Here is a 72,089-nt window from a genome sequence, read left to right as displayed (position 1 = left end):
GAGTGATATATAATTGTCCTGATTAACATTGGGCTGATTCTACCATTTATTGTAATTTAATATTTGTACTTAATACAACTATATACACTTATCAGTTATTATATCTATCATCTATATTTATATATTTGTATCTATAGGTGCATTATATGGTAATATACCACTCATTCTTCCATATATTTCACACCATCATATAGATATTATTGTCCATATAGCAAGCTATATCCTTATAGCAAACTATAACCATCTAGTGTGCTCTCAAGGGCGCCCCCTATCATCATTTTTTGTGGCCAAGTATGTTTGTCAGATGCAGTCATGCGCAGTAGAGACTGCACGTGACAAACATACCTGGCCGTTTGGATCCTGACACTCAGCACTCAGCACAGAGCAAGGCTGAAGCGGAGTGTCAGGGAGCGTGGCCGACGGGAGCGTCGAGATGGGGGCGTGTCCAGGCATCGCGAGGGGCGTGGTCAGGTGCAACGAGGGGCGTGTCCAGCGGGTGTCGCCACGATTAGGCGTGGCCGGGCGGATTGCCGCAATGGGGGCGTGGCCAGAGAGGCAAAGGCTTTCAATTAAGACAGAGCCAGAGAGGGAGCAGGAGAGGGGGGAGAGAGAAAAAGAGGGGAGAGAGCCAAACAGGAAAGAGAGCCAAAGAGGAGAGAGAGCCAAAGAAGAGAAAGAGCAAAAGAAGAGAGAGAGCCAAAGGGGGGAGAGAGAGTCAAAGGGGTGGGGGGAGAGAGCCAAAGAGGGGGGGGGGGAGCCAGAGCCAAAGAGGGGGGGGAGAGCCAGAGCCAAAGAGGGGGGGGGAGAGCCAAAGAGGGGGGGGGGGAGAGCCAAAGAGGGGGGGGGGGAGAGAGCCAAAGGGGGGGGGAGAGAGCCAAAGGGGGGGGGGAGAGCCAAAGGGGGGGGAGAGAGAGAGCCAAAGAGGAAAGAGAGCCAAAGAGGAGAGAGAGCAAAAGAGGAGAGAGAGCCAAAGAGGGGGGAGAGAGAGCCAAAGAGGGATGAGAGAGAGCCAAAGAGGGGGGGAGACAGCCAAAGGAGGGGGAGCCAAAGAGGGGGGAGAGAGAGAGCCAAAGAGGAAAGAGAGCCAAAGAGGAGAGAGAACCAACGAGGAGAGAGAGCAAAAGAGGGGAGAGAGCCAAAGAGGGGGGAGAGAGAGTCAAAGAGGGGGGAGAGAGAGCCAAAGAGGGGGGGAGAGAGCCAAAGAGGGGGGGGGGAGAGCCAAAGGGGGGGAGAGAGCCAAAGGGGGGGAGAGCCAAAATGGGGGGAGAGCCAAAGAGGGGGGAGAGAGAGAGCCAAAGAGGAAAGAGAGCCAAAGAGGAGAGAGAACCAAAGAGGAGAGGGAGCAAAAGAGGGGAGAGAGCCAAAGAGGGGGGAGGGAGAGCCAAAGAGGGGGGCGATAGAGCCAAAGAGGGGGGGGGGAGAGCCAAAGAGGGGGGGGAGAGAGCCAAAGAGGGGGGGGGGGAGAGAGCCAAAGAGGGGGGGAGAGAGCCAAAGAGGGGGAAAGAACAAAAGAGGGGGGAGAGAGAGCAAAAGAAAGGGGGTAGAGAGCCAAAGAGGGGAGAGAGAGAGAGAAAAAGAGGGGAGAGAGAGAGCAAACGAGAGGAGAGAGAACGCAAAGGAGAGGGGGGAGAGAAAGCAAAAGAGAGGGGGGATGATAGAGCAAAAGAGAGGGGGGAGAGAGCAAGGGGTGGGACCGCTCTACTGAAAAAAATGGGCCGTGTACACGGGCTTTAGTACTAGTAACAGTATATTTAATTACTTTTGTACTATTTCAATGTCACATTAAAGGGCCAGTAAACATAGAAAATAATGTTATATAATCTGAACACGGTTCAGAATTATATAACATTATATTAGTGCTAGATTTATATAACCTAATATTGCCTGCAAAGTTTTATTAAAAAATACTGTTTTTCAGACCCGCTCTCTGTGCTCTTCTGAGCGGGTCTAGTTTTTACCCAGAGCGCATCTGGCCAGCTGTCTAGTCACAGCCCGGCCCGACCGCGCCATTACACTCAGTGCAGCTCGTTCCTGCTCTGTCTTACAGCGGGAGCGAGCTGCACTGAGTGTAATGGTGCGGTCGGGCCAGGCTGTGACTAGACAGCTGGCCAGATGCGCTCTGTGAAATAACAGACCCGCTCAGAAGAGCACAGAGAGCGGGTATGGAAAACAGTATTTTTTAATAAAACTTTGCAGGCAATATTAGGTTATATAAATCTAGCACTAATATAATGTTATATAATTCTGCACTATGTGCAGAATTATATAACATTATTTTCTATGTTTACTGACCCTTTAAAGGGATGTTAAACAGTAAATACATGCTTGATATAATGATGTATTCAATGAAGACTAGATTTGGATAATATATAGGTGTATTTTTTTTACAATAATATTAATTGTTAACATTTTGAAAAGTGCAAAATCTTTAATTTCAATTCTATAAAGTGATGGGTGTGATGAGAGTGGGAGATGACGTCAACGGATGGGGGCGTGGCTTATACCCTTTATTGTCTATGTCGCAGTTACTAAGTAAGATGTGTTGTACAAGCTGTTGATTCCTGCATCTCATGACATGGTGTCAGAAGTACTTGCCTGAGCTTCTGTTTCCTGAGTAATGACGATGTCGAAGTTTACCCCACCTGAGCCTTTTGATTTCTCTCAGCCTGCAGCTTGGCCCACATGGCATCAGCGGTTTCAACGCTTCAGGATTGCTTCCAATCCTCTTTCTGTTATTTTGTGTTTTCATAGAATTGCTTCCAAGCTGGACAAGGAGAGTGGTGAAGTACAAGTTATTATCTTTTATACTCTATGGGGAAGGATGTGGAGCCAGTGTTCAATGCCTTTACTTTCCAAGAAGGGGGATAATTTGACTTTGAAATAGTTATGAACAAAGTCAGTGCTCACTTTATGCCCAAAAGAAATGTGATTCATGAGAGGGCTTGTTTTCACAAACGTGCTCAGCATGTGGGAGAGTCTGTGGAGTCATTTGTGTGCAGCCTGTTAGAACTAGCTGAATTCTGTAAGTTTGGTGTTGCTAAAGAAGAGCAAATCAGACACAGAATAGTCATAGGAATTGCAGATGCTGAGGTCTCACTGAAGCTACAGTTGGAGGTTGAATTAACATTAGATGGGGCTATAAGGATGGCCCGCCAGAGTGAACTGGTAAAAAAGCAAAGTGCTGATCTGAGGTCTGAGAGTATTGTGGATGAAGTGCTGCAGTTCTGCATGGAGAGCTGCATGTGAAAGACACAGGGTGATCAGTAGACCAAGGGCAACAGATAGGCCCAGAAGCAGATGGGCGCAGCAGGCTCGTTGCATGCAGTGTAACCGTACCCATGATCAGAATGTTGTATGTCCCGCTAAAGATAAAAGATGTAGAAAGTCTAACCGAATGGGCCATTTTGAAGTGGTGTGTAAAACTGAATACATTAAATAGATGCAGGTGGATAGTGACCAGGAGGGTCAAGAAGTGTTCTTTGTAGGGTCTGTTGTTGAACGGTCTGGTTCAGACGAAGATTGGTGGGTTACCCTTACTGAAATGGGAGCCAAGGTTGCCTTCAAGATTTTAACGGGAGCAGACATCACTGTTATGTCCCTTGCAGCATTTATTAAACTGCCTCGATAGCCTCAGCTGGTGAAAGTTACAACGAAAGTTCATTGTCCGTGTGGTTGCATTGATTGTGCGGGTACAAGCAGAGGAAATTCACCATGTGGGTACATGTAATTAGAGGTCAGTGTGTTAATAACCTATTGAGCAGGAAAGCAGCCTGTGGTTTGGGCCTGGTCACAAGAGTGAATGAGATTTTGAAAGATATATTTTTTGGTGAATTGGGCCTACTGAATTGCAACCCAGTCCGAATATCACTTATAATTAATGCAGTCCCATACAGCATTACCACTCCTCGTTCCCGCTCATGCCTCAAGTGGAGAAGGAACTTCTGCGTATGAAGAATATGGGCATTATTGAAGAGGTTGTTGAAGCAACTGACTGGTGTGCCCCTATTGTGCCTGTTGAGAAGAAAACGGGAAGGTACGCAACTTTGTAGACTTGAAAAGGCTGAATGAGGCAGTGAAGAGAGAGAGATATGTGCTGCCGACGCTTGAAGACATAGCTCCAAAACTGGCTGGGGTGAAGTTCTTCTCTACACTGGATGCTTCCAGTGGCTTCTGGCAGATACCTCTAGATCCAAAGTGCCGCAAACTGACTACCTTCATTACACCAGTAGGTCAGTTTTGCTTCTGCAGACTCCCCTTCAGGATATCCTCTGCTCCTAAAATCTTTAAAAGAGAGATGAGTTCCCTCCTAAGGGACCACGAGGGTACGGCAGTCGTCATGAATGACATTTTAGTGTATGGGTCTACATTGGAAGAACATGATCAGTGATTGAGCTGTGTGCTGCAGACCATTAGAGAGTCAGGGCTGAAATTAAATAAAGACAAATGCCACTTTAGAAAATCTGAGTTATGTTATCATCAATGTAGATGGCATCAAGACGGACCCTGATAAAATCCTTGCTATTGAACAGATGAAAAGTCTTTGTGATGTACACGAACTGAGACAAATATTGGGCCTTGTGAATTATGCGGGAAGATTCCTTCCAGATTTATCCACAGTACTACACCCTATCACAGAGTTGTTGAAGAAAGATGTTGTCTGGGTCTGGGGTCCTTCACAGAAAGAAGCTTTCGTATAGGTCAAGTCCCTGCTAGGGTCTGCCCCAGTGTTAGGGTTCTACGACCCTTCTAAAAAGACTGTGGTTAGTGCTGATGCGAGCAGTTATGGGCTAGGGTCCGCCCTCCTGCAACTGAATGAGAATAAACTACAGCCCATCGCCTACTGTTCCCATACACTGATGGCTGCTGAGTTGAAATATGCCCAAATTGAAAAAGAGTGCCTGGCTGCAGTTTGGGCCTGTGAGCGCTTCCAGCGTTACCTAGTGGGTTTAGAGAAATTTAGTCTGGAGACAGACCATAAACTGCTAGTCCCTTTAATCAACTCCTAAGGTATTGACAAAACACCCCTAAGATGCCAGAGACTTCTGATAAGGCTGCTCAGGTTTAATGTTCAGGCAGTGCATGTGCCGGGGAAACAACTGGTAGTGGCAGGTACACTTTCCAGGCTCCCGCTGGCTGCTGCTGAAGAATCTTCAACGGAATCAGATGTGAAAGTGTATGTGGCATCCAAATCCATTTTGTCAGGGAAGCTAGAGCAAAAAAGAAAGGAGACACATTTAGATACAGACCTTCAAGAAGTTATTAAGTACATAAAAGAAGGTTGGTCCGAGAGCCGGGCAGCCTGGGTATCTTTAAGTTCTTACCAGTCAAGAGAGGTCGTAGCTCACGGAGCTGGATGGGTTGGTGCTGTTCCAGAACTGCATTGTAATTCCTGTTAGCATGCGGCAGGAAATGTTAAGCAGGATTCATGCCACTTGGGCATTACAAAGTGCAGAGAAAGGGCAGCTATGGCAGTCTGGTGGCCTGGGATCAGTTCTGACATTGCAAGCCACATGTCAAAATGTGCCTTTTCCCGGGAACGCCAGCCTACTCAGAGAAGGAAGCCCTTGATTTCTACTCTGCTGCCTGCAGACCCATAGCAGAAAATAGCTGCTGATTTGTGCGAACTGCACAGGCAAAAGTACCTAGACGTGATTGACTACCATTCCAGGTATTTGGAGACTGCACTCTTGAATGAGACATTATCACTCGTCTCAAGAGCTTGTTCACCCAGTGAGTGATAATGGAATGCAGTTTGCTTCCATGGAGTTGAGTTCTTTCAGCAGTGAATATGATTTTGTCCATTCTACGTCAAGTCAACATTACCCGCAGGCCAATGGAATGGCTGAAAGGGCAGTTTAAACAACAAAGTACATTTTGAAGCAATCTGAGCCAGACCTAGCTCTCTTGGCCTATAGCGCGACTCCCATCAAAGCCACGGAAATTAGCCCAGCACAGCTGATGCTAGGACATGAGATTTGCAAAACTTTACCCTCTGTGGGTGTCTTCCAGCCAACCAGCTCTATTCCTCGGGACAAGGTCCTTAGGAGGGATGAAAATGCTAAAAGTGGTTATCGATTCTTCTATGGCAGAAAACACTCTTTGAGGCCCTTGCAGGAGCTGAATGTGGGGCAAAGTGTCAGAGATAACCTGGATGATGAGAAGAAATGGAAGACGCCTGCTACAGTAATTGGACGCTCTCCAGAACCAAGGTCTTATGTAGTCCTTACTGTTGGTACAGTCACACGTCGAAATAGAAGACATCCTCAGCCAGTACCTGAGAGTTTAGGACTGGATGCCCTTAGAGCCACCGCCGGTTGGATCCCTTGTTTTAAGAGGGGTGCCTTCCCCTCAGCAAGATCACAGCGGGGATACTTTGCTTCGAGCAGACTCTCAATAACCTTCTTCTGTATCAGAGGACAGTTCATGTAAAATGATGTCAAGTGGAAGAGTGGTGAAACTTCCAGCCTGATATCGGTATTAGCACTAGTTAGAGCAGTGACTGGAAGAATGGGCAGAATAATCCCATGGTCACTATTGACTAGGGTAGTCTACCCTGATGTTCAAGATAGGATTGTATTTCTTTTTGGTCATATATATTCTCTTTAACTTATTTGTTATACACTAAACAAAACTATTTTTGTATGCTTCTTGTATACCTTGTTATTTGATGTACTCTAAAAAAAAAATATGTATGCTTTGTCCTTTGAAAAAGGGGAAGATGTGATTAGAGTGGGAGGTGACGTTACCGGATAGGGGCATGGCTTATAGCTGTTATTGTCTATGTCGCAGTTACTAAGTTAGTTGTGTTGTACAAGCTGTATACTTCTATGCTCTGCAATAAAATAGCGTTGTACCGTCTATGCTGTGTCCTGCATCTCATGACAATGGGTGCCACCATGTTTAATCTCGTTTTCTATTTATCTCATTTTGTACAAACCAGAGGACAACGTAATTAATGAAAGTACACAGCAAAAAAATATATACTCGCAATTCGTCATGTTATATTCCAATCTCATACTGTTTAGTAAACATTTATGGATTCTTTATTACATGCTACATTACAACTATATCAGTGCTTCCCTTTAGCGTTGCCCTTATGAACACACAACCACTGTATTTGCTCATCAATAAACTAAAACTTTTCTCAAAGCTCGCACATAAACACAGGAAAGCTCTGAATTACTTTCAGTAGACCCAGTTACAGTTTATAAACACCAGGGAGGACTAACGTCACAACTTTATCATAGAGATCATAGACAATCTAGACAGCCGACTTACACTCTGTATTTTCCCTTTCCGACTCTTCCTTCTAGCCACTGTATTTGCTCATCAATAAACTAAAACTTTTCTCAAAGCTCGTCCGCCTGCTCAGGTGTCTCGGCAATATTCAGAACTCCGCCCCCACTGCAACTACTCTCATTACTACTCGTACATGAGAAACAGCCCCCCGCCCCGCCACTCGGCTATCGCGATGGCTTCTTCTGCTGATCCAATGCAGCTTTTCACAGACTCCCTTCAATGTCATTGTGTTTCATACATCTCTAATTCATTATTCTCTTTGTTAATCAACCAATGTTGAACAAACAGGTTGTAATATCATCCAATAAAAATTCATCAAAATAATGTTAGTGATTCTTTCATATTTATTTCATTCCCTGAATATCTTTCGTTGAAAAATGTCATTCTCTGGATATCCTTTGTTCAAAAAAACATCATTTCAATACTCCAGTACACGAAGAAACAGGTTTTAATATTCATCCGATAAAGATTAATCAAATAATGTTAATGCTTCTTTCATATTTCTTTCATTCCCTGGATATCCTTTGTTGAAAAATATCATTCCCTGGATATCCTTTTTTGAAAAAAAACTTTATTTCCATACTCCAGTACACAAAGAAACAGGTCGTAATATTCATCCAATAAAGACTAATCAAATAATGTTAATGCTTTTTTCATATTTATTTCATTCTCTGGATATCCTTTGTTGAAAGAACTTTATTTCAATACTACAGTACATGAAGAAACACGTTGCAATATTCATCCAATAAAGATTAATCAAATAATGTTAATGCTTCTTTCATATTTCTTTCATTCTCTGGATATCCTTTGTTGAAACATGTCATTCTCTGGATATCCTTTGTTGAAAAAACTTTATTTAAAATACTCCAGTACACGAAGAAACAGGTTGTAATATTCATCCAATAAAGATTAATCAAATAATGTTAATGCTTCTTTCATATTTCTTTCATTCTCTTGATATCCTTTGTTGAAAAAACTTTATTTAAAATACTCCAGTACACAAAGAAACAGGTTGTAATATTCATCCAATAAATAATCAAATAATGTTACTGCGTCTTTCATTTTTCTTTCATTCTCTGGATATCCTTTGTTGAAAAATGTCATTCTCTGGATATCCTTTGTTGTTGAAAAACTTTATTTCAATACTCCAGTACACGAAGAAACAGGTTGTAATATTCATCCAATAAAGATTAATCAAATAATGTTAATGCTTCTTTCATATTTCTTTCATTCTCTGGATATCCTCTGTTGAAAAATGTCATTCTCTGGATATCCTTTGTTGAAAAAACTTTATTTCAATATTCCAGTACACGAAGAAACAGGTTGTAATATTCATCCAATAAAGATTAATCAAATAATGTTAATGCTTCTTTCATATTTCTTTCATTCTCTGGATATCCTTTGTTGAAACATGTCATTCTCTGGATATCCTTTATTGAAAAAACTTTATTTAAAATACTCCAGTACACAAAGAAACAGGTTGCAATATTAATCCAATAAAGATTAAGCAAATAATGTTAATGCTTCTTTCATTCTCTGGGTATCCTTTTTTGAAAAATGTCATTCTCTGGCTATCCTTTGTTAAAAAAACTTTATTTAAAATACTCCAGTACACGAAGAAACAGGTTGTAATAGTCATCCAATAAAGATTAATCAAATAATGGTAATGCTTCTTTCATATTTCTTGCATTCTCTGGATATCCTTTGTTGAAAAAACTTTTTTAAAATAGTCCAGTACACGAAGAAACAGGTTGTAATATTCATCCAATAAAGATTAATCAAATAATGTTAATGCTTCTTTTATATTTATATATATATATATATTGGTATATTTATATTTTATATTTATATTTTATTTATACTCTCTCTCTCTCTCTCTCTCTCTCTCTCTCTCTCTCTCTCTCTCTCTCTCTCTCTCTCTCTCTCTGCTGTCGGGTGGGTGCGCGTGCGATCAGCTGCAAGAGTTTGTCTGAACTGCGCATGACGGCTTCAGAAAAACTCTTGTCTTTTATAATATAGGATATGTATATATATATATATATATATATATATATATATATATATATATATATATATATATATATATATATTATAATTATATTTTATATTTATATTTCACATTGGAACAGCCAATAGGATGAGAGCTCAATCCTATTGGCTGATTGGAACAGCCAATAGAATTTTAGCAGCTCTAATTCCTATTGGCTGATTGAAATCTTTCAGCCAATAGGAATGCAAAGGATGCCATCTTTGATAGCGTCACTTGCATTGAAGCTTCAGTTTACGGGGGCGACCGTATGAACAGGATGCTCCGCTCCGGGGTGTTCTTGGAAAATGGCGAACTTGTAAAAACAGCAAACCACGTCACTTCCTGTGACGTGGCATCAGCTGTTTCACACATTTTGGCCGTAATGCACAAGCGTGTCAGCGTCATTAAATAACTGGCCGCATACGTCACTGCAATCATTTTCAGAGCTGTGAAATTCCTGGACCCTTTCAAGAGCGCATGCGTGGGATTTTCCAATCCCTCAATACCGCCGCTAATTGTTTTTAGTGTAATTGGGGATAACGGTCCTGACACAGATTTGTCCATCAGTGAAAACAGTCTTAATTCATATCACATACTACTTATTTATAATTACTATCAACATTTTGGGAAATCTAACTAAGGAATAATATTTCATGTTTGGCAAATGCTATGCAAAAGCAGCACTTTAAATTCCACTATGCAAAGTATATAAGCTCATAATTGTCACACACTGTATATAAGCTCACAATTGTCACACACTGTATATAAGCCCATAATTGACACACACGATATATAAGCTCATAATTGTCACACACTGTATATAAACTCATAATTGTCACACACTGTATATAAACTCGCTAGTGTCACACACTGTATATAAGATCATAATTGTCACACACTGTATATAAGCTTGCTAGTGTCATAAACTGTATATAAACTTACTAGTGTCACTCACTAGTGTCACACACTGTAGATAAACTCACTACTGACACACAATGTATATAAACTCACTAGTGTCACACACTGTATATAAACTCACTAGTGTTACACACTGTATATAAACTTACTAGTGTCACTCACTAGTGTTACACACTGTATATAAACTTACTAGTGTCACTCACTAGTGTCACACACTGTAGATAAACTCACTACTGACACACAATGTATATAAACTCACTAGTGTTACACACTGTATATAAACTTACTAGTGTCACTCACTAGTGTCACACACTGTATATAAATTTACTAGTGTCACTCACTAGTGTCACATATTGTAGATAAGCTCACTAGTGTCACACACTGTATATAAACTTGCTAGTGTCACTCACTAGTGTCACACACTGTAGATAAACTCACTACTGACACACAATGTATATAAACTCACTAGTGTCACACACTGTATATAAACTCACTAGTGTTACACACTGTAAGGCCTATTTAAGAAAGGTCTTGCGGACCTGATCCGACAGTGCGGATCAGGTCCGCAAGACCTCGCTGAATGCGGACAGCAATACGCTCTCCGTATTCAGCATTGCACCAGCAGCTCACAAGAGCTGCTGGTGCAACGCCGCCCCCTGCAGATTCGCGGCCAATCGGCCACCAGCAGGTGGGTGTCAATCAACCCGATCAAATTCAATCGGGTTGAATTGCGGGCGATTCCTGTCCGCCTGCTCAGAGCAGGCGGACAGGGTTATGAAGCAGCGGTCTTTAGATCGCTGCTCCATAACTTGTGTTTCTGGTGAGTCTGAAGACTCGCCAGAAACACGGGCCATCAAGCTCCATTTGGAGCTTGATAGATAGGCCCCTAAATATAAACTTACTACTGTTACTGTTACACACTGTATATAAACTCACTAGTGTCACTCACTAGTGTTACACACTGTATATAAACTCACTAGTGTCACTCACTAGTGTCCCACACTGTATATAAACTCACTACCATCACACACTGTGTATAAACTCACTACCATCACACACTGTGTATAAACTCACTACCGTCCCACACTGTATATAAACTCACTACCATCACACACTGTATATAAACTCACTAGTGTCATACACAGCTGCATGAAAACTCAGTAGTGTCACACACATGTTATTATATATAATCTCACTAGTATTATACACAGGTTATCTAAACTATAATCTTGTTTGTAATGCGTCCGTTGGCAGTTGAGTACGCATCCTCAAAGGAATGTTTGATGCATGTGCAGTTACCTCAGCGCAAGACTGCTTCAGGATCTCCAACTCTCAGCTGTAACATAAGCTTCAGGCATCTGCCGCATATGGAGCCGGAGCGCGAACGGTGCTCCTCCTCCATATGAGGCCAGATGCCTGATCGCTACAGACGGTGACACTGTGTGTGTCACCGTCTGTAACGATCTTCTGCTGGTGCCGGGGGGTGGCGGGCTCAGCAGGGAATGGGAGGGAGTGCCTTAATACCAAAAAAAAAAAGGACAGGGGGAGAGAGAGCAAAAGAGAGGGGGGAGAGAGAGCAAAAGAGAGGTAAGAGAGAGAGCAAAAGAGAGGGTGAGAGGGAGAGCAAAAGAGAGGGGGGTGAGAGAGCAAAAGAGAGGGGCAGAGAGAGCAAAAGAGAGGGGAGAGAGACAGCAAAAGAGAGGGGAGAGAGTGCAAAAGAGACGGTAAGAGCAAAAGAGAGGGTGAGAGAGAGAGCAAACGAAAGGGGGAGAGGAAAAGAGAGGGGAGACAGAGAGAGAGCAAAAAAGAGGGGGGAGAGAGAGAAAAAGAGAGGGGGTAGAGCAAAAGAGGAGGGAGAGAGAGCAAAAGAGAGGAGGAGGGAGAGCCAAAGGGGTGTTGAAAGAATACAGATGGATGGATTCTTTCATCACCCTGCCTTTTTCAGAATCCCCCTGGATGCAGCGTAAACTGCATCCAGGTGGATTCTGAAAATGGCAGGGTGGTTCCATCACCACATTACACTGCCCTTCTGAAAATGGCAGGGTGGTTCCGTCACCACAATAGACTGCCCTTCTGAAAATGGCAGGGCGGTTCCGTCACCACATTAGACTGCCCTTCTGAAAATGGCAGGGTGGTTCCGTCACCACATTAGACTGCCCTTCTGAAAATGGCAGGGTGGTTCCGTCACCACAATAGACTGCCCTTCTTAAAATGGCAGGGTGGTTCCGTCACCACAATAGAATGCCCTTCTGAAAATGGCAGGATGGTTCCGTCACCACAATAGACTCCCCTCTGGGCAGGCTTTCCCACTAGTTGTAAATAAAGCTGTTTCAGAAAACTGCCCAATATCTATTTTAAAAACAGCTACTTGACACAGGAAAAGTCCTTTTTGGGTATATTTGGGTTGATTTTTTATTTCTTTACGATAAGACTTCTAAATCATGTGCATGTGCAATACAGATGGTCCAGGACTTTTATGGGTATAGAAATTGAACCACTGACATGTGCAGCCAGAAATGTCATCACGCTGGCACACATGCGCATTAAGGTTAAACTTTGTGAAACAACTGATGCCACATCAAAGGATGTGACGTGGTTTACTAATTTTTTTTCTCGAATCACTGTAATGCGCGTGCATGCCAGCCTCATACCATTCCTGGCCACACACGTCAGTGCTTTAGTATTAAATTCCTTGACCGTGCATAGCATGCATGCGCACAAATTTAAACCGTTTCTTTTATTTATATATATATATATATATATATATATATATATATATATATATATATATATATATATATATATATATATATATATATATATATATATATATACAGTAAACTCTCAGTTAACCGGCACCCATGGGGATTGGTAGATTCCGGATAAGTGTAGTTTCTGGTTGCTTGAGAGTTATTATTAATAATAGGACTAACTAGTTTTATAACCCAAACTATACCAGAAAAGCTATATTTACTTGATATTAATATTTAAATACAGTAAATAAAATCAAATAATGAATTAATATTAATGCCACCTCTGTTCAGTCTCAGGCACCCAGTGGCAGCATGATGTCTAATCCTCAGACTGCCTTGTGCTCACAACTTTCAAAAGCAGTTATGTAGGGTCTGGTGGCATGAAAAGGGCTTGCTTTCACATTTGAGAGCCCACTATAGAGAAAGGAAGCTGCAAAGCAAAGTTAGTGTTAATTTTGATGTACAGTATGTTTGATTTTTTTTTTCTGGTTGCTTGAGAGTTCTGGTTAACTGAGAGTTTACTGTATATGTAAATACACACACACACACACACACACACACACATATATATATATATATATATATATATATATATATATATATATATATATATATATATATATATATACAAATATCAAACAGGATCCCACACTCACTGCTATATTCCAGCTTCCGGGGTGCTCTTTAAACCATTGATATAAAAAGAATTAAGAAAGGCACTCTCCGTATACTTTAGTAAAATGACTTTACTTTGGTGAACGTTTTCAGGGTCACCCCCTTCCTCAGACCTTACAAAACAAATAATACAGTGAACTATTTAAATGTTTACCTGGTGACTATCCTGCCAGAGTCTGTGGCGTCCTCCTAGCGCAACTGCGCATGCGCAAGAGTAAGTACAGAGGCCCTGGAGGTTCAAAAAAAGTCACCACGGCAAAAATCGTGAAATCATGCAAAAAATTAAGCAAAAAATTAAAAATAAAAACAACAGTGTTAATGTGGAAATTAAAAATACACAGAGCACAAGATCGTTGAAATGGTAGCTGATGGGCAAATACTCTGTTAATGTGGTATAAGTATAAAATGTAGGCATATGGGTATTGGTAAATATGTCTGGTAAATGTAAATGTTAAATGTAGTGTATAGCGGTATAAGTAGGGTACAGAGGGTATATCAAGATTACACATGACACTCTTTATAGGGACAATAAACACTCATAATTTGCAGCTAGAGCATTAAACACCATCGCAATAAGTATGTAGCTTATAGCACTGTTCCGGCGACTGTTGCTAAGCAACCATAAACAATGCCAGTAGGATCACACTATTATCATCCATGAGTAAAAACAGACAGATCTACGGCGACAGAACTCGGCGTACATAGCGCTCCTAATACTAAAGCTAGCCAATCAGTGACCATACAAAATATTAGATGGAGACCATACTAGAACAATCATTCTGTCCGCCGCCTACTATCAAGCTATCTTATAACACATATACACTGGGAAACTGAATGGTATATAGCAATCCAATTATTAATAATCTATTTACATACTGATTAGTTTGAACACCACAACACTGGCCATACAGCGTTAGCTGCAGTCCCATCACTGGCCATCAATCATAACCTGCAGTCCCATCAATGCTCCAAAGTTCTCAAATCATCAATCATAATGCAAATACCGTACAATATAATTCATCATATCCCAAACACAAAAATACCAAATGGTTAGTATATAAAAGGAACATAATTTTTAAATACTCCAAATAGGAGTTCCGCTGGCTTAGTGGGGATACCAACATATATGATTGATAGGACATGACTACCGAGTGTGCTGAAGGTGATTTATTAGTAGTTTTGTTTAGTGATAGTAGTATAAGTTGGTGTGATGATCAATACCTGCTTTAGATTGTTGGCAGGATATAGCATATGGTGTAATAATATGCTACTGTGTGGAATACTTTTTGTGGTCCTCCTATTTGGAGTATTTAAAAATTATGTTCCTTTTATATACTAACCATTTGGTATTTTTGTGTTTGGGATATGATGAATTATATTGTACAGTATTTGCATTATGATTGATGATTTGAGAACTTTGGAGCATTGATGGGACTGCAGGTTTTGATTGATGGCCAGTGATGGGACTGCAGCTAACACTGTATGGCCAGTGTTGTGGTGTTCAAACTAATCAGTATGTAAATAGATTATTAATAATTGGATTGCTATATACCATTCAGTTTCCCAGTGTATATGTGTTATAAGATAGCTCGATAGTAGGCGGCGGACAGAATGATTGTTCTAGTATGGTCTCCATCTAATATTTTGTATGGTCACTGATTGGCTAGCTTTAGTATTAGGAGCGATATGTACGCCAAGTTCTGTCGCCGTAGATCTGTCTGTTTTTACTCATGGATGATAATAGTGTGATCCTACTGGCATTGTTTATGGTTGCTTAGCAACAGTCGCCGGAACAGTGCTATAAGCTACATACTTATTGCGATGGTGTTTAATGCTCTAGCTGCAAATTATGAGTGTTTATTGTCCCTATAAAGAGTGTCATGTGTAATCTTGATATACCCTCTGTACCCTACTTATACCGCTATACACTACATTTAACATTTACATTTACCGGACATATTTACCAATACCCATATGCCTACATTTTATACTTATACCACATTAACAGAGTATTTGCCCATCAGCGACCATTTTAACGATCTTCTGTTCTGTGTATTTTTAATTTCCACATTAACACTGTTGTTTTTATTTTTAATTTTTTGCTTAATTTTTTGCATGATTTCACGATTTTTGCCTTGGTGACTTTTTTTGAACCTCCAGGGCCTCTGTACTTACTCTTGCGCATGCACAGTTGCACTAGGAGGACGCCACAGACTCTGGCAGGATCGTCACCAGGTAAACATTTAAATAGTTCACTGTATTATTTGTTTTGTAAGGTCTGAGGAAGGGGGTGACTCCGAAAACGTTCACCAAAGTAAAGTCATTTTACTAAAGTATACGGAGAGTGCTTTTCTTATTTCTTTTTATATACAGGGAGTGCAGAATTATTAGGCAAGTTGTATTTTTGAGGATTAATTTTATTATTGAACAACAACCATGTTCTCAATGAACCCAAAAAACTAATTAATATCAAAGCTGAATAGTTTTGGAAGTAGTTTTTAGTTTGTTTTTAGTTATAGCTATTTTAGGGGGATATCTGTGTGTGCAGGTGACTATTACTGTGCATAATTATTAGGCAACTTAACAAAAAACAAATATATACCCATTTCAATTATTTATTTTTACCAGTGAAACCAATATAACATCTCAACATTCACAAATATACATTTCTGACATTCAAAAACAAAACAAAAACAAATCAGTGACCAATATAGCCACCTTTCTTTGCAAGGACACTCAAAAGCCTGTCATCCATGGATTCTGTCAGTGTTTTGATCTGTTCACCATCAACATTGCATGCAGCAGCAACCACAGCCTCCCATACACTGTTCAGAGAGGTGTACTGTTTTCCCTCCTTGTAAATCTCACATTTGATGATGGACCACAGGTTCTCAATGGGGTTCAGATCAGGTGAACAAGGAGGCCATGTCATTAGATTTTCTTCTTTTATACCCTTTCTTGCCAGCCACGCTGTGGAGTACTTGGACGCGTGTGATGGAGCATTGTCCTGCATGAAAATCATGTTTTTCTTGAAGGATGCAGACTTCTTCCTGTACCACTGCTTGAAGAAGGTGTCTTCCAGAAACTGGCAGTAGGACTGGGAGTTGAGCTTGACTCCATCCTCAACCCGAAAAGGCCCCACAAGCTCATCTTTGATGATACCAGCCCAAACCAGTACTCCACCTCCACCTTGCTGGCGTCTGAGTCGGACTGGAGCTCTCTGCCCTTTACCAATCCAGCCACGGGCCCATCCATCTGGCCCATCAAGACTCACTCTCATTTCATCAGTCCATAAAACCTTAGAAAAAATCAGTCTTGAGATATTTCTTGTTCCAGTCTTGACGTTTCAGCTTGTGTGTCTTGTTCAGTGGTGGTCGTCTTTCAGCCTTTCTTACCTTGGCCATGTCTCTGAGTATTGCACACCTTGTGCTTTTGGGCACTCCAGTGATGTTGCAGCTCTGAAATATGGCCAAACTGGTGGCAAGTGGCATCTTGGCAGCTGCACGCTTGACTTTTCTCAGTTCATGGGCAGTTATTTTGCGCCTTGGTTTTTCCACACGCTTCTTGCGACCCTGTTGACTATTTTGAATGAAACGCTTGATTGTTCGATGATCACGCTTCAGAAGCTTTGCAATTTTAAGAGTGCTGCATCCCTCTGCAAGATATCTCACTATTTTTGACTTTTCTGAGCCTGTCAAGTCCTTCTTTTGACCCATTTTGCCAAAGGAAAGGAAGTTGCCTAATAATTATGCACACCTGATATAGGGTGTTGATGTCATTAGACCACACCCCTTCTCATTACAGAGATGCACATCACCTAATATGCTTAATTGGTAGTAGGCTTTCGTGCCTATACAGCTTGGAGTAAGACAACATGCATAAAGAGGATGATGTGGTCAAAATACTCATTTGCCTAATAATTCTGCACTCCCTGTATATATATATATATATATATATATATATATACACTTGTGCTCATAAGTTTACATACCCTGGCAGAATTTATGATTTCTTGGCCATTTTTCAGAGAATATGAATGATAACACAAAACCTTTTCTTTCACTCATGGTTAGTGTTTGACTGAAGTCATTTATTATCAATCAACTGTGTTTACTCTTTTTAAATCATAATGACAACAGAAACTACCCAAATGACCCTGATCAAAAGTTTACATACCCTAGTGATTTTGGCCTGATAACATGCACACAAGCTGACACAAAGGGGTTTGAATGGCTATTAAAGGTAACCATTCTCACCTGTGATCAATTTTCTTGTAATTAGTGTGTGTGTATAAAAGGTCAATGAGTTTCTGGACTCCTGACAGACCCTTGCATCTTTCATCCAGTGCTGCACTGACGATTCTGGATTCTGAGTCATGGGGAAAGCAAAAGAATTGTCAAAGGATCTGCAGGAAAAGGTAGTTGAAATGTATAAAACAGGAAAGGGATATACAAAGATATACAAGGAATTGAGAATGCAAATCAACAGTGTTCAAACTCTAATTAAGAAGAGGAAAATGAGGGGTTCTGTTGAAACCAAACCATGGTAAGGTAGACCAACTAAAATTTCAGCCACAACTGCCAGGAAAATTGTTTGGGATGCAAAGACAAACCCGCAAATAACTTCAGGTGAAATACAGGATATGTAGTGTGGCTATTTCAAGATGCACAATAAGGAGGCACTTGAAGAATGATGTGCTGCATGGTCGAGTCGCCAGAAGAAAGCCATTACTACACAAATGCCACAAAGTATCCCGCTTACATTACGCCAAACAGCACACATTTTCCACTTCTTGATTAGAGCTTGAACACTGCTGATTTGCATTCTCAATTCCATGGATATCTTTTTATATCCCTTTCCTGGTTTATACAGTTCAACTACTGTTTCCCGCAGATCCTTTGACAATTCTTTTGCTTTCCCAATGACTCAGAATCCAGAATCGTCAGTGCAGCACTGGATGAAAGATGCAAGGGTCTGTCAGGAGTCCAGAAACTCATTGACCTTTTATACACACACACTAATTACAAGAAAACGGATCACAGGTGAGGATGGTTACCTTTAATAGCCATTCAAACCCCTTTGTGTCAACTTGTGTGCATGTTATCAGGCCAAAATCACCAGGGTATGTAAACTTTTGATCAGGGTCATTTGGGTAGTTTCTGTTGTCATTATGATTTAAAAATAGTAAACATAGTTGGTTGATAATAAATGGCTTCAGCCAAACACTAACCATGAGTGAAAGAAAAGGTTTTGTGTTATCATTCATATTCTCTGAGAAATGGCCAATAAATCATAAATTCTGCCAGGGTATGTAAACGTATGAGCACAACTGTATATTTATAAATACACACACACACACACATTTTATATATATATATATATATATATATATATATATATATATATATATATATATGGAGAGCGAGGGGTTTAGAGAAAAGCGCCTCTATAGGAATCTATTCCCACATTCCCTGTATAGGTTATTATACAAACAAAGTTGTTTAGTGTAAAAGGAATTTGTGCTGTATAAAATTCCAACTAATAATACAATGTTATATTATAGTAATAACTAATTGTAATAACTAATTGTAGTATGTCCTTGTTTAGACCCCCTGGACTCATAGTTCCAAATTGATGGATCCAGAAGGTCTCTCTTTTTCTCAAAAAGAGTTCTCTGTTTATTCCCTCTGGTGCCTTCTTAATGTGTTCTAAAACGGTACCTTTCAAGTTGGTAAGAAGGCACCAGAGGGAATAAACAGAGAACTCTTTTTGAGAAAAAGAGAGACCTTCTGGATCCATCAATTTGGAACTATGAGTCCAGGGGGTCTAAACAAGGACATTGATCTTGCAGCATTTCTTGAATAGAAGACATACTATAAACACCCTTCAACAATCACTCAAACTATCAGAATCATATTTAAATTAATTCCTTGAATATGGTTCAATGAAGCACTTACACATATGCATATGAAAAAACATCACCTATTGACCATACTGAAATACACGATAAAAATACAAAATAACACAAGTAATTTACTTTTCTTTCAACTTTACGTCGCAAATTGGCCTTCACAGATAACTTACAATATGTCTTCATATATATGTATATATACTCCACTTAAAATATGCAATCCTAACTTATATAATGTCTAATCCCTAAGGGACATATTTTTAATAGACATTACTTTCTGGGTAATACCAAAAAAAATATATGATCACACATTGATTACATCTGGGATCCTAATAACAAACCAAGGATTCTTGTTTTATACAAAAAGAATATATTGTGTGAACAAAACCATAAACACTTAGTAGTCAGGATATTTTGGTCACAAGAATATAAATAAATAAATAAATAAATATATATGTTCAATTTGCAGCTATACAATATTTCAACAGGACGAAATTCATAACATGATTTCATCTTTGATCGTGAACAGAAATGCTTTATGTATTTTTAATGTGTGTACTTTTAAATTGTCTTAACAAAAAGAAAAGCCACCCAGCTGTTTATACAGATTTAAAACAATATAGTATCGAAAAATTATTGTTTTTGCCAAATTTTAATTAAAACCACCTCCCACATCTGAAATTAATAAATTACAGCACGACCGTATCAATGCAGCACGTTCTAAAAGAAACATAATATACCCCTTAAGTACTGTATTGATACGAGACTGTTTACCTGTCACCATGGTAACCACGTTAACTGAAACTATCTAAATCTACGAGTGACGTCACAGAGTATACGTTAACGTTACTTTACTCTGCCCACATTATTCAGCCAATCATAGAACACGTCGATTACGCAACTAGACACAAACAGGAAAAGCTTAGTAACAGACATTAACGCTAACCAATGATATCACGGAATCTGTCATGAGGGGCGTGCCGCCGCCCGGCTTTTATGAACAGAAAGTATAGACCCAGATTATTCACCCTCTAAGAAAGAAGCACAATAAGAGGCTTTGAAACGCGTAAGGGATTTTTCACTACAAGACTTTGTTTGTTTGTTTTGGGAGTCAATCCTGACTCCATTAGTTCACCGTCTTGACTTTGTGGGGAACTTGGAGAAATTCCATTACCAGCATACGGAACCCATACTCTGAGAGGAGAAGGCAAAGAACACAGAATCCATACTCTGAGAGAAGAAGGCAAAGACACAAAACACAGAATCCATACTCTGAGAGGAGAAGGAAAAGATAAAACATACAGAATCCATACTCTGAGAGGAGAAGGCAAGACACAGATGGCCAAATATCTACCCACACTACTGGAATCCTGAAGTTTTTCACTTACAAGAGGCGGCAACTTACCTCATACGATTGAGGTTTGTTCTAGTAAGTGCAATACCTACTGGATAGAGTGTGTTAAGCTTTATTGCATTTGCAGCATTTACTCTTCCACATTTAATTTGTGGCTGGACTACCTTGTTATTGTTATTGTGATTTATATGAAACATATGCAAAACATACACAATTGAGTGTACCAACTACAATTAGTTATTACTATAATATAACATTGTATTATTAGTTGGAATTTTATACAGCACAAATTCCTTTTACACTAAACAACTTTGTTTGTATAATAACCTATACAGGGAATGTGGGAATAGATTCCTATAGAGGCGCTTTTCTCTAAAGCCCTCGCTCTCCATTTCTACCACTGGAGGGATATCCCAGGACATCCCCCCTTTCTTTGAGATATACGGCTGCCACTACAGAATCCTCTACCTACCCTGCAACCTAAGCCACTCCCTGCGCTAACTAGGTTTTGTAGGGACTTACCCCCTACAATATACCCCCCACTTTGTCCATATATATATATATTTATATATATAAATACACTCACACATATATTTATAAATACACACATATTATATATATATATATATATATACATACACACAAATATATATATATTTATAAATATACACACACATTTTATATATATATATATATATATATATATATATATATATATATATATATATATATATATATATATATATATATATATACACACACACATATATATATATATTTATAAATAGACATATATATATACATGTCTGTAGTTTAGGCAGGAACAGCGCTCATAGAAAGGGAGAGAAGAAAAAGTAAAAGCAAACAATAGTGTAATTTGTACACACAAAGGTGATGTGTTTTGAAATGTAAAAAAACTTGCTCACCAAGTAAGACCTCAAACGTGAGGTATGTGATGTTCACGGAGGGGATATATATCACTATCTGTGTTAAAGATGCGTCTTTATTTTCTGCTTCCAAGTTCCACCTCTTGTAGTAGGATATAGAAGTGGTGATGAGTTTGTGGCTCCCTATCAGAGTATTTCAGATGGTTTACGTCTTGTCATAGGAAAACAAATGCCTCTCCAGTCACAATGCTGATATAAAAAGAAAATTTATGCTTACCTGATAAATGTATTTCTTTTTTGACACGATAAGTCCACGGAATATCTTAATTACTAATGGGATATTCACCGCCTGGTCAGCAGGAGGCGGCAAATTGCACCACAGCAGAGCTGTTAAATAGCTCCTCCCTTCCCTCCCACTCCAGTCATTCGACCAAAGTTAAGGAAAGAAAGGAAAAACCAAGGTGCAGAGGTGTCTGAAAAATAACCAACAACCTGTCTCACAAGAACAGGGCAGGCCGTGGACTCATTGTGTCAAAAAAGAAATAAATTTATCAGGTAAGCATAAAGTTTCTTTTCTTTTTTATGACATGAAGAGTCCACGGATCATCTTAATTACTAATGGGAGTCAATACCCAAGCTAGAGTACACAGATGATACGGGAGGGACAAGACAGGAAACCTAACAGGAAACCTAAACGGAAGGCACCACTGCTTGAAAGAACCTATCTCCCAAAAGCGGCCTCAGCCGAGGCATAAGTGTCAAATTTATAGAATTTTGAAAAAGTATGAAGAGAAGGCCAAGTTGCAGCCTTGCAAATCTGTTCCACAGAAGCTTCATTTTTGAATGCCTATGAGGAAGCAACAGTCCTCGTGGAATGAGCCGCAACTTCCTCAGGAGGCTGCTGTCCAGCAGTCTCATATGCAAAACATATGATACTCTTCAGCCAAAAAGAAAGAGAAATAGTCGGGAAAATAAATCACAACAAGGCAGAAGACTGACGAAAGTCCTTAGTCGCCTGCAGGTAAAACTTTAAAGCACGGACCACGTCCAAATTGTGTAGAAGTTGATCCTTCTGAGACAAAGGATTAGGACACAAAGAAGGAACAACCATCTCCTGATTAATGTTCCAATCAGAAACAACCTTAGGAAGAAATCCTAATTTAGTACGTTAAACTACCTTATCTGAATGGAAAATAAGATAAGGAGACTCATACTGCAATGCCGAGAGCTCAGACACTCTCCGAGCAGAAGAAATAGCAACAAGAAATAAAACTTTCCAAGATAACAGCTTAATATCTAAGGAATAAATGGACTCAAACTGAGCCCCTTGAAGAACATTGAGAACTAAATTCAGACACCATGGAGGAGTAACTGGTTTGAAGACAGGCCTGATCCTGACCAAGGTCTGACAAAATAATTGTACATCTGGGACATCCGCCAGACGTTTGTGAAACAAAATAGATAAGGCCGAGATTTGACCCTTTAAGGAACTTGCCGATAATCCCTTCTCCAAACCTTCTTGGAGAAAAAACAAAATCCTAGGAATCCTAACTCTACTCCATGAGTAGCCCTTGGACTCGCACCAATATAGATATTTACGTCAAATCTAAGGAAAATCCTTCTAGTTACAGGATTACGAGCCTGAATCATGGTCTCTATGACCGAGTCAGAAAAACCCTGCTTGGATAAAATTAAGCATTCCATCTCCAAGCAGTCAGCTTCAGCGAAATTAGATTTGGGTGAAGAAAGGACCCCTGACTAGAGGGTCCTTCCCCAATGGAAGTCTCCAAGGTGGCAGAGATGCCATCACCACCAGATCTGCATATCAAATCCTGCGAGGGGAAGCCGGTGCAATGAGGATCACCGATGCCCTCTCCTGTCTGATTCGAGCAATGACCCGAGAAAGAAGAGCAAACGGAGGAAATAGGTATGCTAGACTGAAAGTTAAAGGAACCGTCAGAACATCTATCATCTCCGTCTGGTGGTCCCTGGACCTCGACCGTATCTCGGAAGCTTGGCATTTTGTCGGGATGCCATAAGATCCAATTCTGACCCCACTTGAGAATCAGGCTTGAAAACACTTCTGGATGGAGATCCCACTCCCCCAGATGAAAAGTCTGTCTGCTCAGGAAATCCGCCTCCGAGTTGTCCATCCCTGGTATGTGGATCGCCGGCAGACAGCAAGAGTGGACTTCTGCCCACTGGATTATTTTGGCTACCTCGGTCATCGCTAAGGAACTCCTCGTTCATCCCTGATGATTGATGTAGGCCACTGAAGTTATATTGTCTGACTGGAACCTGATAAACCGGACCGAGGCTAACTGGGGCCAGACCAGAAGGACATTGAAGACCGCTCTCAGTTCTAGAATGTTTATAGGAAGAACAGACTCTGACTGAGTCCAAACTCCCTGAGCTTTTAGGGAGCCCCAGACTGCTCCCCACCTAGAAGGCTGGCGTCTATGTCACAATTACTCAAGGTGGTCTGTGAAAGCAGGTTCCCTGGAAAAGGTGATCCAGAGACAACCACCATTGAAGAGAATCCCTTGTCTCCTAGTAGTATTCGAGGAGACAAGTCTGCATAATCTCCGTTCCATTGCATGAGCATGCTTAACTGCAGAGGTCTGAGGTGAAACCTAGCAAATGGGATGATGTCCATTGCTGCCACCATCAGCCCGATTACCTCCATGCAATGAACCACTAATGGCCGAGGAGTGAACTGAAGGACTAGGCAAGTATCGATAATCTTTGATTTCCTGACTTCTGTCAGAAAAATCTTCATGGACAGGGAATCTATTATGGTTCCTAAGAAAGTAACCCTTGTATTTGGAACTAAGGAACTCTTTTCGAAATTTACCTTCCCCCGTGAGATCGTAGAAAAAATAACACCATGTCGGTGTGGGATCTTGCTTGTTGAAGGGATGATGCCTGGACCAGGATGTCATCCAGATAGGGTGCCACTGCAATGCCCCGTGACCGAAGCACCGCCAACAGTGACCCCAGAACCTTTGTGAAAAATCTGGGAGCTGTGGCCCTTAGGAACTTGTGATGATTGCTGTGAATAGGAACATGCAGGTACGCGTCTTTTAAATCCACTGTTGTCATAAATTGACCCTCCTGGATCAAGGGAAGAATGGAACAAATAGTTTACATCTTGAAGGATGGTACCCTGAAAAATTTGTAATGAAGGTTCCCTCTTTTTTGGAAACCACAAACAGATTGGAATAAAATCTCAGACCCTGTTCCTGTATGGGAACAGGGACTATTACTCCCATGTCGGAGAGGTCTCTTACACATTCAGGAAAACCTCTCCTACTTATCAGGTCTACAGCTAATCTTGAGAACTGAAACTACCCTCCTGCTCGTAGAAATAACAGAAAAGAAGGAATCGCCAAAGGCTAGTCTTAGATGACGCATTCTCAAATCAAGGTCTTAACCATTTGATTTTTGAGCCGATATGGTAAGCCTGAAATCTTAGCTTCCCACATAATACGTGACGGGAAGTCACTGATAGAAATAAAATCCTATATTTGATTTCCTCAAGGGGAGTGTCCGTCCGAATAGAACCAGACAGCGCATGCACTATTATGCTGCCGCATAAGGCAGCCAAATCTAACCTAGGTTGCCATCCTGAACAACCCCATTATATTTATGTACTCCTTAAGGGAACAACTATTCTCTACAGGAAAAGAAGGTCTCCTGGCCAGCATGGAATTATTCCACCTTGCGCACCATCTGTCGAGACTCCCTGAGGAATCCGCTATGGGAAACCTCTCCTTTCAAAATAGGAAAAGGAGGAAAAAGGGCTACCCATTCTCTCTCCTTCTTTAGTAATGATCACAGAATCTTGATCTGGTGCAACATAAAATAACGACTAAACCTCGTTAAGTAATAGACGGAGGTGGTCTAGCTTAAACCTGAAAGATACTACTTCAGTATCAGCAGGAGGAATTATACTGTCAGAATCTGAGAATTTGTTCTCAGATGCTATCGAAATATCCTCAGGCTTTTGGGAATGGACCTCAGAGATAGCAACAACTGACAGAAACCCCGCTCACTGAATGTTTAATTTTCCTCTTGCGCTCTCCCTGCAGCATGGAAAAAGCCCGCAACGCATCCTAGACCGCCTAGTACGAGAGGGAAGTGATGTCTTGCAAGATAACTCCAGGAGGAATTGTGGAGGAAGCGCAGGACACTGGTTGAAAGGACGCTACATTTCTTGGGACATTTGAGGAGAAGCTGCAGAATATATTGAACATTGTCAGTATGCATCTGACCTGCATCCTAGACAGTGTTGGCTCTGTTTTTTTTTTTCTGCCTTTTGTTTTTTTATATAAAAACAGCATTCCACCTTGTTGCCAGGTTGTCAACACTGGCAATTTACAGGCGCTGTAAAAACCTCTCAATACATGATGAACAGAACGTTTTGTTTGTCAAAGTATAAGAAACATCTTTATTCACATTCTTGATCCAATAAAATTGATATCCTGACAAGAGTTACTGTGTCTTTAAAAATTAAAGTTACGCTATTTACATGTAAAGGGACCTCATGGACCAACTATATTTACAATCTTGTAAGCTAAAAATGGATGATACTGTGTCTTTAAATGACAAAGTAAATTACTTTATTTTAACATCCAATATGCTTTTACTCATAAACGAAATCCCCAGATCTCAGCTAAGCCCTGCTGAGGTGAGACACTGTCAACTGATAGAAGAGAACAAATAATAAACATCCGGACTCTTTAAAGAAAACCTGTAAACATGGAATGTGAGGTCTCTCTGCTGCGTGACAAAACGCAGCAGAGGAGGCCCACCATCTCCGTTACCTCGTGCTTAGGGCTATGAACAAAAATTATGCGCAATCAATGTCACGTAGCATAGCTCTGCCCATTGTGGGCGTAACAAGGAAAATCTCCCGGGCGGCTAAAACTCTGTTTCAGAAATTCTGTTTCAGAGATAGAGCCGTCTGGAGAATTAACAGCATGGCGTATTCCAAAGTCAAACCTCCCCGGTGGCTAGATAGTACAAAATGAGCCAATAGGAGCATAAGATTATGATTAAACATAACAAAGCTAGCTGTGCAGTAAAGATAAAGCTCCCGGTCGGCTAGTAATACAGAAAAAGCCATAGGGAGCAGGGAATTGTCAATCATCCATAACAAGGCGGATAACAGGTATTATTATCACCCGCAGCAAAACCAAACCTCCCGGTCGGGTGTTGAATTAAAATAAGCCGTTGCGTTGGGAGTTGCTAATGTCACACCAAACAAACATAACAGCCATATCTCCACGTCCCCGGTGCCTGCAGAAACTGCCCTATGATTTTTCCTCTCCTAGGGATAATTTCATTTTGTGTCCACCTTTTTGTATATATTAAAGTGCCAAATTGAGACTGATATGGACTATGGCTACACCCCAGGACAAAGCAGCACAATCTTGTACCACTTTAAAAATAATAAACTCTTGATTGAAGAATCTAATCTAAAACCTCACTTTACCACTTCCTATCACTAACGTAGGCAAAGAGAATGACTGGAGTGGGAGGAAAGGGAGGAGCTATTTAACAGCTCTACTGCGGTGCTTTTTGCTGCCTCCTGCTGACCAGGAGGTGAATATCCCATTAGTAATTAAGATGATCCGTGGACTCATCGTGTCATAAAATAGAAAGAGGATTTATTGTTAAATAAATCTATGCAGTAAGGTGTATAGATCCAGGCTTTCACCTATGCATAGTTCAAGATAAAACTAATGCCTCAGAGTAAAATATCTTACAATGCAGATTTTAAACGTTTGCTGATTTAGTTACAGTTTTCATAAAGCTCAGTTCGATTTGCCAGTGAAAGTTCAATAAACCTGGCTTAGGTGAGGCGTTTCCATGAAAAACAGTAAGGTCCTGTTGGAGATACACACCAACAGTCCTGCTGAGTCTTTCAAATTCTGTTTGCGTGTGGTCTCACTGGACTGGAAGTAGTTTCATGAACACTCGGTTCACTTCATGAGAGGGTAACAGAGTTTGAAAGACTCAGCAGGAATGTTCGTGTGTGTCTCCATTGTAATATATTTAACTCTGAGACATTTGTTTTATCTTGAACTATGCATAGGTGAAAGCCTGGATCTTTACACCTTACTGCATAAATTTATTCAACAATAAATCCTCTTTTATATCAGCATTGTGACTGGAGAGTCATTTTTTTCCCTATGACAAGACGTAAACCATCTGTATAACTCTGATTGGGAGCCACAATCTCATCACCAGTTCTATACCCTACTACAAGAGGTGGAAGCAGAAAATAGACGCATCTTTAAAGGGACACTCAGGTTATATTAAATTTTCATGATTCAGATACAGCATGTAATTTTAAACACCTTTCCAATTTACTTCCATTAAACAAAATGTGCACAGTCTTTTATATTTACAATTTTTGAGTCACCAGATCCTACTGAGCATGTGCAAGAATTCACAGACTATACCTATATGCATTTGTGATTGGCTGATTGCTATCACATGGTACAAGGGGAGTGGAAATATACATAACTTTGAAATTTGTTATAAAAAAAACTACTACTCATTTGAAGTTCAGACTAAGTGCTATTGCATTGTCTTGTTATTTTGCATTTGTTGATTATGCAAATCTAATGTGTTGACTGGTCCTTTAACACAGATAGGGATACATATCCCCTCCGTGAAAATCACATACCTCACATGTTTGAGGTCTTACAAGGTGAGCAAGTTTTTTGCATTTCAAAACACATCACCTTTGTGTATACAAATTACACTATTGTTTGCTTTTACTTTTTCTTCTCTCCCTTTCTATGAGCGCTGTTCCTGCCTAAACTACTGCCATAGATACCCAGCACAATTTGATACCCTGTTTTATTTGTAAATACATACATACATACATACATACATTTTAAATACAAATTATTCAACCAACATTGCAATAAAGGTTTATTGTCAAAATTTACAGACTTTCAGTTGTTTGCAGTGAACAAATCAAACAAAAGCTATTGAAATAGCTCAACATAACGCTTCAAGGGGTTTCCCCAAATTTAACTGAAAATGCAACTTTGCCTAGACCACTTGATGATATGATGTCCCCTTGAGGTGTATAACAGAAGAAGATTTTCAAATGTTACTTTAGCTCCCATATTCGACCCTGTACAGAAGTATCAATAATTGGCCTCTTCACCTGCCTCGAATCCCTGAGGAGAACATGCTCGCCTAAGTGGTCACACAAAAAAGGAGAAAACATGGTTAGAGTGGGTGCCATAAATATCGCCACAGTCATTAACAATTACAATAATAGTCTAACAATACAAGTAACAAAAATATATTTTAAAATTAAAGGAGGCCAATTTAAATAGCGACCTGATCTGTGCACAAATTGGAGAAGATGGATAGAGTATAATAAGGGATGGTATTCACTTTGTCTGTCCTCCTGGAATCTGAATCCATGAAGTCAGAAAGAGATTTGTGGCCTAAATATTATTACACGGTTGATTTACAAAACATCATTTAGTGATGTGATTTTCCGTGCTCTCCATGAATACCTTACGCTATTTAACCAGCATGAAAACAAGCAGTAGAAATTGGGATGATGTACAGAAATTCAGCTGCACTAAATCCGTAAAAACCACACTTTATAAATATCTCCAAAGTGATAGATAGATAGATAGATAGATAGATAGATATTGAGAGCAAGAGGTAGGGGGACTATGCACACGTTAACCTCTTAATGCAATGTAAATACTGTACTGGTGTAATAAAGAAGCAATCCACACTATAGTCTCACAATCATGTACAGTTTCCTTACCTTATTGTATTTTTTGGTTCTGTTTATGTGACCATATCAACTTCCTCTGCACCTAGAAAAAGAAGTACAAAATAATGTTACATTACAGTACAACATTTTCAAAAATTCACAGAAAGTTGTTTTTCACATTTAGCAGTTTTTTTATTTATTTAATTTTAAACACATTTTAACAGCATCTTTACTGAATTGGTGTGGATTTTGAGTATAAATTCAATGTAAGTGACACTGCTTTCATGCAGTGTGCCATATAACGTACCTTTATACTGTAGCAGAGCACAAGCTATCTGCAGTCGTGCATTCATCACTGCTTCTGCAGAGGTCCCCACCGTGCAAATGCAGGAACTCCTTGGCATACTGTAAAATATTTAAGATTAGTAACAGCAAATAACCTCTTAATGACCAGTGCCGTACAAGGTATGTTGTTAATCCCATAAGGACCAGCACCATACCCAGTGCGACGCTGTTGTCCTGGGCCTCTATCTGCCATGATCTCGCTAACAGTAGCGAGATTGCACTATTTCTGCATTCCCCAATGAGTGGGGCAGTCCAGAAATAGAGTTGTAGGATGGTGCCAATTGTTAATGGTGTGGGAGGGTTAGGAGGGAGGTGTCTGGGTGGCCTATTACTGGAGGGAGGAGGGAGGCGCAGGAATGAGTTGGACAGCTACACTGCAGTTAAAATGAATGCAGAGAGTGGCAGGGAGGGGCAACAGAAGTTTTAGTCTGAATTGCCTGTTCATTAAGGGGTTAACATTTATTATAAATGGAGGAAACAATGTTTCAAAAATGTTTTACCATCAAGATTAAAACGCCACAGCTGCTGGAGTCCTGTTGGTTGGCGTGTTCCATAATCCAGGTCTTCCATTTGCCTTCCTGGTCTTTCACATTGTTCATCACCAAGAAGACAAAAAAAAAAAACATGCATGTAAATTGACACTGGTTCACATGTGTTAATTATGTTAAAAATGATAAATAGAAACACTAACATAAGTTGTGTTGCATTATCGAATGATAGTAATTTTCATTCCTCATCGGGTCCATAATCACTATGACCTTCTCTGGAATGATGACAATCTAAAAAAATATTTTGCAAAGTTAACCAAAAAGGTTGTTGTTAACATTCTTTTTTTGTTATTTTTTAGAAAACTGTGCTTTATAGGGTTAAAGTTAAATGACTGCACACATAACATAAATCATATACAATAGTGCAGAATAACATGATTAAAGAGGTGAAATTACTTTGTATAATGAAAAATACCACTAAATTCCAGTGTGCGCCTAAGTTGACAGGGCAAATCCAGAGATCTTCAATTGGTATCTTCATCTGAGGTAGCGTTTTTAAATCAAAGTTAGTAATAATCTTTATATACATTTTTTTAATTATAGCTGTAATTGTGACAAGTAACCAACCTTTCCAAGACTCTGCATTTGTCCCAAAAACAATGCCGTTGAAACCACTGCAGACATATGGCGAACAGGTTCCTGTTAAAAAAAGATAAAAGGTTAAAATGAAAAAAAAAAAAATGCAACAAACATGTAACACACTTACATTATGGTTTTCAATGAGGTGATGGATGTATGCATCTATCACCTGCAATATGGAAAATATAAATTAATTTAGAACAGAATCTAAGATTTTTGCTTGATACATTTTCAACATTCTAGTCTATTACCTCATCAACTAACCACTCTGTCCCACGCAGTGTGTGGAACGAAGACACATACAACCTGTATGGCCCCACAACTGCTTTCACTGAGCCATCATCTGCAGCAGTCCATAGCATATTAACTGAAATGGAAAAAAGAAGAAAATAAAACAAGAACATTTAGACTTCCGGTTATGTTTTGTACGCAGATTAAAAAAAGGCCAGACCAACAGGGCACGGCCACACACTTGACCAACAGGGTCAAACTTAAAAAAAAAAGGATAGACCAACAATGCATGGCCAAAACCATGACCAACGGGGTCACACTAGCAAAAGAAAAAGTCAGTAATTGCTACCTCTGTCTTCAATCGTTGGCAGAACATTCATTGATCTATCTGCAGAAAAATGCAAAATCTAGGTTAATCAATTATTATGAGTCTTGCAGGTACAGCTGTACCGCTCACTTTTTTGGACAGACTTGGAAATACCGCAAATTCACTTACGTAAATTGCGTATCCTCTTTTTTCAATGGTACTTGCATAGCGCCGGTATTACGAGTCTGGCAAAAAGTGAGCGGTAGACCCTCTCCTGTCAAGACTGGTATCGCAGTCAGCAGTCAGTAGTTAAGAGTTTTACACTACAACGCCGTGGCATAAAACTCTTAACTAAAGTGCTAAAAAGTACACTAACCCCCATAAACTACCTATTAACCCCTAAACCGAGGCCCTCCCACATCTCAAAAACTAAAGTAAAATTTTTAACCCCTAATCTGCCAAACCGGACATCGCCGCCACTATAATAAATATATTAGCCCCTAAACCGCCGCACTCCCGCCTCGCAAACATTAGTTAAATATTATTAACTACCTACATTTATTAACTCCTAATCTACTGCCCCCAACATCGCCACCAGTATACTAAAGTTATTAACCCCTAAATCTAAGTCTAACCCTAACCCTAACCCCCCTCACTTAAATATAATTTAAATAAATCTAAATAAAATTACTATAATTAACTAAATTATTCCTATTTAAAACTAAATACTTACCTATAAAATAAACCCTAAGCTAGCTACAATATAACTAATAGTTACATTGTATCTAGCTAAGGGTTTATTTTTATTTTACAGGCAAGTTTGTATTTATTTTAACTAGGTAGAATAGTTATTAAATAGTTATTAACTATTTAATAAACTACCTAGCTAAAATAAAGACAAATTTACCTGTAGAATAAATCCTAACCTAAGTTACACTAACACCTAACACTACACTATAATTAAATGAATTCCCTAAATTATATACAATTAAATACAATTAAATAAAATTAGCTAAAGTACAAAAAAAAACAAACACTAAATCTTCGGAATCAAGGTAGGAAAAATCCAATTGGCTGATTCAATTAGACAATCGGATTGACCTTGCATTCTATTGGCTGATCGGAACAGCCAATTGAATGCGAGGTCAATCCGATTGGCTGATTGGATAAGCCAATCGGATTGAGCTTCAATCCGATTGGCTGATTGAATCAGCCAATCAGATTTTTCCTACCTTAATTCCGATTGACTGATAGAATCCTATCAGCCAATCGGAATTCGAGGGACGCCATCTTGGATGACGTCCCTTAAAGGAAACTTCATTCGTCGTTAGTCCGTCGGGTCAGCAGGATGTTCCGCGTCGGAGGTCTGGAAGATGGAGCCGCGGTTGGATGAAGATAGAAGACACCGCTTGGATGAAGACTTCTACCGGATGGAGGACCTCTTCTGCCCCGCTTGGATGAAGACTTCTACCGGATGGAGGACCTCTTCTTGCCCCGCTTGGATGAAGAATTCGGCTCGGCTGAGTGAAGACGACTCAAGGTAGGGAGATCTTCAGGGGGTTAGTGTTAGTTTTTTTAAGAGGGGTTTGGGTGGATTAGAGTAGGGGTATGTGGGTGGTGGGTTTTAATGTTGGAGGGGTTGTATTTTGTTTTACAGGTAAAAGAGCTGATTACTTTGGGCTGGTAAAATAGCTGATTACTTTGTAATTTAGAATAGGGTAGGGCATTTTTTTTATTTTGGGGGGCTTTATTATTTTATTAGGGGTCTTAGATTAGGTGTAATTAGTTTAAACTTCTTGTAATTCTTTTTTTATTTTCTGTAATTTAGTGATTGTTTTTTTGTACTATAGTTTAGTTTATTTAATTGAATTTAATTTTAGGTAATTGTAGTTAATTTATTTAATTAATTTAATGATAGTGTAGTGTTCGGTTTAATTGTAACTTAGGTTAGGATTTATTTTACAGGTAATTTTGTAAGTATTTTAGCTAGGTAGTTATTAAATAGTTAATAACTATGTAATAACTATTGCACCTGGTTAAAATAAATACAAAGTTGCCTGTAAAATAAAAGGACCCGAAAAGCTAACGCTGGCTTTTTTCTGGCCGCACCATAAAAATAACTCTGGTATTGAGAGTCCACATAAAGGCTTGCGTTAGGCTCCAAAAAAGGAGCATAGAGCATATTTAACGCAACTTCAACTCTCGATACCAGAGTTGCTTACCCAAGCGGCCAGCCTCAAAAACGTGCTCGTGCACGATTCCCCCATAGGAAATAATGGGGCTGTTTGAGCTGAAAAAAAACCTAACACCTGCAAAAAAGCTGCGTTCAGCTCCTAACGCAGCCCCATTGTTTGCTATGCGGAAACACTTCCTACGTCTGCACCTAACACTCTAACATGTACCCCGAGTCTAAACACCCCTAACCTTACACTTATTAACCCCTAATCTGCCGCCCCCGCTATCGCTGACCCCTGCATATTATTATTAACCCCTAATCTGCCGCTCCGTAAACCGCCGCTACTTACATTATCCCTATGTACCCCTAATCTGCTGCCCTAACATCGCCGACCCCTATATTATATTTATTAGCCCCTAATCTGCCCCCCACAACGTCGCCTCCACCTGCCTACACTTATTAACCCCTAATCTGCCGAGCGGACCGCACCGCTATTATTATAAAGTTATTAACCCCTAATCCGCCTCACTAACCCTATAATAAATAGTATTAACCCCTAATCTGCCCTCCCTAACATCGCCGACACCTAACTTCAATTATTAACCCCTAATCTGCCGACTGGAGCTCACCGCTATTCTAATAAATGTATTAACCCCTAAAGCTAAGTCTAACCCTAACACTAACACCCCCCTAAGTTAAATATAATTTACATCTAACGAAATTAATTATCTCTTATTAAATAAATTATTCCTATCTAAAGCTAAATACTTACCTGTAAAATAAATCCTAATATAGCTACACTATAAATTATAATTATATTATAGCTATTTTAGGATTAATATTTATTTTACAGGTAACTTTGTAATTATTTTAACCAGGTACAATAGCTATTAAATAGTTAAGAACTATTTAATAGTTACCTAGTTAAAATAATAACAAAATTACCTGTAAAATAAATCCTAACCTAAGTTACAATTAAACCTAACACTACACTATCATTAAATTAATTAAATAAAATATCTACAATTACCTACAATTAAACCTAACACTACACTATCAATACATTAATTAAATACAATATCTACAAATAACTACAATGAAATAAACTAACTAAAGTACAAAAAATAAAAAAGAACTAAGTTACAAAAAATAAAAAAATATTTACAAACATAAGGAAAATCTTACAACAATTTTAAACCTACTCTAAGCCCCCTAATAAAATAACAAGATGGCGTCCCTCGAATTCCGATTAGCTGATAGGATTCTATCAGCCAATCGGAATTAAGGTAGGAATATTCTGATTGGCTGATGAAATCAGCCAATCAGAATCAAGTTCAATCCGATTGACTGATCCAATCAGCCAATCAGATTGAGCTCGCATTCAATTGGCTGTTCCGATCAGCCAATAGAATGCGAGCTCAATCTGATTGGCTGATTCCATCAGCCAATCAGAATATTCCTACCTTGATTCCGATTGGCTGATAGAATCCTATCAGGCAATCGGAATTCGAGGGACGCCATCTTGGATGACGTCCCTTAAAGGAACCGTCATTCTTCAGTTGGACGTCGCCGGATGAAGATGGGTCCGCGGGTGGAGGTCTTCAGGATGGAGCCGGTCCTCATCGGATGAAGATAGAAGATGCCGCTTGGAAGATGATGGTTGCCGGTCCGGATCTACTCTTCTTCCCGGATAGGATGAAGACTTTGGAGCCTCTTCTGGACCTCTTCAGCCGCCGGAAGATGGATCGCCAGCCCCCGCTTGGGTTGGATGAAGATTTTGGAGCCAGGACGGATCGGTGAACCTGGTATGGTGAAGACAAGGTAGGATGATCTTCAGGGGCTTAGTGTTAGGTTTATTTAAGGGGGGTTTGGGTTAGATTAGGGGTATGTGGGTGGTGGGTTGTAATGTTGGGGGGGGTTATTGTATGTTTTTTTTTACAGGCAAAAGAGCTGAACTTCTTGGGGCATGCCCCGCAAAGGGCCCTGTTCAGGGCTGGTAAGGTAAAAGAGCTTTGAACTTTAGTAATTTAGAATAGGGTAGGGCATTTTTTTATTTTGGGGGGCTTTGTTATTTTATTAGGGGGCTTAGAGTAGGTGTCATTAGTTTAAAATTGTTGTAATATTTTTCTTATGTTTGTAAATATTTTTTTATTTTTTGTAACTTAGTTCTTTTTTATTTTTTGTACTTTAGTTAGTTTATTTCATTGTAGTTATTTGTAGGTATTGTATTTAATTAATGTATTGATAGTGTAGTGTTAGGTTTAATTGTAGGTAATTGTAGGTATTTTATTTAATTAATTTATTGATAGTGTAGTGTTAGGTTTAATTGTAACTTAAGTTAGGATTTATTTTACAGGTAAATTTGTAATTATTTTAACTATTTTAGCTATTAAATAGTTCTTAACTATTTAATAGCTATTGTACCTGGTTAAAATAAATACAAAGTTACCTGTAAAATAATATTAATCCTAAAATAGCTATAATATAATTATAATTTATGTTGTAGCTATATTAGGATTTATTTTACAGGTAAGTATTTAGCTTTAAATAGGAATAATTTATTTAATAAGAGTTAATTAATTTCGTTAGATTAAAATTATATTTAAATTAGGGGGGTGTTAGTGTTAGGGTTAGACTTAGCTTTAGGGGTTAATACATTTATTAGAATAGCGGCGAGATTCCGTCGGCAGATTAGGGGTTAATAATTGAAGTTAGGTGTCGGCGATGTTAGGGAGGGCAGGTTAGGGGTTAATAAATATAATATAGGGGTCGGCGGTGTTAGGGGCAGCGGATTAGGGGTACATAGCTATAATGTAGCTGGCGGCTCTTTGCGGTCGGCAGATTAGGGGTTAATTATTGTAGGTAGGTGGCGGCGACGTTGTGGGGGGGCAGGTTAGGGGTTAATAAATATAATATAGGGGTCGGCGATGTTAGGGCAGCAGATTAGGGGTACATAGGGATAATGTAGCTTGCGGCGGCGTGCGGACGGCAGATTAGGGGTTAATAAGTGTAGGTAGCTGGCGGCGACGTTGTGGGGGGCAGATTAGGGGTTAATAAATATAATATAGGGGTCGGCGGTGTTAGGGGCAGCAGATTAGGGGTACATAAGGATAACGTAGGTGGCGGTCGGCAGATTAGGGGTTAAAAAAAATTAATCGAGTTGCGGCGATGTGGGGGGACCTCGGTTTAGGGGTACATAGGTAGTTTATGGGTGTTAGTGTACTTTAGAGTACAGTAGTTAAGAGCTTTATGAACCGGCGTTAGCCCAGAAAGCTCTTAACTACTGACTTTTTTCTGCGGCTGGAGTTTTGTCGTTAGATTTCTAATGCTCACTTCAGACACGACTCTAAATACCGGAGTTAGAAAAATCCCATTGAAAAGATAGGATACGCAATTTACGTAAGGGGATCTGCGGTATGGAAAAGTCGCGGATGAAAAGTGAGCGTTAGACCCTTTTTTGAGTGACTCCAAATACCGGAGGTAGCCTAAAACCAGCGTTAGGAGCCTCTAACGCTGGTTTTCACGGCTACCGCCAAACTCCAAATCTAGGCCTTAGGGTTTATTTTACAGGTAAGTATTTATTTTTAAAGAGGAATAATTTAGTTAATAATAGTAAGTTTTATTTAGATTTATTAAAATAATATTAAAGTTAGGGGGGTGTTAGTGTTAGACTTAGGTTTAGGGGTTAATAAGTTTAATATAGGTGGCAGCGGTATAGGGGGGCAGGATAAGGGTTAAACAATTTATTTAGTTGTGGCGGGGTCCGGAATCCGCAGGATAAGGGTTAATAACTTTAATATAGGTGGCGGCGGTATAGGGGGCGGCAGATTAGGGGTTAATAGGTATAATGTAGGTGGTGGTGGGGTCCGGGAGCGGCGGTCTAGGGGTTAATACATTTATTAGAGTTGAGGCGGGGTCCGGGAGCGGTGGTTTAGGGGTTAAACAATTTATTTAGTCGCGGCGGGGGGGGGGCGGCAGATTAGGGGTTAATAGGTATAATGTAGGTTGCGGCGGGGTCCGGGAGTGGCGGTTTAGGGGTTAATACATTAATTAGAGTTGCGGTGGGGTCCAGGAGCGGCGGTTTAGGGGGTAAAAAAGTGTAGTTTAGTGTGGGTGCTTAGTGACAGGTTAGCAAGAAAGCTGCAAAGAAGCCGATGAGCAGCTAGATCGATGACGGTCAGTGAACAACAGTCCGCTGCTCATCGCTCCGTACTTGGTGCGCGGCTTCTTGACAGCTTTCTTGATAACTTTGGCGAACTTATTCAGGTCCGCGGCAGCGATGGTAGGCGAGCTTAGGCGAGCGTATTGGGCCGGCGAATGCAGGAAAGTAGACGGCTTCATAACTAGAGGCCTATGTATGAGTGTGTGAAAATGTGAGAGTGAGCGTGTATATATATATATATATATATATATATATATATATATAAATATATATATATATATATATATGTGTGAGAGAGCAAATGCCTGTGTATTGTATGAGAGTTTGTTTGTGTGTTGTATGAGAGTGTGTGTGGGTTGTGTGTTGTATGAGAGTGTTTGTGTATGGTGTGTGTATTGTATAAGAGTGTGTGTGTGCTGTATGAGTGAGTGTGCAGTGTGTGCGTGTGTTGTATGAGAGTCTGTGCAGTTAGTGTGTGTTGTATGAAAGTGTGTGTGTTGTGTGTGTGCTGTATGAGAGTGTGTGTTTGTTGTATGAGAGTGTGTGCGGTGAGTGTGTGTTGTATGAGAGTGTGTGTGGTGTGTGTTATTACCTTTTACAATACTTTTAAATTTGACGACAATCAGGAATAAAGTACACACACATTTTAGCCAAAAAATGTAGCTATCTTGTATATTACTTCAGAAATTTTCAGACCAAGCATAAAAATAGGGTCACGAGGGGCGGAGCCTGGCTGTGCTGGAGAATGGCCGCGTTTCACTAGAGCTCCAGAACCGACAGCCTGGCCTACAGCTTCAAAGCCCACATATGAGATAACATTTGCCACAGATTTGAACCCTAAAATCGAGGGGAACATTTTCGCTATATTGCGGTGCCACTGACAACTAGAAAGGACCAGACCCGGCGGCTATGCTCAAAAGGCAGGCCGCGACCTAGCTAAAAGTAATCTCAGCGTGTACAAGTCAGGCACAAGATCATTTGTGTAGCGCAGCTGAACGGGAGCCCTGTAAGAAGGAGAGTAAGTCGGAGCGGTCATCGGCTTTGATTGCGTTCTGAACGGGAAGCATACTCCCCCCAGTCACAGAGAGAGAGACGCCATAGAGATCGGGTAAGCACACGTGGCTACCTCAACTAAAAGCAATCCATAATTAAGCAACTAAAAGAACTACATAATAAAGCACAAGGGACAGGGAAGGTGGTGGCGGCAGTAGACGCAGCAGGGGACTCAGAGCTCACTGCATAATAGACAGGCGACAGAGAAGGTTACTGAGAGCCATAATAAAACATAGTGCCTGGTATAGCAATCAGTGGCGCTCTTGTTCAGATCTTGCAGGCTAAATTGATAAAGGAGAGAGGGCCTCTAAATACATAATAGACAGCCCTTATAAGTCAGGCCCTGCAGCTTATTTAACAGAGGGAGAATATCACTTAAAACTCATTTATACTGCCAGTAATATTGGGCAGTTTTGCTGGGGAAGAAACAGGAACCTTGGCAGGACACCCAATATCATATACACAGCGAGTCAGCTGTCACATCATTACAGAATATGGCCCAAAAGAAAAACAGTGCCTCAGATAAGGGGCTAAGACCAGGAACATGAATTATTATATCAAAGGGGCAGAACCCCAGACAGCAGAAGATGCACAGACACAACATCGCCATAGAGATGAAGAACAGCCCCCACCTCTTTTACTCCCTCAGGTTCCCTTGCAGTATGTCACCAAAGATGACTTAAAAGCCCTCTCTTCAAAGGAAGATATCAAAGAGGTGGTAGTGGAGATTAAGAACTTATTCAGTGAATTACGTAGAGATGTAACTGAGTTGGCACAAAGAGTTGCAGCAGTTGAGCACACGCAGGACACACTCACAGGACAATTGAAGGAGACTACTTCACAGACTCAGCAGACTACCAACATGGTGCAGAGTTTGATGGACCGCATAGAAGACTTAGACAACCGCAGTCGGCGGAATAACTTGCGTGTCAGAGGAATACCTGAAACAATCAGTCCCAACGCATTGCAGGGATACTTACAGGATCTTTTCAGGGTGATAAAGGGAACACCAATGGCACCAGAGGTTATTATAGAAAGGGCCCACAGGGCGCTAAGACCCAGACCTTCTCCTAAAGCGCCCCCTAGAGATGTGATTCTTCGTATGCTAAATTACAAAGAAAAGGAGGAGATCCTCAGATGCAGCAGGAACAAGCACCCTATTCAGCACGCGGGAGTGCCAATCCAAATTTTCTCGGACATAAGCCCGACAACTCTGCAAAAGCGCAGGGAACTGCTCTTTCTTACTTCTACCCTGCAGGAGAAACAAATACAGTATTGGTGGGGCTTCCCCACCTGTTTGATAGCATCAAAGGGAGATAAAACTGCAATGTTTAGAACACTTGCTGATTTGGAGCCCTTCTGCAGTACGCTTGGTATACCACCACCGAACATGGACAATATGGCCGCATTACCTCAACCTGACGAAGAAAATCAACATCAACCTTGACTGGTAAAGTAGTTAGCTACACCTTCTTTATTACACCTATATTAGCCTTATATTGGTGAGTTGAAGTCTGGTTATGAGTATTATATGGACTAAGGTCGAACAGCTCAAGGTGACATGGCTGTTTCCTATTGACTCTTCAGTCCATCAAATTTATATTGTTTTCATCTTGTTCTTATATAATCTATGTTTGTATTGTGAAGAGGTTTCCTTGTTTATGCAACCCCCCCTGGGAGTTATTCACAACTTTCTCAATTAATGGGTATTATGTAGTATTATGTATTATTAAGTTTTACGCTGAATATAGAATGTTTAAGGATATTGTTAAGCTCATATTCATCAGCTTTATCTTTGCATTAATATATTATGTTACAATTGTTTGTCTTATCTTTATGTACCAATTTAGGCCAGGTACAGGCATATACCCCTTAGAGAAGAGTAAAAAACAACAGAAACAGAGTGATCTTTAACTCTGAGATCTATATTTGAGTTATTATTAACAAATACTATTGTATATTTTTGAGTTTGCACACAACTGTTATCCTTATTATACACGAGCTTACTCTAGCTTAAAGCCTGTAGCACCAACTGGTTACTTACAAAGTCCTATACAGAGCGTACATTTCCTTCCCTTCTGTCCCACTAAATTTCCTCTTTATATCTCCCTACCTACTTTCCTCTCTCCCCTTACCCCTACCCCCTTTTTTTTTTTTTTCTTTTCTTGCCTCTATGAATCCTCAACGGCAACAACTGAGGGTTCACCCTCTTAAATTTATCACAATTAACGTGAAGGTTTTAAACAACCCGGGGAAGCGATCAATCGTTTCTCGGGAGCTACATAAATTGCAGGGGAGATGTAGTCTTTATACAAGAATCACATTTTGCAAAAAATAAAGAACCTAAATGGCAATAATCACAAATACCCGACTGCTTTTTTCTCATCCGGGGCTCACAAACAAAACGGGGTGGGTATACTCTTACATCACAGAACGCCTTTCCAACTAGACAGGATAGAGAAAGACAGAGATGGTAGACTCCTCATTCTAGTGGGTAGACTATATGGCAGACAGACAACATTGGTCAATGTCTATGCGCCCAATGTAGCGCAGCATACATTCTTCAAGACACTCTCGAGTAAGCTACTGGAATTTGCTAAGGGAATAGTGATATTAGGAGGGGATTTTAATGCCCCATTGTCCCCCAGCAAGGATACCTCCAATGGTGTGTCCAGTGTCTCACACCACATATTGAAGCACATAAACACTACAATTAAAAACCATTTACTTCATGACATATGGCACACTTTGCACCCTAAAGAGGCTGAATACACCTACTACTCTAGTCCCCACAAGAAATACTCCCGAATTGACTATTTCATGACTGACTCACAAGGCATAGCATATGTGAAAGGTAGTGACATCTCACCCATTACATGGTCGGATAATGCGCATGTATCCTTTGAGATGATGTGGCCAGATACGCCCTCTATCCCATACATTTGGAGACTGGACGATGCCCTTTTAGATAATTCTTTGATTGTAGAAGACATGACCGCCAATATAACTGAATATTTCAAACTAAATGCGACGGATGAATTGCCTTTACCTACTGTGTGGGAGGCGCATAAGAGCGTAATTAGAGGGAACTTTCTCAAACATAAAGCCAGGCTAAAGCGGCAGAGTAGGGAAAAATATAACCATATCCTTAACCACATTATATCGCTGCAGGAAACAACATAAAAAGAACCCCTTAGATGCAGGCATAGACACGAGACTTACACAGACTAGGATGGAATTTAAGCAGTTACTACAGGATGAGAATCAACAAAAAGCATTATGGCTCAAGCAAAAGTACTATGAGGGAGGGGATAAGGCGGGTAAACTGTTGGCTAGAGCCCTTAAGAGAACACAGTTTAAGTCCCCAATATATACTCAATTCAAGGACAGCAAAGATAAAACACATAAAGACAGCCCCAATATAGCCGAGTCCTTTCGTTCATACTACAATGGTCTCTATAACCTTAAATCTCACAATAGACACTTCCCCAATTGAGATTCCGCACCAGACACCAGCTCAGGAGTACCTAAACAAGACTCAACTGCAGACATTAGATCAGGAGGCGATAGATTTCTTGGAAGCACCCTTAACACAGGAGGAGATACAGACAGCCTTAGGGGAACTGCCAAACGGGAAAAGCCCTGGCCCGGATGGGCTGGGTGTTAAATATTATAAAACTTTTTTGCCCATACTACTACCACACTTACAAGCATTATTTAATGCATTGCCAGACCTGGTTGGCTTACCCCCGACCATGTTAACAGCCTATATTACTGTATTACCGAAACCGGGAAAACCATTGGACAGAACGCAAAGTTACAGGCCAATATCATTACTGAATGCAGATGTTAAAATTTTAGCGAAGACATTAGCAAATAGGGTCAACAGGTTTCTGCCTGACTTGATATCCACAGACCAGGTGGGATTTGTCCCGGGTAGAGAGGCAAGGGACAATACTCTCAAAATAATGCAGATAATTGACTATTCAAAATATAAAAAGATCCCGTTTGCACTACTGTCGACAGATGCTGAAAAAGCATTTGACAGAGTGAATTGGCAGTTCCTTAGGAGCACTTTAAAGAAAATGAAATTTGGGGATCGATTTGTTAATACAGTCTTTAGCTTATACTCCACACCAGACGCACGTATTAAAGTAAATGATGTCTCTCTCGGATGCTTCTAACATCTCCAATGGAACAAGACAGGGGTGCCCTTTGTCCCCTCTGTTATTTGCTATCTCAATAGAAGCCCTAGCATGTAATATCAGAGCTAATCACCTTATTAAAGGAATTCAACTGGGGGATAGAGAGAATAAAATTGCGATGTATGCGGATGACTTGCTGTTCACCTTGACAGACTTGAAATGTTCCATTCCAGCACTTATACAAGAGTTTACTGACTATGGGAGGTGTCGCACTTCCACTTAAATGGACACTAAGTCAGAGTTACTGAGTGTCGACTCTTGACCCACCCACGATTCAGTGGTTGAAAGACATAGCCCATTTATATTAAATCTACACTCGCTGAGGTATCTAGGCATTAATTTAACAACGTCTGTGTCAGATATCTATGAACTGAACTATGCAGCCCTTAAACGACAGATTACTGCTGACCTATCGTCCTGGAAACATAAGACAATATCTTGGTTGGGAAGAATTAATGTAATCAAAATGAATGTCCCTACCGAGATTATTGTATTTGTTCCAGACTATCCCGATCCCCTCTTCCTCGTCATGTTTGTCCCTTCTCTGCAAAAATCTTATAGAGGAGAGTATGTATGAGGAGGAATAAAACCTAGAATAAACAGAGAGACTATGTATCTTCCAAGAGAGTTGGGAGGCCTTGGCCTTCCTAACCTAGCATGTACAGAAAAAGCCATTATTCTTCAGAGAGTGGTGGAATGGTGTCAGGTAGCGCCCCAGAAAGACTGGATTAGGATTGACAGGGTTATATTGCAGACACATGATATAACTTCGCTACTATGGACCCATAATAAACAGAGGCCTACAATACTTGGACATTTCCCCCTACTGAGGGAACTCTTTGGTGAGTGGGACACGCTACTCCGGACTGGCACACATATTTCGACTATCTATTCCCCATTGACCCCGATATATGGGAATCCGGAGATTCCGATACAAATCGGATCGGGGACTTCCCAGACTACACTTGCTGACAACCACATAGGTAGATTCACGACCTGTGGAAGGATTAAATTGAGAGAAGAGATTCTGGATGAATATCCAGAGTCCAAACTCCCCTGGTTTGTTTATCTACAAATCAGGCATTATATTGCTACGCACAGATATAAAGGCCAGCTTTTAGGGGCCTTACTCCCTTTGAATCAATCTGCTTAAAACGCCCTTCCACGGGTCACTTGATATCTAATATGTACAAGCTACTTCTATCGCCTGCAGGTGGGAACCTTCCATCTTACACCAAAATGTGGCACAGAGAGCTTGGAGCTGACCTGCAAAGAGAGGACTGGCTTAGGATTTTCCGGTATGCCAAGTCCTTATCTGTGTCGGCACGTATACAGGAATTGCATTATAAACTGTTGAGCCGTTGGTACCTGTCTCCAGAGAGGCTAAAAAAAATCTATCCAAGCAGCTTGGACAGATACTGGAGGGGATGCGGAGAGAAGGGGACTGTCCTGCATATTTGGTGGGACTGTCCTTTGCTGAAGGGATTCTGGGAGGAGGTTTGGGTGGAAATGCAGGAAGTTTTGGAACTAGACATTCCAAAGACCCCAGAAACGCTGCTCTTACACTTCCCGTACAAAATTCAGAACCCAGCTAAACAGAGTCTTCTCCTGTTAATGCTGACAGCAGCTAAGAATCTGATTCCACAACGTTGGAAATTCCATCAATCAACAATTGATGGAATGGAAGCTGAATGTACAGAACATTCTGTCACTGGAGAGATATCATTATATCCGATCGTCCAAGATAGATGTCTATGAGACGATACTTCATATGTGGAAAAGAGGCAATTAATTACCATATCCAGGTGACTGAGGATGGTGATGTGGGAGGCGTGCTGTGTTTTTTTTTTTTTTTTTTCTCCCCCCCTCTCTCATCCCCCCCTATCTCCCCTAATTTCCCCCTCTCCCCTTTCTTTTCTTTCTCTTAACCCCATAGGATAGCCCAGTTTGAGTTAAATGCCATGATAAGCTTGGACAGGCTGAGCTGGATCACACAACTTTACTATATGGTTGGTGCAAAAATTGATTTGAAATTTTATGTGATTATCACCGTTGTTCAATAACAGTTTACATGATATTCAAATTTAAAAGGACTACAACAGAAAAATTTGGAAAATTGGAACGTGAAGAGCTAGTCATGGATAATTAATTAACATAGCTCATTCATCCTGTAACTGGAGGTGCGTAACCTCATTGAGGCTTGGAGCAGGGATGGCAGGCCACCTGCTAGGCCGGGACTTGGTGTTGTATAACTCTTAGAACAAATGTTTACATTATATCGCACCCACTGTAGAGATGAACAGATTGAACCTGTAATATTGTTTGAAATGAGTGTAATGTTAAAATCTTTTCAATAAAGCTCTTTAAAAAATAAAAATAAAATGAAAAATGCACATAACAAGCTTAAAGGCTTATTTACAGTCATTTTAAAGGGACATTCAAGTCAAAACATGAGTGTATTTCCGTTTTTGAATAAAAGCATTTTAGCACAAAAAAAAAAATAAAAAAAAAATAGGGTCACGAAAGTCTTGGGAAAAAAAGTTTGAAGAACCCTGCCCTACCGTACTCCACAATTGTTTTCACAGTTCACAAACAACTCCTTCAAAAAGCCGTTATCGGCAATACACAGAAGCCGCAACGCCACTCCGCTCCGGATCAGAAGAGAAGAGAGTCACATGACCTGCTTCAGAAGGAACTCATCATCTAACTTAAAAGTGCGCGTTCTAACTGCCTTAAAGTAAAAGTCTGCCTGAGCTTTATAATAAAAGTCATAAGCTGCTTTTTTCTTTTATCTCTTCTTTTAAAAAGATAAATGTGCCCCATTTCTGTTCACTAAAGTGTCCAAATAAATACACTACCAAAGTGTATAAAACAAAGAGTCTCTTTACATCACATACATATTAATCTGCCCCAGAAATCCTGTACATAAAGGATTTAATAATGTCCAATTTTTCTTTCTGCAGTATTAACTATTTCCTTACGTTCAAGTCTCCAACACCTAGAAGACAAAAAGCACTTACCTGCAGTCTAGCTGTCCGGCAGGAAGTCCGCTTACAAGGCGTGAAAGGACACATACTCCTTACAGAGATTTGTAGAAAAAAGAAAGAACAGAGTGACCAACTCTGGCTTTCTATAACTAGAGCAGCAAGATGTTAGGAAACAAAGCAAGGACTCCCTCACAACTTCCTAATTGCTTACAAGTCACCACTACTCTACTGAAGAGATTAACATGAACTCAACCCAAATCCCTTGCTTGCAGGGAAAAGTACTCCCAAAAATAATTAATTTCTTCAGACACCAACTTCACCTCCTCCATTGACAGAGGCAAAGAGAATGACTGGGGATTATGGGTAGGGGAGTGACACTTAACAGCTTTGTTGTGGTGCTCTTTGCCTCCTCCTGCTGGCCAGGAGTGATATTCCCCACTAGTAATTGGAATGACGTTGTGGACTCTCCATATCTTAGGAAGGAAAGTCAAATTTCTAATTTGTCCGCTGAAATTTCTAAGTCGCCCGGGACTAGTGGACCACTGAAAATTACAATCCCTGTATTATATATAAATATATATATATATATATATATATATATATATATATATATATATATATATATATTAGATTATCCTTAACACTTTAGAGCTGAGGTATTATGGGTATGGACATTTGTGCAGAATGTTTATGTATATGCATTATAGTGTGGAATTGCTTATAGATTTTTTTTTTTCACTTTATTTATTGTAAAAAAGAAAAGAAATGTTTTCCTTTAGAAAAAAGATCATCAGTGTGGAAGCGAGTGGCCACAAGACACAAATGATCCCATTTACAATAGTGGGCTTTAAAAAGCAGTTTGCAGTAGACATCTATAGTAAGAATGAAAAGTTTGTTTTCTCAAAATGGCGAGAATTAAAATTGCCAACATTAAAAAACTATTGAGCCACTTCAATGTTACCAAACTGTATCTCTGTGTACAGAATAGGATATCGCAAGTAAAATTATTCTGTATAGTGAGTAAGTTACAGTTTGGCCACATGGAGCAACTCACTAGTTTTTCAGTAAGTTTAACAGCCAGATCCCATTCTGTACAGAGTGTGAGATGTGATAATGCACAGTTTGGTAACAGTGAAGTGGTTTAATAGTTATTTCTAAGCCCTTGAAGCCCACCTCTAATCTGAATGCATTTGACAGGTTTTTCACAGCTAGAGAGCATTAGTTCATGTGTGCCATATAGATAACATTATGCTCGCACCCATGGAGTTGCTTTATTATTATTATTATCAGTTATTTGTAGAGCTCCAAGAGATTCTGCAGTGCTATAAACATAGGCGGAATACAAGGAAACATTTATAGGGATCAAACGGGTAGAGAGGGCCCTGCCAAGAGCCGCACTGTTGTAGTCAGCTCTCAAGAAGGTGATCTACAAACAGCTGGACTCTTAGGCTTACATGCTAAGGGGGGTTCAAGGGGGATAGGAGGAGGAGAGGAACTGGTATAAAGAAAAGGTTAGTGTAGGTTGTATGCATCACTGAACAGTAGAGTCCTTTAAGGAGCCATGAAGCTTTCAAAACTAGGGAGAGTCTTGTGGAGCGAGGCAGAGAGTTCCACAATATGGGACCCAGTCTGGAGAAGTCCTGTAAATGGGAGTGTGAGGAAGTAACAAGAGAGGAGGAGAGTAAGAGGTCATCATGACCAGAACGAAGGGGATGGGAGGGAGAGTATCTGGAGACAAGGTCTGAGATATAGTGGGGAGCAGTGCAGTTGAGGGCTTTGTATGTCAGAGTGAGGATTTTAGGTTTAATCCTGGAGGCAAGAGGAAGCCAGTGAAGAGATTGGCAGAGAGGTGCAGCAGATGAAGAGCAACGTGTACGGAAGATGAGCCTGGCAGAGGCATTCATTATGAATTGTAAAGGAGCTAAGCGGCAGCTGGGGAGACCAGAGAGGACAGAGTTGCAGTAATCGAGGCGGGAAAGGATGAGAGAGTGGATTAAAATCTTAGTTGTGTCTTGTGTAAGGAAATGTCTAATTTTAGAGATGTTTTTAAGGTGGAAGCGGCAGGATTTAGACAAGGACTGAATGTGAGGAGTGAAAGAAAGATCGGAGTCAAAGGTGATACCAAGACATCGGGCATGCGGGGTAAGGGTAATGATGGAGTTGTCAACAGTTATAGAGATATTTAGCTTGAGGTAGTGAGAGGACATCCAGGAAGAGATGTGAGAAAGACAGTTAGTGACACGGGTTACCAAGGAAGGAGATGGGTCTGGTGCAGAGAAGTAGATTTGGGTGTTGTCGGCATACAAATGATATTGGAACCCATAGGACATTATTAGGGAACCTAATGATGGCGTGTAGATTGAGAAGAGAAGGGGACCGAGGACAGAGCCTTGCAGTACCCCAACAGAAAGTGTGCTAAAAGAACGCACACCCTGAGTTGCAATAGAATTGAACAGGCATGGAAATTATTCTAGCTTTTGTTCTATCTCAGGAGTGCTGTTCTCTCTCTTCCAACCGAAAGTGGTGACGGGGCAGAGGAGGCCCCAGAGAAGGATACACTAAAGGTACGGTTAGACAGGATTGGAGGGTTTGGAGCAAAAGAGGGTGGTCAACAGTATTAAAGGCTGTGGACAGATCAAGGAGGATAAGCAAAGAGAAGTGGCCTTTTGATTTTGCTGTAAGCAGGTCGTTGGTAACCTTATTAGAGGGCACTGATTGGCTAATATGCAAGTCTGTTAAAAGAACTGAAATAAGGGGGCACTCTGCAGAGGCATAGATACAAGGTAATCACAGAGTTAAAAAGTATATTAATATAGCTGTGTTAGTTATGCAAAAGTGGGGAATGGGTAATAAAGAGATTACCTATCTTTTTAAATTAGAAGGTGTGAACTGCAAACAAGTTGCTTTTTTAAAGCTCGCTATTGTAAATGGGATCAGTTGCAACTTACAGCCACTTTCTTCTGTGATTTCTTAATATTGTTCACTGTTGATCCTTATACAACAGAAAAACCTAAGAATAAAAAACACTTTTTTTGTTTGCAATAAATGAAGTAAAAAATTAAATAAATAAATTTCACAATATAATGCATATAGGCAACCATCCTATACAGAATGCCCATTGCCCAGCACCAGTATTATATACCCAAAATGCCCCACTTCAAATGGGCATTTTTTTTCTATTATTATTTACACACTTTAGCTATTGTTTTTGAAATGCAAAGTTTTGGGGGTTTTCTTTTCTGAGTCTAACACTGTAACTGCTGCTATGTTATTGTTTGCCATCATCATCATTACACACATGGATGAACCCAGCAAACATTTGTATGTGTTTTAATAATGATGATTCTGATTTAATTCTGATGTGGGAGGGTAAAGGGAGAATCCTGCACTGCAGAAAATTTAAACAAAAAATGCTCTAAAACGTCACAATGGCAGACTGAGTGTCTGTCAGTACCTAAGATGGTGGTGAGGGAGGGAAGAGAGCTGTTTAGGAGGGATCAGGTAGGGCTCAGGGGGTGGGAGGGATCAGGTGGGAGGGTAATATCTACACTATAGCTAAACTTAACCTTACAAGCTACCTGATTAACCCCTTCACTGCTGGGAATTTCAGAAGTGTGATGCACAGCTGCAATTAGCGGCTTTCTAATTACCAAAAGGTAATGGAAAAGCCATGCATGTCTTTTTTTCTAAACAGGTTATCCCAGAGAAGTTTTTACAACCATTTGTGTTTTGACTGCATATGTGATATGTAAATAATGTCAGTTAGAACCCCAAAGTTTGTGAAAAAGTTAACAATTGTTTTAATTTGCAGCGAAACGGTGGCATGAAATATATCAAAATGGGCCTAGATATCTATCTATCATCTATCTATCTATCTATCTATCTATCTATATATACTGTATATATATATATATATATATATATATATATATAATATATATATATATATATATATATATAATTTTGATAGGTAAATAAAAAAAAGGCTCTTTTTGTGTTTACATACAAAAAAATTAAATTATGGGGAGGCGAAAAGTGAGTTTAAAATTCTCCACTAAATACAAAATGTAGAGAAAATAACTCATTGTGTAAACCATTTACAAATCTAGACATGTCAGAAGACTTGCTTTTCCCACAGAAACTCTCAGATTACACTGTTTCCAATGCAGCAAGGGATTCTGGGTAAGACATGCAAATGAGGTTTACAATGACTCACCTTTTTACTTTTAGCCTACTTTTTAAGGCAGAAAGGGAAGTCTGCCTTAAAAAGCAGGCTAAAAGTTAAAAGGTGGAGTCATTGTGAACCTCATTTGCAAGTCTTTCTGACATGTCTAGATTTGTAAATGGTTTACACAATGAGTTATTTTCTCTACATTTTGTATTTAGTGGAGGATTTTAAACTCACTTTTCGCCTCCCCAAAATGAGTTATTTTCTCTACATTGTGTTTAAATAGAATGATAGCAAAAATGCCTAAAAAAGTTCTGGTCTTTTGGGTAAGTTTTTGTCTGAAATTCCCTGTCCTTAATAGGTTAATATGTGTCATGTTTCAGCAGAGTACCATGTCTCTTTAAGCCCTTATTTTTTTGTTTTACACACATATCACCACTAGATGGAGCCACATAACTGTAAATATGTTATTTTATACTTGTTAATATATTGTAGGTGTCTATATATTAATGCCTATAAACGCCATATCATTCATTAATTCTAAAACCTTTTAGGTCAAAACCTTAGGGAAATAAGAAATGAGACATTAAAAAGTAAAAGAAGATTCTGTCATGATGTTTTTGATGTTATTTTCTGCACTCGGTTTGCATGAAAGATGAATGACATTAAATGAAGAATATGTAAAAATTGTGTCAATGCTATCTATCATCTATCTATCTATCTATCTATCTATCTATCAATCATCTATCTATCTATCTATCTATCTATCTATCTATCTATCTATCTATCTATCTATCTATCTATCTATCTATCTATCTATATATACAGTATCCCACAAAAGTGAGTACACCCCTCACATTTTTGTAAATATTTTATTACATCTTTTCATGTGACAACACTGAAGAAATGACACTTTGCTACAAAATTAACTCAACACACAGCCATCCTACATAATAAAAGGCCAAGTGTGTTTGTCCGAAGCTGTCATGCGCAGTAGAGACTGCGCGCGAGGACAAACACACCTGGCCTTCCAACTGACCTCCTCGGCTCCTTCTTCTGGCTTCTTATGTGAAGTGGAGTGGGCGTGGCCGGGTGCGTTGTGGGCGTGGCTGGGTGCGTTGTGGGCGTGGCGGGGCCAGATGTCGACTGCAGCAGTCAGAGACTGAGAGCTCTAAAAAGGGGAATAGAGAGAGCAGCAGAAGAGGGGGGATAAAGAGAGGGAGAGAGCGCACAAAAGAGAGGGGGGAGAGAGCACAAAAGAGAGGGGGGAGAGAGCACAAAAGAGAGGGGGAGAGAGAGCACAAAAGAGAGGGGGAGAGAGCACAAAAGAGAGGGGGGGGCAGCACAAAAGAGAGGGGGAGAGAGCACAAAAGAGAGAGGGGAGAGAGCACAAAAGAGAGGGGGGAAAAGAGAGGGGGAGAGAGCACAAAAGAGAGGGGGGAGAGAGCACAAAAGAGAGGGGAGAGAGCACAAAAGAGAGGGGGGAGAGCACAAAAGAGAGGGGGAGAGAGCACAAAAGAGAGGGGAGAGAAAGCACAAAAGAGCACAAAAGAGAGGGGAGAGAGCACAAAAGAGAGGGGGGAGAGAGCACAAAAGAGAGGCAGAGAGAGCACAAAAGAGAGGGGGAGAGAGCACAAAAGAGAGGGGGGACAGCACAAAAGAAAGGGGGGAGAGAGCACAAAAGAGAGAGGGGAGAGAGCACAAAAGAGAGGGGGGAAAAGAGAGGGGGGGAGAGAGCACAAAAGAGAGGGGGAGAGAGAACAAAAGAGAGGGGGGAGAGAGCACAAAAGAGAGGGGGGAGAGCACAAAAGAGAGGGGGGAGAGCACAAAAGAGAGGGGGGAGAGCACAAAGAGAGGGGGGGAGAGCACAAAAGAGCACAAAAGAGAGGGGAGAGAGCACAAAAGAGAGGGGGGGAGAGCACAAAAGAGAGGGGGGAGAGAGCACAAAAGAGAGGGGGGAGAGAGCACAAAAGAGAGGGGAGAGAGCACAAAAAAGAGGGGTGAGAGAACACAAAAAAGAGGGGGGAGAGAGCACAAAAGAGAGAGGGGAGAGAGCACAAAAGAGAGGGGGGAGAGAGCACAAAGAGAGGGGGGAGAGAACACAAAAGAGAGGGGGGGAGAGAGAGCACAAAAGAGAGGAGGAGAGAGCACAAAAGAGAGGGGGAGAGAGCACAAAAGAGAGGGGAGAGAGCACAAAAGAGAGGGGGGGGAGAGAGCACAAAGAGAGGGGGGAGAGAGCACAAAAGAGAGGGGAGAGAGAGCACAAACGAGAGGGGGGACAGCACAAAAGAGAGGGGGAGAGAGCACAAAAGAGAGAGGGGAGAGAGCACAAAAGAGAGGGGGAAAAGAGAGGGGGAGAGAGCACAAAAGAGAGGGGGAGAGAGCACAAAATAGAGGGGGAGAGAACACAAAAGAGAGGGGGGAGAGCACAAAAGAGAGGGGGAGAGCACAAAAGAGAGGGGGAGAGAGCACAAAAGAGCACAAAAGAGAGGGGAGAGAGCACAAAAGAGAGGGGGAGAGAGCACAAAAGAGAGGGGGGAGAGAGCACAAAAGAGAGGGGGGAGAGAGCACAAAAAAGAGGGGTGAGAGAGCACAAAAAAAGAGGGGGGAGAGAGCACAAAAGAGAGAGGGGAGAGAGCACAAAAGACAAGGGGGAGAGAGCACAAAAGAGAGGGGGAGAGAGCACAAAAGAGAGGGGGGGAGAGAGCACAAAAGAGAGGGGGGAGAGAGCACAAAAGAGAGGGGGAGAGAGCACAAAAGAGAGGGGGGAGAGAGCACAAAAGAGAGGGGGAGAGAGCACAAAAGAGAGGGGGAGAGAGCACAAAAGAGAGAGGGGGGTTAATAAAAAAAGGCTCTTTTTGTGTTTACATACAACAACAATTAAAATTATGGGGAGGCGAAAAGTGAGTTTAAAATTCTCCACTAAATACAAAATGTAGAGAAAATAACTCATTGTGTAAACCATTTACAAATCTAGACATGTCAGAAGACTTGCTTTTCCCACAGAAACTCTCAGATTACACTGTTTCCAATGCAGCAAGGGATTCTGGGTAAGACATGCAAATGAGGTTTACAATGACTCACCTTTTTACTTTTAGCCTACTTTTTAAGGCAGAAAGGGAAGTCTGCCTTAAAAAGCAGGTTAAAAGTTAAAAGGTGAGTCATTGTGAACCTAATTTGCAAGTCTTCTGACATGTCTAGATTTGTAAATGGTTTACACAATGAGTTATTTTCTCTACATTTTGTATTTAGTGGAGGATTTTAAACTCACTTTTCGCCTCCCCAAAATGAGTTATTTTCTCTACATTGTGTTTAAATAGAATGATAGCAAAAATGCTAAAAAGATTCTGGTCTTTTGGGTAAGTTTTTGTCTGAAATTCCCTGTCCTTAATAGGTTAATATGTGTCATGTTTCAGCAGAGTACCATGTCTCTTTAAGCACCTTATTTTTTGTTTTACACACATATCACCACTAGATGGAGCCACATAACTGTAAATATGTTATTTTATACTTGTTAATATATTGTAGGTGTCTATATATTAATGCCTATAAACGCCATATCATTCATTAATTCTAAAACCTTTTAGGTCAAAACCTTAGGGAAATAAGAAATGAGACATTAAAAAGTAAAAGAAGATTCTGTCATGATGTTTTTGATGTTATTTTCTGCACTCGGTTTGCATGAAAGATGAATGACATTAAATGAAGAATATGTAAAAATTGTGTCAATGCTATCTATCATCTATCTATCTATCTATCTATCTATCTATCTATCTATCTATCTATCTATCTATCTATCATCTATCTATCTATCTATCTATCTATCTTCTATCTATCTATCTATCTATCTATATATACAGTATCCCACAAAAGTGAGTACACCCCTCACATTTTTGTAAATATTTTATTACATCTTTTCATGTGACAACACTGAAGAAATGACACTTTGCTACAAAATTAACTCAACACACAGCCATCCTACATAATAAAAGGCCAAGTGTGTTTGTCCGAAGCTGTCATGCGCAGTAGAGACTGCGCGCGAGGACAAACACACCTGGCCTTCCAACTGACCTCCTCGGCTCCTTCTTCTGGCTTCGCATGTGAAGTGGAGTGGGCGTGGCCGGGTGCGTTGTGGGCGTGGCTGGGTGCGTTGTGGGTGTGGCGGGGCCAGATGTCGACTGCAGCAGTCAGAGACTGAGAGCTCTAAAAAGGGGAATAGAGAGAGCAGCAGAAGAGGGGGGATAAAGAGAGGGAGAGAGCGCACAAAAGAGAGGGGGGAGAGAGCACAAAAGAGAGGGGGGAGAGAGCACAAAGAGAGGGGGGAGAGAGCACAAAAGAGAGGGGGAGAGAGCACAAAAGAGAGGGGGGCAGCACAAAAGAGAGGGGGAGAGAGCACAAAAGAGAGAGGGGAGAGAGCACAAAAGAGAGGGGGGGAAAAGAGAGGGGGGAGAGAGCACAAAAGAGAGGGGGATGAGAGCACAAAAGAGAGGGGAAGAGAGCACAAAAGAGAGGGGGAGAGCACAAAAGAGAGGGGGAGAGAGCACAAAAGAGAGGGGAGAGAAAACACAAAAGAGCACAAAAGAGAGGGGAGAGAGCACAAAAGAGAGGGGGGAGAGCACAAAAGAGAGGGGGGAGAGAGCACAAAAGAGAGGGGGGAGAGAGCACAAAAGAGAGGCAGAGAGAGCACAAAAGAGAGGGGGAGAGGGCACAAAAGAGAGGGGGGACAGCACAAAAGAAAGGGGGAGAGAGCACAAAAGAGAGGGGAGAGAGCACAAAAGAGAGGGGGGAAAAGAGAGGGGGGAGAGAGCACAAAAGAGAGGGGGAGAGAGCACAAAAGAGAGGGGAGAGAGCACAAAAGAGAGGGGGGAGAGCACAAAAGAGAGGGGGGAGAGCACAAAAGAGAGGGGGGAGAGAGCACAAAAGAGCACAAAAGAGAGGGGAGGAGAGCACAAAAGAGAGGGGGGAGAGCACAAAAGAGAGGGGGAGAGAGCACAAAAGAGAGGGGGGAGAGAGCACAAAAGAGAGGGGAGAGAGCACAAAAAAGAGGGGTGAGGGAGCACAAAAAAGAGGGGGGAGAGAGCACAAAAGAGAGAGGGGAGAGAGAGCAAAAGAGAGGGGGGAGAGAGCACAAAAGAGAGGGGGAGAGAACACAAAAGAGAGGGGGGAGAGAGCACAAAAGAGAGGAGGAGAGAGCACAAAAGAGAGGGGGAGAGAGCACAAAAGAGAGGGGAGAGAGCACAAAAGAGAGGGGGGGGAGAGAGCACAAAAGAGAGGGGGAGAGAGCACAAAAGAGAGGGGGGAGAGAGCACAAAAGAGAGGGGGGACAGCACAAAAGAGAGGGGGAGAGAGCACAAAAGAGAGAGGGGAGAGAGCACAAAAGAGAGGGGGAAAAGAGAGGGGGGAGAGAGCACAAAAGAGAGGGGAGAGAGCACAAAAGAGAGGGGATGAGAACACAAAAGAGAGGGGGGAGAGCACAAAAGAGAGGGGGGAGAGCACAAAAGAGAGGGGGGGAGAGAGCACAAAAGAGCACAAAAGAGAGGGGAGAGAGCACAAAAGAGAGGGGGGGAGAGCACAAAAGAGAGGGTGAGAGAGCACAAAAGAGAGGGGGAGAGAGCACAAAAGAGAGGGGGGAGAGAGCACAAAAAAGAGGGGTGAGAGAGCACAAAAAAGAGGGGGGAGAGAGCACAAAAGAGAGAGGGGAGAGAGCACAAAAGACAGGGGGGAGAGAGCACAAAAGAGAGGGGGGGAGAGAGCACAAAAGAGAGGGGGGAGAGAGCACAAAAGAGAGGGGGGAGAGAGCACAAAAGAGAGGGGGGAGAGAGCACAAAAGAGAGGGGGAGAGAGCACAAAAGAGAGGGGAGAGAGCACAAAAGAGAGAGGGGTAAATAAAAAAAGGCTCTTTTTGTGTTTACATACAACAACAATTAAAATTATGGGGAGGCGAAAAGTGAGTTTAAAATTCTCCACTAAATACAAAATGTAGAGAAAATAACTCATTGTGTAAACCATTTACAAATCTAGACATGTCAGAAGACTTGCTTTTCCCACAGAAACTCTCAGATTACACTGTTTCCAATGCAGCAAGGGATTCTGGGTAAGACATGCAAATGAGGTTTACAATGACTCACCTTTTTACTTTTAGCCTACTTTTTAAGGCAGAAAGGGAAGTCTGCCTTAAAAAGCAGGTTAAAAGTTAAAAGGTGAGTTATTGTGAACCTCATTTGCAAGTCTTCTGACATGTCTAGATTTGTAAATGGTTTACACAATGAGTTATTTTCTCTACATTTTGTATTTAGTGGAGGATTTTAAACTCACTTTTCGCCTCCCCAAATGAGTTATTTTCTCTACATTGTGTTTAAATAGAATGATAGCAAAAATGCTAAAAAGATTCTGGTCTTTTGGGTAAGTTTTTGTCTGAAATTCCCTGTCCTTAATAGGTAAATATGTGTCATGTTTCAGCAGAGTACCATGTCTCTTTAAGCACCTTATTTTTTGTTTTACACACATATCACCACTAGATGGAGCCACATAACTGTAAATATGTTATTTTATACTTGTTAATATATTGTAGGTGTCTATATATTAATGCCCTATAAACGCCATATCATTCATTAATTCTAAAACCTTTTAGGTCAAAACCTTAGGGAAATAAGAAATGAGACATTAAAAAGTAAAGAAGATTCTGTCATGATGTTTTTGATGTTATTTTCTGCACTCGGTTTGCATGAAAGATGAATGACATTAAATGAAGAATATGTAAAAATTGTGTCAATGCTATCTATCTATCTATCTATCTATCTATCTATCTATCTATCTATCTATATATACAGTATCCCACAAAAGTGAGTACACCCCTCACATTTTTGTAAATATTTTATTACATCTTTTCATGTGACAACACTGAAGAAATGACACTTTGCTACAAAATTAACTCAACACACAGCCATCCTACATAATAAAAGGCCAAGTGTGTTTGTCCGAAGCTGTCATGCGCAGTAGAGACTGCGCGCGAGGACAAACACACCTGGCCTTCCAACTGACCTCCTCGGCTCCTTCTTCTGGCTTCGCATGTGAAGTGGAGTGGGCGTGGCCGGGTGCGTTGTGGGCGTGGCTGGGTGCGTTGTGGGTGTGGCCGGGGCCAGATGTCGACCTGCAGCAGTCAGAGACTGAGAGCTCTAAAAGGGGAATAGAGAGAGCAGCAGAAGAGGGGGGATAAAGAGAGGGAGAGAGCGCACAAAGAGAGGGGGGAGAGAGCACAAAGAGAGGGGGGAGAGAGCACAAAAGAGAGGGGGAGAGAGCACAAAAGAGAGGGGAGGAGAGCACAAAAGAGAGGGGGGCAGCACAAAAGAGAGGGGGAGAGAGCACAAAAGAGAGAGGGGAGAGAGCACAAAAGAGAGGGGGGAAAAGAGAGGGGGAGAGAGCACAAAAGAGAGGGGGAGAGAGCACAAAAGAGAGGGGAGAGAGCACAAAAGAGAGGGGGAGAGCACAAAAGAGAGGGGGAGAGCACAAAAGAGAGGGGAGAGAAAGCACAAAAGAGCACAAAAGAGAGGGGAGAGAGCACAAAAGAGAGGGGGGAGAGCACAAAAGAGAGGGGGAGAGAGAGCACAAAGAGAGAGGGGGGAGAGAGCACAAAAGAGAGGCAGAGAGAGCACAAAAGAGAGGGGGAGAGAGCACAAAAGAGAGGGGGGACAGCACAAAAGAAAGGGGGAGAGAGCACAAAAGAGAGGGGAGAGAGCACAAAAGAGAGGGGGGAAAAGAGAGGGGGAGAGAGCACAAAAGAGAGGGGGAGAGAGAGCACAAAAGAGAGGGGAGAGAGCACAAAAGAGAGGGGGGGAGAGCACAAAAGAGAGGGGGAGAGCACAAAAGAGAGGGGGGAGAGAGCACAAAAGAGCACAAAAGAGAGGGGAGAGAGCACAAAAGAGAGCGGGGGAGAGCACAAAAGAGAGGGGGAGAGAGCACAAAAGAGAGGGGGGAGAGAGCACAAAAGAGAGGGGAGAGAGCACAAAAAAGAGGGGTGAGGGAGCACAAAAAAGAGGGGGGAGAGAGCACAAAAGAGAGAGGGGAGAGAGCACAAAAGAGAGGGGGGAGAGAGCACAAAAGAGAGGGGGAGAGAACACAAAAGAGAGGGGGGAGAGAGCACAAAAGAGAGGAGGAGAGAGCACAAAGAGAGGGGGAGAGAGAGCACAAAAGAGAGGGGAGAGAGCACAAAAGAGAGGGGGGGGGGAGAGAGCACAAAAGAGAGGGGGTGAGAGCACAAAAGAGAGGGGAGGAGAGCACAAAAGAGAGGGGGGGACAGCACAAAAGAGAGGGGGGAGGAGAGCACAAAAGAGAGAGGGGAGAGAGCACAAAGAGAGGGGGAAAAGAGAGGGGGGAGAGAGCACAAAAGAGAGGGGGAGGAGAGCACAAAAGAGAGGGGAGAGAACACAAAAGAGAGGGGGGGGAGAGCACAAAAGAGAGGGGGAGAGCACAAAAGAGAGGGGGGAGAGAGCACAAAAGAGCACAAAAGAGAGGGGAGAGAGCACAAAAGAGAGGGGGGAGAGCACAAAAGAGAGGGTGAGAGAGCACAAAAGAGAGGGGGGAGAGAGCACAAAAGAGAGGGGGAGAGAGCACAAAAAGAGGGGTGAGAGAGCACAAAAAAGAGGGGGGAGAGAGCACAAAGAGAGAGGGGAGAGAGCACAAAAGACAGGGGGGAGAGAGCACAAAAGAGAGGGGAGAGAGCACAAAAGAGAGGGGGGAGAGAGCACAAAAGAGAGGGGGGAGAGAGCACAAAGAGAGGGGGGAGAGAGCACAAAAGAGAGGGGGAGAGAGAGCACAAAAGAGAGGGGAGAGAGCACAAAGAGAGAGGGGGTAAATAAAAAAAGGCTCTTTTTGTGTTTACATACAACAACAATTAAAATTATGGGGAGGCGAAAAGTGAGTTTAAAATTCTCCACTAAATACAAAATGTAGAGAAAATAACTCATTGTGTAAACCATTTACAAATCTAGACATGTCAGAAGACTTGCTTTTCCCACAGAAACTCTCAGATTACACTGTTTCCAATGCAGCAAGGGATTCTGGGTAAGACATGCAAATGAGGTTTACAATGACTCACCTTTTTACTTTTAGCCTACTTTTTAAGGCAGAAAGGGAAGTCTGCCTTAAAAAGCAGGTTAAAAGTTAAAAGGTGAGTTATTGTGAACCTCATTTGCAAGTCTTCTGACATGTCTAGATTTGTAAATGTTTACACAATGAGTTATTTTCTCTACATTTTGTATTTAGTGGAGGATTTTAAACTCACCTTTTCGCCTCCCCAAAATGAGTTATTTTCTCTACATTGTGTTTAAATAGAATGATAGCAAAAATGCTAAAAAGATTCTGGTCTTTTGGGTAAGTTTTTGTCTGAAATTCCCTGTCCTTAATAGGTTAATATGTGTCATGTTTCAGCAGAGTACCATGTCTCTTTAAGCACCTTATTTTTTGTTTTACACACATATCACCACTAGATGGAGCCACATAACTGTAAAATATGTTATTTTATACTTGTTAATATATTGTAGGTGTCTATATATTAATGCCTATAAACGCCATATCATTCATTAATTCTAAAACCTTTTAGGTCAAAACCTTAGGGAAATAAGAAATGAGACATTAAAAAGTAAAAGAAGATTCTGTCATGATGTTTTTGATGTTATTTTCTGCACTCGGTTTGCATGAAAGATGAATGACATTAAATGAAGAATATGTAAAAATTGTGTCAATGCTATCTATCTATCTATCTATCTATCTATCTATCTATCTATCTATCTATCTATCTATCTATCTATATATACAGTATCCCACAAAAGTGAGTACACCCCTCACATTTTTGTAAATATTTTATTACATCTTTTCATGTGACAACACTGAAGAAATGACACTTTGCTACAAAATTAACTCAACACACAGCCATCCTACATAATAAAAGGCCAAGTGTGTTTGTCCGAAGCTGTCATGCGCAGTAGAGACTGCGCGCGAGGACAAACACACCTGGCCTTCCAACTGACCTCCTCGGCTCCTTCTTCTGGCTTCGCATGTGAAGTGGAGTGGGCGTGGCCGGGTGCGTTGTGGGCGTGGCTGGGTGCGTTGTGGGTGTGGCGGGGCCAGATGTCGACTGCAGCAGTCAGAGACTGAGAGCTCTAAAAAGGGGAATAGAGAGAGCAGCAGAAGAGGGGGGATAAAGAGAGGGAGAGAGCGCACAAAAGAGAGGGGGGAGAGAGCACAAAAGAGAGGGGGGGAGAGAGCACAAAAGAGAGGGGGAGAGAGCACAAAAGAGAGGGGGAGAGAGCACAAAAGAGAGGGGGGCAGCACAAAAGAGAGGGGGAGAGAGCACAAAAGAGAGAGGGGAGAGAGCACAAAAGAGAGGGGGAAAAGAGAGGGGGAGAGAGCACAAAAGAGAGGGGGAGAGAGCACAAAGAGAGGGGAGAGAGCACAAAAGAGAGGGGGAGAGCACAAAAGAGAGGGGGAGAGCACAAAAGAGAGGGGAGAGAAAGCACAAAAGAGCACAAAAGAGAGGGGAGAGAGCACAAAAGAGAGGGGGGAGAGCACAAAGAGAGGGGGGAGAGAGCACAAAAGAGAGGGGGGAGAGAGCACAAAAGAGAGGCAGAGAGAGCACAAAAGAGAGGGGAGAGAGCACAAAAGAGAGGGGGGACAGCACAAAAGAAAGGGGAGAGAGAGCACAAAAGAGAGGGGAGAGAGCACAAAAGAGAGGGGGAAAAGAGAGGGGGGAGAGAGCACAAAAGAGAGGGGGAGGAGCACAAAAGAGAGGGGAGAGAGCACAAAGAGAGGGGGGGAGAGCACAAAAGAGAGGGGGAGAGCACAAAAGAGAGGGGGGAGAGAGCACAAAAGAGCACAAAAGAGAGGGAGAGAGAGCACAAAAGAGAGGGGGGAGAGCACAAAAGAGAGGGGGAGAGAGCACAAAAGAGAGGGGGGAGAGAGCACAAAAGAGAGGGGAGAGAGCACAAAAAAGAGGGGTGAGGGAGCACAAAAAGAGGGGGGAGAGAGCACAAAAGAGAGAGGGGAGAGAGCACAAAAGAGAGGGGGGAGAGAGCACAAAAGAGAGGGGGAGAGAACACAAAAGAGAGGGGGGAGAGAGCACAAAAGAGAGGAGGAGAGAGCACAAAAGAGAGGGGGAGAGAGCACAAAAGAGAGGGGAGAGAGCACAAAAGAGAGGGGGGGGGAGAGAGAGCACAAAAGAGAGGGGGAGAGAGCACAAAAGAGAGGGGGAGAGAGCACAAAGAGAGGGGGGACAGCACAAAAGAGAGGGGGAGAGAGCACAAAAGAGAGAGGGGAGAGAGCACAAAAGAGAGGGGGAAAAGAGAGGGGGGAGAGAGCACAAAAGAGAGGGGGAGAGAGAGAGCACAAAAGAGAGGGGAGAGAACACAAAAGAGAGGGGGGAGAGCACAAAAGAGAGGGGTGGAGAGCACAAAGAGAGGGGGGAGAGAGAGCACAAAAGAGCACAAAAGAGAGGGGAGAGAGCACAAAAGAGAGGGGGGAGAGCACAAAAGAGAGGGTGAGAGAGCACAAAAGAGAGGGGGGGAGAGAGCACAAAAGAGAGGGGGGAGAGAGAGCACAAAAAAGAGGGGTGAGAGAGCACAAAAAGAGGGGGGAGAGAGCACAAAAGAGAGAGGGGAGAGAGCACAAAAGACAGGGGGGAGAGAGCACAAAAGAGAGGGGGAGAGAGCACAAAAGAGAGGGGGGAGAGAGCACAAAAGAGAGGGGGAGAGAGCACAAAAGAGAGGGGGGAGAGAGCACAAAAGAGAGGGGGAGAGAGCACAAAAGAGAGGGGAGAGAGCACAAAAGAGAGAGGGGGTAAATAAAAAAAGGCTCTTTTTGTGTTTACATACAACAACAATTAAAATTATGGGGAGGCGAAAAGTGAGTTTAAAATTCTCCACTAAATACAAAATGTAGAGAAAATAACTCATTGTGTAAACCATTTACAAATCTAGACATGTCAGAAGACTTGCTTTTCCCACAGAAACTCTCAGATTACACTGTTTCCAATGCAGCAAGGGATTCTGGGTAAGACATGCAAATGAGGTTTACAATGACTCACCTTTTTACTTTTAGCCTACTTTTTAAGGCAGAAAGGGAAGTCTGCCTTAAAAAGCAGGTTAAAAGTTAAAAGGTGAGTCATTGTGAACCTCATTTGCAAGTCTTCTGACATGTCCTAGATTTGTAAATGGTTTACACAATGAGTTATTTTCTCTACATTTTGTATTTAGTGGAGGATTTTAAACTCACTTTTCGCCTCCCCAAAATGAGTTATTTTCTCTACATTGTGTTTAAATAGAATGATAGCAAAAATGCTAAAAAGATTCTGGTCTTTTGGGTAAGTTTTTGTCTGAAATTCCCCTGTCCTTAATAGGTTAATATGTGTCATGTTTCAGCAGAGTACCATGTCTCTTTAAGCACCTTATTTTTTGTTTTACACACATATCACCACTAGATGGAGCCACATAACTGTAAATATGTTATTTTATACTTGTTAATATATTGTAGGTGTCTATATATTAATGCCTATAAACGCCATATCATTCATTAATTCTAAAACCTTTTAGGTCAAAACCTTAGGGAAATAAGAAATGAGACATTAAAAAGTAAAAGAAGATTCTGTCATGATGTTTTTGATGTTATTTTCTGCACTCGGTTTGCATGAAAGATGAATGACATTAAATGAAGAATATGTAAAAATTGTGTCAATGCTATCTATCATCTATCTATCTATCTATCTATCTATCTATCTATCTATCTATCTATCTATCTATCTATCTATCTATCTATCTATCATCTATCTATCTATCTATCTATCTATCTATCTATCTATTTATCTATCTATATATACAGTATCCCACAAAAGTGAGTACACCCCTCACATTTTTGTTAATATTTTATTACATCTTTTCATGTGACAACACTGAAGAAATGACACTTTGCTACAAAATTAACTCAACACACAGCCATCCTACATAATAAAAGGCCAAGTGTGTTTGTCCGAAGCTGTCATGCACAGTAGAGACTGCACGCGAGGACAAACACACCTGGCCTTCCAACTGACCTCCTCGGCTCCTTCTTCTGGCTTCGCATGAGAGGGGGAGAGAGCACAAAAGAGAGGGGGGGAGAGCACAAAAGAGAGGGGGGAGAGAGCACAAAAGAGAGAGGGGAGAGAGCACAAAAGAGAGGGGGGAAAAGACGAGGGGGGAGAGAGCACAAAGAGAGGGGGAGAGAGCACAAAAGAGAGGGGAGAGAGCACAAAAGAGTGGGGGAGAGCACAAAAGAGAGGGGAGAGAGAGCACAAAAGAGCACAAAAGAGAGGGGAGAGAGCACAAAAGAGAGGGGGGAGAGCACAAAAGAGAGGGGGAGAGAGCACAAAAGAGAGGGGGGAGAGAGCACAAAAGAGAGGCAGAGAGAGCACAAAAGAGAGGGGGAGAGAGCACAAAAGAGAGGGGGGACAGCACAAAAGAAAGGGGGAGAGAGCACAAAAGAGAGAGGGGAGAGAGCACAAAAGAGAGGGGGGAAAAGAGAGGGGGAGAGAGCACAAAAGAGAGGGGGAGAGAGCACAAAAGAGAGGGGAGAGAGCGCAAAGAGAGGGGGGAGAGCACAAAAGAGAGGGGGAGAGCACAAAAGAGAGGGGGAGAGCACAAAAGAGAGGGGGGAGAGAGCACAAAAGAGCACAAAAGAGAGGGGAGAGAGCACAAAGAGAGGGGGGAGAGCACAAAAGAGAGGGGGGAGAGAGCACAAAAGAGAGGGGGAGAGAGCACAAAAGAGAGGGGAGAGAGCACAAAAAAAAAGGGGTGAGAGAGCACAAAAAGAGGGGGGAGAGAGAGCACAAAAGAGAGAGGGGAGAGAGCACAAAAGAGAGGGGGGAGAGAGCACAAAAGAGAGGGGGAGAGAACACAAAAGAGAGGGGGGGAGAGAGCACAAAAGAGAGGAGGAAGAGAGCACAAAAGAGAGGGGGAGAGAGCACAAAAGAGAGGGGAGAGAGCACAAAAGAGAGGGGGGGGAGAGAGCACAAAAGAGAGGGGGGAGGAGAGCACAAAAGAGAGGGGGGAGAGAGCACAAAAGAGAGCGGGAGAGAGAGCACAAAAGAGAGGGGGGACAGCACAAAAGAGAGGGGGAGAGAGCAAAAAAGAGAGAGGGGAGAGAGCACAAAAGAGAGGGGGAAAAGAGAGGGGGGAGAGAGCACAAAAGAGAGGGGGAGAGAGAGCACAAAAGAGAGGGGAGAGAGCACAAAAGAGAGGGGGGAGAGCACAAAAGAGAGGGGGAGAGCACAAAAGAGAGGGGGGGAGAGAGCACAAAAGAGCACAAAAGAGAGGGGAGAGAGCACAAAGGAGAGGGGGGGAGAGCACAAAAGAGAGGGGGAGAGAGCACAAAAGAGAGGGGGGAGAGAGCACAAAAGAGAGGGGGGATGAGAGCACAAAAAAGAGGGGTGAGAGAGCACAAAAAAGAGGGGGGAGAGAGCACAAAAGAGAGAGGGGAGAGAGCACAAAAGACAGGGGGAGAGAGCACAAAAGAGAGGGGGAGAGAGCACAAAAGAGAGGGGGGAGAGAGCACAAAAGAGAGGGGGGAGAGAGCACAAAAGAGAGGAGGAGAGAGCACAAAAGAGAGGGGAGAGAGCACAAAAGAGAGGGGGGAGAGCACAAAAGAGAGGGGGGAGAGAGCACAAAAGAAAGGGGGAGAGAGCACAAAAGAGAGGGGGGAGAGAGCACAAAAGAGAGGGGGGAGAGATCACAAAAGAGAGGGGGGAGAGAGCACAAAAGAGAGGGGGAGAGAGCACAAAAGAGAGGGGGGGGAGAGCACAAAAGAGAGGGGGAGAGAGCACAAAAGAGAGGGGGAGAGAGCACAAAAGAGAGAGGGGAGAGAGCACAAAAGAGAGGGGGAGAGAGCACAAAAGAGACGGGGGAGAGAGCACAAAAGAGAGGGGGAGAGAGCACAAAAGAGAGGGGAGAGAGCACAAAAGAGAGGGGGGAGAGAGCACAAAAGAGAGGGGGAGAGAGCACAAAAGAGAGGTGAGAGAGCACAAAAGAGAGGGGGAGAGAGCACAAAAGAGAGGGGGAGAGAGCACAAAAGAGAGGGAGGAGAGAGCACAAAAGAGAGGGGGGAGAGAGCACAAAAGAGAGGGGGAGAGAGCACAAAAGAGAGGGGAGAGAGCACAAAAGAGAGGGGGGAGAGAGCACAAAAGAGAGGGGGAGAGAGCACAAAAGAGAGGTGAGAGAGCACAAAAGAGAGGGGGGAGAGAGCACAAAAGAGAGGGGGGAGAGAGCACAAAAGAGAGGGAGGAGAGAGCACAAAAGAGAGGGAGGAGAGAGCACAAAAGAGAGGAGAGAGAGCACAAAAGAGAGGGGGAGAGAGCACAAGAGAGAGGGGGAGAGAGCACAAAAGAGAGGGGGAGAGAGCGCAAATGAGAGGGGGAGAGTGCGCAAAAGAGAGGGGGAGAGTGCGCAAATGAGAGGAGAGAGAGAACAAACAAGAGGAGAGAGAGATCAAACGAGTGGAGAGAGAGAGAGAGCAAATGAGAGGAGAGAGAGAGCAAACGAGAGGAGAGAGAGAGCAAACGAGAGGGGGGAAGAGAGAGAGAGAGAGCAAAAGAGGGAGAGAGCAAAAGAGAGGGGGGAGAGAAAGAGAGCAGAAGAGAGGGGGAGAGAGAGACCAAAAGAGAGGGGAGAGAGAAAAAGAGAGGGGAGAAAGAGAGAGAAAAAGAGAGGGGGGATAGAGAGAGAGCAAGGGGTGGGACCGCTGTACTGCAAAAAATGGCCTGTGTACACGGGCTTTAGGACTAGTTAATGTATAAACCATTGGCAACAAAAATGAGTATACCCCTAAGTGGAAATGTCCAAATCTGGCCCAATTAGCCATTTTCCCTCCCCAGTGTCATGTGACTCGTTAGTGTTACAAGGTCTCAGGTGTGAATGGGGAGCAGGTGTGTTAAATTTGGTGTTATCGCTTTCACACGCTCTCATACTGGTCACTGGAAGTTCATCATGGCACCTCATGGCAAAGAACTCTCTGAGGATCTGAAAAAGAGAATTGTTGCTCTACATAAAGATGGCCTAGACTATAAGAAGATTGCTAAAACCTTGAAACTGAGCTGCAGCACTGTGGGCAAGACCATACAGCGGTTTCACAGGACAGTTTCCACTCAGAACAGGCCTCACCATTGTCGACCAAAGAAGTTGAGTGCACATGCTCAGCGTCATATCCAGAGGTTGTCTTTTGGAAATAGATGTATAAGTAATGAAAGCATTGCAGCAGAGGTTCAAGGGGTGGGGGGGTCAGCCTGTCAGTGCTCAGACCATACGCCGCACATTGCATCAAATTGGTCTGCATGGTTGTCGTCCCAGAAGGAAGCCTCTTCTAAAGATGATGCACAAGAAAGCCCGCAAACAGTTTGCTGAAGACAAGCAGACTAAGGACATGGATTACTGGAACCATGTCCTGTTGTCCGATGAGACCAAGATAAACTTATTTGGTTCAGATGGTGTTAAGCGTGTGTGGCGGCACCCAGGTGAGGAGTACAAAGACAAGTGTGTCTTGCCTACAGTCAAGCATGGTGGTGGGAGTTTCATGGTCTGGGCCTGCATGAGTGCTGCCGGCACTGGGGAGCTACAATTCATTAAGGGAACCATGAATGCCAACATGTACTGTGACATACTGAAGCAGGGCATGATCCCCTCCCTTCAGAGACTGGGCCGCAGGGCAGTATTTCAACATGATAACGACCCAAAACACACCTCCAAGACGACCACTGCCTTGCTAAAGAAACTGAGGGTAAAGGTGATGGACTGGCCAAGCATGTCTCCAGACCTAAACCCTATTGATCATCTGTGGGGCATCCTTAAACGGAAGTTGGGGGAGCACAAGGTCTCTAACATCCACCAGCTGCGTGATGTCATTATTGAGGAGTGGAAGAGGACCCCAATGGCAACCTGTGAAGCTCTGGTGAACTCCATGTTCAAGAGGGTTAAGGCAGTGCTGGAAAATAATGGTGGCCACACAAAATATTGACACTTTGGGCCCAATTTGGGCATTTCAACTTGGGGTGTACTCACTTTTGTTGCCAATGTTTTACACATTAATGGCTGTGTGCTGAGTTATATTGAGGAGACAGCAAATTTACAGTTACACAGGCTGTACCCTCACTACTTTACATTGTAGCAAAGTGTCATTTCTTCAGTGTTGTCACATGAAAAGTTATAATAAAATATTTACAAAAATGTGAGGAGTGTACACACTTTTGTGGGATACTGTATACACTCACCGGCCACTTTATTAGGTACACCTTGCTAGTACCGGGTTGGACCCCCTTTTGCCTTCAGAACTGCCTTAATTCTTCATGGCGTAGATTCAACAAGGTGTTGGAAACATTCCTCAGACATTTTGGTTCATATTGACATGATAGCATCACACAGTTGATATATATACTCACCAGCCACTTTATTAGGTATACCTTTGCTAGTACCGGGTTGTACCCCCATTTGCTTTCAGAACTGCCTTATTTCTTTGTGGCATAGATTCAACAAGGTGTTGGAAACATTCCTCATACATTTTGGTTCATATTGACATGATAGCATCACGCAGTTGCTGCAGATTTGTCGTCTACACATCCATGATGCAAATCTACCACTGTGATTCCACCACATCCCAAAGGTGCTCTATTGGATTGAGGTCTTGTGACTGTGGAGGCCATTGGAGTACAGTTAACTCATTGTCATGTTCAAGAAACCAGTTTGAGATTGTTTAAGCTTTGTGACAGAATTCAATAATTCAGGACAAAAAAGAGCCACAAAAGATCCGTTCTTGATAAGCGAAGAAAGTTCTTATTTATTCAGAGGTGTGATATCAGGTACATACAAAAGAACTCCTGACGCGTTTCGCCCATGCGTGCATGCGCTTCATCAGAGGCACGCATGCACGAAACTTGTCAGTTGTTCTTTTGTATGTACCTGATATCACACCTCTAACAGCCAATAGAATGTGAGCTCAATAGAATGCAAGCTCAATCCTATTGGCTGATTGGATCCGCCAATAGGATTGAACTTCTCCTGGTAAGTCTGGAGGACCACTTCGCCCGGCTTGGATGAAGACTTCTCCCGGTAAGTCGATCTTCAGGGGGTTAGTGTTAGGTTTTTTTAAGGGTGTATTGGGTGGGTTTTATTTTTTAGATTAGGGTTTGGGCAGCAAAAGAACTAACTGCCCTTTTAAGGGCAATGCCCATCCAAATGCCCTTTTCAGAGCAATGGGGAGCTTAGGTTTTTTAGATAGTATTTTATTTGGGGGGTTGGTTGTGTGGGTTTTACTGTGGGGGGGGTTGTTTGTATTTTTTTTACAGGTAAAAGAGCTGATTACTTTGGGGCAATGCCCCACAAAAGGCCCTTTTAAGAGCTATTGGTAGTTTAGTTTAGGCTAGGGTTTTTTTTATTCTGTGGAGTCTTTTTTATTTTAATAGGGCTATTAGATTAGGTGTAATTAGTTTAAATTTCTGTAATTTGTTTATTATTTTCTGTAATTTAGTGGGTTTTTTTTGTACTTTAGCTAATTTAATTTAATTTAGGTAATTGTATTTAATTTAGTTCATTTATTTAATTATAGTGTAGTGTTCGGTGTTAGTGTAACTTAGGTTAGGTTTTATTTTACAGGTAAATTTGTATTTATTTTAGCTAGGTAGTTATTAAATAGTTAATAACTATTTAATAACTATTCTACCTAGTTAAAATAAATACAAACTTGCCTGTAAAATAAAAATAAACCCTAAGCTAGATACAATGTAACTATTAGTTATATTGTAGCTATTTTAGTGTTTATTTTACAGGTAAGTATTTCGTTTTAAAAAGGAATAATTTAGTTAATGATAGTAATTTTATTTAGATTTATTTAAATTATATTTAAGTAAGTGGGTGTTAGGTTTAGGGTTAGACTTAGGTTTAGGGATTAATAACTTTAATATAGTGGCGGCGACGTTGGGGGCGGCAGATTAGGGGTTAGTAAATGTAAGTAGGTGGCGGCGATGTTAGGGACGGCAGATTAGAGGTTAATAATATTTAACTAATGTTTGCGAGGTGGGAGTGCGGCGGTTTAGGGGTTAATATGTTTATTATAGTGGCGGCGACGATGGGGGCGGCAGATTAGGGGTTAATTAGTATAGGTAGGTGGCGGCGAGATTGGGGGCGGCAGATTAGGGGTTATTAAATATAACGTAGGTGGCGGCGATGTTGGGGGCAGCAGATTAGGGGTTAATACATATAATGTAGGTGGTTGCGGTGTCCGGAGCGGCAGATTAGGGGTTAATAATATAATGCAGGTGTCGGCGATGTTGGGGGCGGCATATTAGGGGTTAATAAGTGTAAGATTAGGGGTGTTTAGACTCGGGGTTCATGTTAGGGTGTTAGGTGTAAACATAACTTTTATTTCCCCATAGGAATCAATGGGGCTGCGTTAAGTTGAGTTTTAAGCTGCTTTTTTGGAGGTGTTTGGCTTTTTTTCAGCCGGCTCTTCCCGTTGATTCCTATGGGGAAATCGTGCACAAGCACATTACACCAGCTGACCGCTGACTTAAGCAGCGCTGGTATTGGAGTGCGGTAATGAGCAAAATTTTGCTCAACACTCACTTCTTGTCTTTTAACGACGGGTTTCTGAAAACTTGTAATACCAGCACTGTAGGAAAGTGAGCTTGAGAGAAAACTGCTCATTAGCACCGCATAGCCTCTAACGCAAAACTCGTAATCTAGGTGCTAGTCTCTTATGAAAAGAGCACCAGCATATATTGTTGTTTCTTATTTTTTTTGTGACAGAATGCATTATCTTGCTGGAAGTAGCCATCAGAAGATGGGTACACTGTAGTCATAAAGAGATGGACATGGCCAGCAACAATACTCAGGTAGGCCATGGCATTAAAACAATGCTCAATTGGTACTAAGGAGCCCAAAGTATGCCAAAAAAATATCCCCCACACCATTACACAACCACCAGCCTGAACCGTTGATACAAGGCAGGATGAATCCATGCTTTCATGTTGTTTATGCCAAAATCTGTCCCTACCATCAGAATGTCTTAGCTGAAATCGAGAACTCATTAGACCAGGCAATGTTTTTCCAATCTTCTATTGTCCAATTTGGTGAGCCTGTGCAAATTGTAGCCTCAGTTTCCTGTTCTTAGCTGACAGGAGTGGCACACGGTATTGCCAATCTGCTTCAAGGTTTGACGTGTTGTGCGTTCAGAGATGTATTCTGCATACCTTGGTTGTAACGAGTGGTTATTTGAGTTACTGTTGCCTTTCTATCATCTCGAACCAGTCTGCCCATTTTTCTCTGACCTCTGACATCAACAAGGCATTTTTGTCCATACAACTGCAGCTCACTGGATATTTTCTCTTTTTCGGACCATTCTCTGTAATCCCTAGAGATGGTTGTGCGTGAAAATCCCAGTAGATCAGCAGTTTTTTAATTATTTAGACCAGCCTGTCTGGCACCAACAACCATGCCATGTTCAAAGTCACTTAAATTTCCTTTCTTCCCGATTCTAATGCTCGATTTGAACTTCAGCAAGTCGTCTTCACCATGTCTAGATGCCTAAATGCATTGAGTTGCTGCCATGTGATTGGCTGATTAGCAATATGTGTTACCAAGCAATTGAACAGGTGTACCAGATAAAGTGGCCGGTGAGTGTATATGTCCGTGTGTATATATATATATATATATATATATATATATATATATATATATATATATATATATATATATATTATTATACTTTATTTATGAAGCGCCAACATATTCCGCAGCGCTGCAAACTTAAAATGTAAAGCCACAAACTTCAGTCATTTTTCAATATTAAAAACAAATTCAGGAATGTAACTAAACCTTGCTGGGCTCCAGTGAAATGGCTGTGGAGGGGCCACTTATTTAAACAGCACCCTTTATTGCTGTTTGGAATGAGCAGTAGCTGAACCAGCGTCACACTGGCAAAAAGTTAAGCGGCGTCTATATCCCCTTATTTAATCTTTGTCAGAGGATATGCACAGCATTCCTGTACAAATATGGTGCCAGTCTTGCAGTGTTAGGTATGTATGCAGTTCCCCTGGAAACAATCCAAGGACAGGATGTAGTTAAAACAGTGTTTTAATAAAAGAGTTTAAAATACAAAATATATTTTAGCTTAACATAAGCTCGCTCTACACGTTTCAGCAGAATATGCCTTTTTCAAGAGCATTCAAATTTTGAAAAGTTGCTGAATAAAATTATTATCTACATCCTTTCTTATATACCCACTTCTCACTATCTTAATTAAAGGGACATTATACACTTGTCTTTTGTTTGCATAAATGTTTTGTAGATTATCTATTTATATAGCCCATAAAGTTTTGTTTTTTTAAATGGATAGTTTTGCTTATTTTAAAATAACATTGCTCTGATTTTCAGACTCCTAACCAAGCCCCAAAGTTTTAGCTTGCTTCTGTTTGTGTAAAGAGTATTTTCATATGCAAAGGAAGGGGGAGGGGGGAGTGTCTGACATTTCCCACTTGCATTGGGTGTTCCAGTAACCTTTGAAACAGAGCTGAACTGGAAGCATCTAAGTAAGTTTTAAAACGGTTTTATACTGGATTTTTATATCAGTATCTGTGCATATTATTCTTTATAGTAGTGTCTATTACATGCAGTTATATGAAAATTGGTGTATACTGTCCCTTTAACCTTTCAAGTGTGAGGGGCGGTTTACAATAGTGG

At 41.5% G+C, this 72,089-nt stretch overlaps 1 long non-coding RNA gene across 1 annotated transcript; it reads right to left on the bottom strand.

Moving 5' to 3' along the window:
* Positions 1-28,924: 28,924 nt before the first annotated feature.
* Positions 28,925-29,916, bottom strand: LOC128665016 (uncharacterized). Its single transcript, XR_008402964.1, has 3 exons — positions 29,896-29,916; positions 29,640-29,691; positions 28,925-29,047 (listed from the first exon to the last, which is right to left on the bottom strand). It is a non-coding gene; the product is annotated as an uncharacterized LOC128665016 (long non-coding RNA).
* Between the last annotated feature and the right edge of the window lie 42,173 nt (positions 29,917-72,089).

Source organism: Bombina bombina, chromosome 6 (genome assembly GCF_027579735.1).
Source record: "Bombina bombina isolate aBomBom1 chromosome 6, aBomBom1.pri, whole genome shotgun sequence".
In the NCBI taxonomy this organism is placed as follows: Eukaryota; Metazoa; Chordata; class Amphibia; order Anura; family Bombinatoridae; genus Bombina; species Bombina bombina.
The sequence above is the reverse complement of the archived record's forward strand: the minus strand, read 5'-3'. Positions and strand labels throughout refer to the sequence as shown.